Source organism: Mustela nigripes, chromosome 2 (assembly GCF_022355385.1).
Source record: "Mustela nigripes isolate SB6536 chromosome 2, MUSNIG.SB6536, whole genome shotgun sequence".
Taxonomy (NCBI): domain Eukaryota; kingdom Metazoa; phylum Chordata; class Mammalia; order Carnivora; family Mustelidae; genus Mustela; species Mustela nigripes.
Window position 1 is genome coordinate 3,161,242 of NC_081558.1, and position 60,948 is coordinate 3,222,189.

A 60,948-nucleotide genomic window follows, 5' to 3' on the forward strand; every position below is an offset into this window, starting at 1 on the left:
GTTCTGGAAAGAGACAGACGGAGGGGGGTGGCTGCCTGACAATACGGATGCGCTTAGAGCTTAATGTCATGGAATGGAACACTTACAAATGGTTAAAGCAATAAATATTACATCATGTACAGTTTACCACAATAAAAATAAAAGGAAAATCAAAACTGTTATGGAGAAAAAAACCAGACGGCGACAGTGGAGGGTGTGTGTGTGAATGACTTCAACTGGTGGCAATTCGGTCATTGTCACCAGGGCTCTCGACTCAGGTGACACTGACGTCAGCGTGTGGGGGTGCCAGTGGGTGGGCGCTGAGCTCACGCTCCTCTCCTATTCTTCTCCAACTTCTCATGGCCTTGTGCCCCCCCACCGGGGGGGCTCCTCTGCTCTGGCCACAGGGCCTCCACAGTCTTCAGGAAACAGAGCTGAGCCCACAGGCCTTGCCCCGCGCGGATCTATTTCTTGAGGTAACGCTCCCGAGCTCCTACTCTGCACCGGGCTCTCCTGGGCGGTGCTGGGGGGTACAGTAGGGACCAAGACAGAGCCAAGTCCTGTCCTGGCAGAGCGTGGGGCTCAGGGCAGGATGAAAATCAGTTGTTTAACAAGTATTTACTGAGCACCTACTGGACGCCCAGCTTCATGCAGTCACTGGGGGGGGGGCGCAGCAACGAACCAATCAGGGGAGTCTCTGGCCTTATGCAGCTGACGTTCCAATGGGCTTGACAGATGTGAAGCTGTATTAACACGTGAAACCTACTCTGGGCCAGAGGATGCTAAAGGAAAGAAGATGGGGAGTGCTGGGGTGGGAGGGACTTGAGACAGGTGGTCAGGGAAAGCCTCATGGAGGAGGTGACATCTGAGCGGAGTCTCGAAGGAGGTGAGGGGAAAACCCGTGTAGGTGTGTGGAGGAAGAGAGTTCCATGTGGGAGGAATAGCCAGTGCAAAGTCCCTGGGGCAGGACCGTGCCTGACCTGCTGGGGGAGGCATGTGGCTGGAGCAGCCTGACCTTGAGCCAGAGAGGGGGGAAAGCAGGAGCAGGGAAGGGCGGGAGAGGGGGTGGGGCCAGGTGGTGCAAGGCACTGTGTCCCTAAGGGACCACTTTTCCCCTGCCTCAGGGTCTTTGCCCGTGCAGTTTCCTCCTCCTGCTTGCTGCCTCCCTTCTTCCCAGACGCACCCCACTAACCTCTCCTTTCCCAGCATAATTGTCTCAGCTTCAACCCTACCCACGCCAGACTGCAAGCCCCAGGGTCTTAGTCAAAGCTCTTGGGCTTGGTCACAGCACCGACACCGCCCAGCACAGAACCCCGCACAAAGTAGGCACTCAGTAAAGACAACGAGGTCCAGACAAGCTTCAGGGAAGCCTCTTTTTTTCTTTAAGATTTTATTTATTTATGTGACAGACAGAGATCACAAGTAGGCAGAGAGGCAGGCAGAGAGAGAGAAGGGGGAAGCAGGCTCCCCTGCTGAGCAGAGAGCCTGATGCGGGGCTTGATCCCAGGACCCTGAGACCATGACCTGAGCCAAAGGCAGAGGTTTTAACCCACTGAGCCCCCCAGGCGCCCCAGGACGCCTCTTTGCCTTCAGGGTTCCACAAAGCAAGGGGCCAGTTCTCATCTCATCCCTGCCCTGGAACTGCCCTGAGGCCAGTGGCTCCCCTTGTCCGGCCTCGGTTTCCCCTTCCAGAAGATTCCAATAGGCCGCAGTGGAGGTGGAGGTAAGAAAGTGACTCCCATGATGCCAGCGTGCGGTAGGGGGCAGGAGGCCCCCCACCACGACCTCCGGCTTCCCTGGTGCTGCCCACTCCCCAACTTCCAGTTCCCCCGCTACTGGGAATAGTGGTGGAGAGGGGTGCGAATAAATACTCCTGTCACTTACATAAAACCTGCACAATTAGCATAATGACTGCGGGAGTCTGGAGAACCTGGCAAGGGAAATACTAACTTTAATGACGAACAAGGCAGGCAACCTCCCCATGGGAACAGCTTGTCCTAAGTCCACCCCCTTCTACAAATGGAGAAATTGAGGCCCATGAGGGTGAGGTCTAGCAGATCTCTGCCTTCTCAGGGCACCCGTGGACACAAAATAAGAAAACACATGAATGACTAAAATATCTCAGATTATTGTAAAAACTGGGCTCGGGGGAAGAATGCCTAGGACCCTGGGATCAGGACCTGAGCCAAAGACAGACGCTTAGCCACCGGGACACCAGGCGCCCAAGTGAGATGATCTGATTTAACTTTATAAATGGTCCCTCTGGCTGTGTTTTGGAGACGTACACAGGGCAGGCATGGCCCCCCGGGGTCCAGGGAGGAGATGCCGGCACTAGTCTAAGGGAGCAACCCAGGGGCCTGGACCAGGCAGGGGCCATGGAAATGGAGAGAAATAGGAGAGGTATTTTGGATGCGAACACAAGGGACTTGGGGAGTGAAAGAAGAAAGAAGCCAGGAGGACCCCCAACGCTCTTCCTTCCCCAGCCTGGCTCCTCACCACCCCCCATCTCTCCCATTCTCTTTTGCGGTCAGCTCATATCACCTCCACCAGAAAGCCCTCCTGACTGCCCCGGCCCAGTTGAACTGCCTGCTTTGGCCCTGCCATGTGTTCCCTAAGAGAAGGAAGGAAGATGTCAGGCTTCTCGGATCTGAAGATTCTGATCTGACAACCCCATCATCCCCACTTCTGGGCTGAGAATCCCACCTGCACCTCCCAGCGACCAGGGGCCCAATGATGCTCCTCTTTTCTCAGTGGCGGTGGGGGCGGCGGGGGTGGTGGTGGGGAGTTTGAGCCCATTAGGGAAACCAAGGCACCATTAGCTGCTTCCCTGCGCTGCTTTTCCAGTAGGGGTCCCGGGGCTTGGGGGCTTTGGCCCAGCTGCTGGAGCGGGAGCTGGACCAGGAGAGATCCGGAGTGGGAGACAGGCAAGCCCGGGAGGGGCTAGGAAAGTGTCTATTTTTCCTCCTGCGGCTGTATTTATAGATTCCCTTTGATGTCCCAGCGGTTGGCTGACCTGGTTCTCCGCTGCTGCTGCAGGAGGAAGACAGGTTCTTGGGGCTGCTTCTTGGAGCTGGGTGGTGGGGTGAGGGTGTGTGGTGGGGTGCCTGGGTGCGGAGAGCCTCGGTGTGCAGGGACTGGGCTCCTAGGCTTGAGAGGAGGAAGGCCGGGAGCCAGACTCCGTTTCCCTGTTTGCAAAACCGGGCTGTCAGTGTAGCATCCTCAGAAAGTTGAAAACCTGACTGATTATGTAAGAACGTGTTAAGGGTTGATTAACTCATCGTTCAGGGCACCAGTTAAATGGTCAAGCCGGTTCTAAGAGCGTTTGAGGAACGGCATATTTATCAGGGTTTTTCCTTTTAGAGATCATTAGAATAAGATTAGCTCAGATCCCAGCTGGCAAATGTCCTCCATGCCCCCAAATCCTGAGCGGGGCTCTCTTTTCTGCAATCTGCAAGTTCACGGTCACTTCCCAGGACCTGGGTTCTCACCAGAGGCAAAGGAGCAGAGGTTTATTCCTGCGGAGCAAAGCTGCCCTGTAGAACTTTCCGTGATGAGGGACGTGCTCGAAATTCAAGCTTGCCCCCACTCGGCCCCATCCACGGCAGCCAGCAGCCGTGGGGGCTCTCCAGCACTTACCCATTGGCTAGTGTGAGCGAGGACTTGGACTTGCAATTTCACTGTAGTTGACTTCCGTTGACATTGCACAGTCATCCGTGGCCAGTGACAGCACAGTGGGCAGTGCAGCGGGAAGAAAGTGATCTGTGGGGACCATTTTAGACAATACTCCCGTGGGACATCGAGAACACCTCCTGTTCTCCCCAAGCTTTCTGTATGTTTTCTTAACAGGTATAGATTGCGATGGTGGCAAGATGGCAGTGATCATCATAGCCCTGCTCTTGGAGCTGCCCCCAGGGGAGAGGCGTCACTCCCCAGGCCCCCAAGAAGTGTCTTGTTGACCCCAGTGGGTCCCAGCTTTACAGCCTGGTGACTTTGAGCCAATGGCTTAGCGTCTCTGGACCTCAGTCTCTGCTTCGGCTCCAAGGGACTACTATCAAGGGTTCCCATGGCCTCACTGGATTTGGGGGAGAATTTGATGCGCGAATCCATCTCAGGAAGGCTCGAGGCTTGGAAATACGTGCTACTGGTAATCCTGGGTTGGCTTATTTCACCTCCGCCTCTGTTTTCACATCTGTGAAATGGGGGTCAACGGGACTGGAGAGCTCAGAATCCTGCCATAAGACAGAGCTCATTCATAGAAAGGCTGTAAATGGGGCTTTGGGCCCCCGGTTAGCACTGAGGAGGTGGTTATTACAGTTAATGGGGACAGCGACAGGAGAGGGGGGCCAGCTTCCCAAGGGCACACAGCCAGGCAGGGAGCTGAAGCGGGGTCTTTCCCGCTGCGGTTGGGAGCAGCGCCAGGCCTCTCCACAGGGTCAAGAGGGACAGCGTCGGGCCTCTGAGGACCCGGCGCCCAGGCTCCAGGGTTAAGCCCATACGGCAGCTGAACTTCCGTGCTTCTACTCCTCTGAAATCCCTGGGAAGCGAGGCATCGGATGTCCCGGAACAGGCTCCTGCTCTTGACAGGCCGTACACATGGAGGGACAGCTGGCGAGGCCAGGCGGGCCAGGCAGGAGGGGCCCCTGGGAAGGGGGCACCTTGGCCAGGAATAGAGGTCAAAAGCTGCCCCAGCGAAGCCACCTCCAGACAAGGGCCACGAGCCTCCTCTCCACAATCCTCCAGACCCCCTGTTCTCTCATCAACACTTGGCGAGTATTTATGGAGCGCACGTGCCCCTGCTGAGCCCGCTCCTGAGCCACCGTGCAACTGAAGCTCAGACAGCCATGGGCCCTCGTCCAGGTCCCACAGCAGAAAGCAGGGCAAAGCTGGGGCTGTAAGCCAAGGGGCTCTTGCTCCTGCCTCAGGGCCTTTGCACCTGCTGTCCTCATGGCCTCCCTTGAGCCCTCCCAATTAGCCTTTAGCCCCGTTTAGATGACAGCTCCCGTGAGCAACCTTCCCCAATCCACTGGCTTCTGAAGCCCTCCATCGCAGTCGTTTGACCCTCCAACCCACCAACCATCTCCCCCACTAGACTATGACCCCTTCCGGCTGGGGCTCTGTTCCCCGCCGCCAGCACAGGCTTGAACACAATAGGTACTTGTTGAATACTAAGATGTGCGGATGACAGAACGGAGTCAGAACTTCTACCCGCCCCTATTTCAAAATCAGTCCCTTGATGGGTAGGGAGGAGTCAGAGGTCTGCCCTGGGATTTGAAGGGGATATGCACGGATAGAGTCCTCCTGACACTGCCTGATGTAGCCCGGGACTGGGTGCTCCAGATGGGAGGGGGTGTCTCTGTAGGGGTTTGCTGGGTAATGGGGCGGCACAGGGTGCCCCGAGAGGAGGGAAACCTCAGACTCACTGGATGTTCCAGTCACAAAATATGTAGGGAGGGGAAGGGGCTCCGAGTGAGAGGGGCCTCGGGGAGGGGCGGGTGCTCGGAGGGGAGGGGGCTCAGAGTGGGCAGGGGCTCCGGGAGGGGAGGGGCTCCGGGAGGCTGACGGTGGAGCGCCTGCCTCGGTTCTGTTTTACCCTGGGGCCCCTGGACTCCGGGGTTAGGAGCGTATCCTGTCACCGGGTTTCGCGTCCATCCAGAAACCTGACCTCGTCCCCAGGGCTCAGGGTCCCCTCCCGGCCCGCACCCTACCCCGCTCCTCTCTTCTTGGGCCCTCCAGGCTCCCTCCGATCTCTTCCCCCACCTCCCCAGTCAGCTGTGTTCGTATTTATAGCGGTGAGGGCCCATGTCGCTTTACTTCCGAAAGGGATTGTGTCCCTTACCCCTGCCTTCAGAACCCCCACACCTGTTCCCGGCACGAGCCTCGAGGCCAGGGGGAGGGAGCGGCCTGTGGGACTGGGAGCCGCGGTGGGACAGGGGCACAGGCCGCCTCCCCGCTCTCTCCGAGGCCCCCCCCCCCCCCCGCGCCCCCCTCCCCGAGTCCCCGCCGCCCCGAGGCCGCGTCTGATCTCAAGACCCCCTCCCCGCACACCAACCCCGAGCCGCGTTCCCAGGCCCCCAAGGCCCCCGGCCCCGCCCGCCCCGGCTCTCCTCTGCCCTGCCCATTGTCCCGGCTCCCGGTGCTGGGGGCTGGGCGGGCAGGGGGCTTGCGCGCAGGGGCCTGGAGCCCGCCCGCTGCCCACCGGTCTCTGGGCAACGCTGGCAAAGCCCGAGCGATGCTGGCCCTTCCAGCCGGGACACAGAGGCGGCGCGGTTCCCCGGGAGGGGCCACAGCTGGGGAAGGGGGTCCCAGGCAGCAGGCGGGTCTCGCTGCTCCGGGTTGGAGAGAGGTTAGTGGGCGCAGCCATGGGAAACCTTCTCCCTGCGCTGTCCCCCCAAGCCTTTTCCCAGACCCCACAAAGGGTGCTGGGCACGCCGGGTTCCCCGCGTCCCCCACAACCTCACCGCTGGGTTCGTCAGCGAAGCCCACAGCGCCCCTGGGGAAACCGGCCCGGGAGCATTTTGGGGACAGGGCCTAGGATTGGAGCCCCAGCTCTGCATTTAGGTAAGGCTGGGACTGGTCCGACTGTGTGCGGAGGCCTCCCGGCTCACCCCCTTCTCCTCCACCTGAACCACCTGAACCGTAGGGATCACCCCGAGCCCCTGAGGTGGGAAGACCCCCCAACTCTGAACCTGTCCGGCTAATCCCTTGAGAGTGGGAAACAAAGCCTCTATCCCCGCCCCCCACCAATCCTGGGCCACAACTCCTCTGGGTACTGGGGGGCTGTGGGCTCCAGGCCAGTGTGGCGAGGGCAGCTTCTCCGTGGGGAGAAGGGACCCAGCTGTCCCCTCCACCTGTCCAGGCAGCCACCAATGTATGTGCTACTGCCAGGACCCACCTTCCCATTGGGCCCCAACAGCCCCACTGGGGCGGATTTGGAGGGAGGCTGGGGGACAGAGGAGGGACAGTGGGCTGGTTTAGACAGACAACTCAGAATTTCTCAATAAAGAGCAGAAAAGTGGAGTGGTCACTGGAGAGGAATGTGGGATCAACAAAAAGGTTTTAGAAAGACACCAAGTGTCTTGAACAGTGTAAACGCTCACCAAACGGACACTGCTAAATGTACTTTTATTAGATAATAATTAAAATCATTATCCTAATGACGGTTATTACCAGTTCCTGATGCTTTGGGCAAATCCCAAACAGCTCCAAAGTCTGTCATTCCCCTCAGCCCACAAAGGAAGGGCTAAAAGTAACAGCAGGCGCCAGGGGCTCGGAGCCCAGGGTCTAGACCCAAGGGTGTCCACGCGGAGGCGTCGTTTCTATTTTCATGCCTTGGTGGCAAAGCCCAGGAGGCTGCAGATTCTTGCCTCTCAGGCCGAGTGGAGCCTCTCCAGGGAGGATGAAAGCTGGAACCAGCTTCTAGAAGCTGCTCAAGCAGGGATGGCCCCCGATCAAACCAAGGTGGGGAGTTGGGAGTCCCCCCAGCCTGGGTTCCCCCAGTGACCAGTTTACAGGCTATTCTGGGAGGGGCTACATCCCAGACGTGGGTCTGAATGCTGGTGCTTTTCTGCCATTGCACATTTATTGAGTGCCTGCTGTATGCCAGGCCTGTATGTGGGGCTCTGGGAACTCACTGAGGCTGTGCCAGATATTAATGAAAGAATCTCCCAAATACACTTGCAACAGTGCAAACGTCCTGGGGCCACAGGCCCTGAACAAGCCCATTGTTTTCTTGTCTCAGAGCCTCATTTACCCCATCTGTGAGATGAAAATAATCAGACCCTCAGAGAAGCTACCTCTCCAGGTCACGGGCGCGCATGCGTGCTTTCAGCCACCTGTGTCGTCATTCTAGCACGCTCCAACGTCGACTTCTTTATTAGGCTCTACTCCCCTCCCCTGCCCCCATCCAGGGGTCAGCTCAGCTAGGACAGGCATGTGCTGTAACTGCTGGGCCTGGCATGCAGTCGATGCTCAATCAGGACTTGCCAACTGCATAAATAATAAACATTATAGAACACTGAGTATACGCCAGGCTCTGTGTTAAGCATTTTGTAAATATATATATATATATATATATATATATTTTTTTTTTTTTTTAAAGATTCTATATTTTTAAAATATTTTTTTATTTATTTGACAGACAGAGATCACAAGTAGGCAGAGAGGCAGGCAGAGAGAGACGGAGAAGCAGGCTCCCCACCAAGCAGAGAGCCCTATGCAGGGCTCGATTCCAGGACCCTGAGATCATGACCTGAGCTGAAGGCAGAGGCTTCAACCCCCTGAGCCACCCAGGTGCCCCTAAGATTTTATTTTTAAGTCATCTCTACACCCAACGTGGGGCTCGAACTCACCACCCTGAGATCGGAAGTCGCGTGCTCTTCTGATGGAGCCGCACAATCCCACGCTGTGCTGCCCCTCTGCTTGGATCTTGTGGGCTGGGGGGCTGTCTGCGTGTGCACATGTCTGTGTGCATCTCTGTGTGCTCTTGGTGTAACCGAGTGTATGAAGATCAGACACACCCGGGCTCACATAGGCCGTGGATGAAGCCCTGTGTGTGCAGGTCAGTGGGTGCCCCAGTCCTCGGGGCCTGGAGAGGGGAGAGCAGGTAGGAACAAGGTCCAGCCCTCAGACCTTTTTTTTCCCTCTCCTAGAGCAGGGGGCCCCCCTCCCACCTGCCGTGGGCTGGCCCCCCGCCCAGTTGCCGACCTCGAGAACCCGAGTCCCCCCGGGGATGCAGGCAATCAATTAGAATTGGCATCAAGGCCTAAGTAAAAGGCTTCCTTTAATGAGGAGGCTTGAAGAGCTGCTGCGGGCTGCAGCCGCTGGGCTGGGCCAGGCTGGGCCCAGGCCCCGGGGTCTGGGCTGGGGACAAGGGCACCACAGAAACAAGACACACCGCTCTGCCCTCCCAGGGGCCTCACAGTCCAGTGGGAGTGACAGGACACCAGGGGACCCGCACAGGGTGTTAACAGCTGCGATGGGAATGAACTAATGCAAGGGCAGCAGCGGGAACCAGAGGGGGTCATCAGATATCAGGGCAGGCTTCCTGGAGGAGGTGATCCACAGACTGAGACCTGAAGGATGCATAGAAGTGAGTCCTGAAGGGGGAAGAGAGAGAGAATACTGTGGCACGGTTAGGAGTTATTCCACGCGTTCTGGTTGTCTTAAGCAGTGTAACCAGCCTCGGACAACAAGCTAATGCTCCTCGGGAGATGTCCGCGTCCCAATCCCGGGGGACCTGTGGATACAGCTTACCCTCCATGGCCAAAGGAGCCTAAGCTGCAGGTAGAATTAAGGCTGCAAATCAGTCTGGGTTAAAATGAAGAGATTATCTTGGATTATCCGTAAGAGCCCAGTGTAATCGCAGGGTTTCTTATAAAAGGGAAGCAAAGGAATGCGAGAAAGGCCCCATGGGTCGTCGCCGGCTGGGAAGGCAGCGGAAGGGGGAGGAAGGGCACCAGCCCAGGACCGCTGGCCTTCAGAACCCGGGAGTCGCCTTGACAGGGTGGCCTTCCTGAAGCCTCGAGGGGACCAGCCCCGCCTGCACCTGGGCTTTCACCTGGGGACACCAATGCCAGACTTCTGGCCACAGACCTTGAAAACACTCCCTGTGCCTTGTTTGAAGCCAGAACTTTGAGGCAAACCTTGGGGGTCCTTGGCTTGTTGCTGTGCAGCCCCAGTGTCTGCCCCTGTCCTCCTGTGGCCGAACCTCCGCGTGTCTGAATCTTCCTTCCCTTTCTCCGACAAATACCCCACTCCTGGGATGTGGGGTCCACCCTAAGTCCCGGATGACTCCATCTCAGGGTCCTCCCCTAGGGATTACACAGATTATGGCTGCAAGGAGCCTATTCCCAGATAAGACCTCATTCGGAGGTTCCAGGTACAGAGGTAACGAACGTGTATTGGATTTTTGTCTGTGTCCCCCTGTGAGATCTCAACTCCAGGAGAGGACCTCTGCCCGTCTTGGATCTTGCAGCGTCTCCTGTGGCCAGAGTACTGCTTGGCACACAGTAGGTACTCAGTAAGTGTCCATTCATTTGGCAAGCGATTATGGAGCGCCTACTGTGTACAGGGCCTGCTGGGCACTGGGACTGGTCCTAGGGAGTAGGTTACTGGACCTTGATCTTTCCAAACCTTCTCTGGAAAAGGAGAAAATGTCCAATTCTTCATTGTTGCAAGGACCCAAGGCAAAGAGATCTAGGCATGGGGAGAGTTTGATCTCTGGTTCTTCTCTACGTAAACCTGGGTACCAGAAGCCCTAATGGGGACCTGGAGGCAGAGGGAGAGGGGATGCTGGTGGACACGGTCCTCCTGTAGGAGGAACGAGCCCCTCTGGGGGGATGAGATGGGGGATATCTGTCCCACCCAGGCCTGAACTGAGAGGGGGAGGCCACATTTATGATACTCTTACTGTTTGCAAACTCCTGGACATTTTCCCTGCTTCTCTCCAATACCTCACTCAGAGCCTGTGTGGGAGGGTGATGGCGGTGGGGGGTGGGATCCAAGGTCTACAGATAGGGAGGGATGTTGAGGGGTACAGGTCCATTGTCCCAGAAAACAGGAACTGAGTACCTACTATGTGCCAGGCCCTGTGATGGGAGTTCTGGGTTCACTGCAGTGGCTGAGACTGTCTGTGGCCCTGTCTCCATGGGGTGGGTTTCCAGTCCTAGAGGAGTGATGGACTTAACACCAGGGATTTATAAGTTAGGATGATGAAGGTCATGATGGGGGACCTCCAGGTACTTTGGGGATGCAGGCAAAGCACCTGACCCAGTATGGAGATCAGGGAAAGCTGCCCAGAGCAGAGAGAACATGGTGCAGGGAGGGGGCACAGCATGTACAAAGGGCCTGGGGTGAGAACCAGAGAAAAGAGTCTTTGTAAGAACTGAAGAAAGGACTATAGCAGACATGTTGGTAAGGGTCCACTCATGCAGGGTGTCTGATTTATGATTCTAAAGTCTTTTGGGGAGGTTCATATTTGCCTTGAAAATCTTCTTCTATCCTTTGACTTTTAAGCTTATTTGCATCATTTCTTTTTAACACTTTATTATGTAAAATTTCAAACATATGTAAAAGTAGAGAAAATACTACAAGAATCCCCAGCCACCCATAATCGATGTCAAATTTATCAATTCATGACTGATCCTCTTTTACCTCTTTTGATATTATTTTGATGAAAATTCTAAACACTGCGTAATTTTTTCATATGCAGATCAGTTTGTATCTCTAAAAGATAAGGACACTTGGTTAACAATTTAACAATACTTCCATAGAAGACTCAAATAGCCCATCAGTCTTTGAATTTCCAATTATGTAAGAAATGTTACAGTTCTTCCCCTACAGGTTAAAGCAGAATCTGCATAAGGTCCACACACACAATTGGTTGGTTTGCCTTTAAGTCCCCTTTATTCTATAGATTCCCATCCATCTCTTTCTTTTTTCTCTGCAGTTTACTTGTCGATAACGTAGCATCTTGTTTTAGGTGCGTGTCTTCAAAAACACATGAGATGGATTTTGTTTATTGCTGTTCCTATGTGTCCAATCTGAGAGTCTGTGCCTTTCAAGTGTTAAGTTTAGTCCACTTACATTTATTGCATTTACAGACATATGTGGATGTATTTTCATCACCTCCTTCAGCTGTCTTTTCTGTTCAATGTGACTTTTTCCTGTTGCTTCCTTTTTATCTCCTCTCCAACCTTCTGTTGAATTTGCTGGATTTTCTTTGCTTCCTTTTATATTCCTTCAAGCATTTTGGAAACTATTCATTCTCGTCCTGTCCTTCGGACAGTCTCCCTTGTACCTTTCAAGCTTCATACTTAGCTTAGCATAGCAGAAGGTTGATCAATGTCTTTTTGTATCTGCCAACAAGACAAGATCTTGGGTTTGTGCACCAGCCCCCGCACGCACCTGCCTCCATTCTCCATGCCACTCTTGAGTCCCATCAGGACTCCTCCAGGGATAGAGAGGAAAGTGGGGGACCCACGTGGGACATCACTGCCTGCAGGGATGGTGGAAGAAGTGGAGATGGATTCCAGAGGCCCTAACTCTCTGTGTGACTTCAGACATGTCCTGATTTGGGCCTCAGTTTCTCCATCCGTGGGAAAGCATTATGTGTCCCTCCAGTGATGACATCTGGGTTTTGAGCACCGCCCCCCCCCCACTGTCTTCTTTGTTCCCGCCAGCCAGGCAAGAGACTGTGCAGGCAACTAGAGTGTAGGACTGTGATGAGGGGCTTCAGGAGCTGAAGGAGAATGCTAATGTCATTATTTACTTCGCTGAGCTAAATAATCTTGGGAATTGCTCATCGGGGCCTGATAATTCGATTGGATTTCATGCACAATTAGGCCTTCAGAGCTGAGGCATTCGTACTCAAGTTCAGGGAAGAAGCCAGTCTCCCTGCCAGAGAGGCTCAAGGTGAGGGCGCAGCAGCGGGGTCCCCCAGACCCAGGAAAGGGTCAGATGTGCAGGCCGGCGGGGGGCCTGGCTGTCCCAAAGTCAGCGGGTCCAGCCCCAGTGTTGGAGTTGGCGACTGATCAGGTTCAACTTGTCACCGCTCATTTATTACTTGATTTGTATTTTGAGATTTATATTTTTTTAAACCAAGTCCAGACAATAATATCCCATTAAGGCCACCTCAGTCAAGGAATAGAGTTAATGTTTTGTTGTTTTTATCTGAGGTGTGCGTCTTTCTTCTCAGCATGAAAAAATTCAGAATAATCAACGTATTTATTGTTTTAAAGATTATTTATTTATTTATTTATTTATTTATTTATTTGACACAGAGAGAGGGAGACAGCGAGAGAGGGAACACAAACAGGGGGAGTGGGAGAGGGAGAAGCAGGCTTTCTGCTGGGAAGGAAGCCCAACACGGGGCTTCATCCCAGAACCCTGGGATCATGACCTGAGCCAAAGGCAGTCGCTCAACAACAGAGCCACCCAAGAGCCCCTGGAATGATCAATTTAAAATCTAAGTCAGATCCATTCCCGCTCTGCCCATAGCCCTCCAGTGCTCCCACCTGCCTGGGGATAAAAGCTCAAGTCCCCCTTCCCCCGCGGCCCCTAGGGCCCTGTAGGACCTACCTTTGTCCCCTCCCTGTCCACCCCTCCGCCTTCTCGCCCCCCTCACTCACTCTCCTCCAGCCACATGGGCCTCCTTGCTGTTCCTCCAACATCGCAGGCCTGATGCTGCCCCAGGACCTTTGCAGAGGGTGTTCCCTCTGCCTGGAATGCCCTTCTCCTATCTTTGCTTCTTCCTAGTGATTGGTCACCTACCCACACGTTAGCGCCTCTGCTCCGAGTGCCTCTCCTGTGCAGCCTTAACCCTCCCACCCAAATCAGAGCCTCCTCTCCCTTTCCCCTCTAGACAACCCTCCCCAAGCAACTCCAGCGTCCTTCCGCTCCCAGCCCGGCCTCCAGGGCTGGAGAGTGGTCTATGCGGGAACCTCCTGGGCTCGAGGACCTGCCTGGGCAACCAAAGTAACTTCTGAGAGGACACAGAACAGCAAACCAAACGCATGTGATGTGCACGTCACTGAGTCTCTAAGGTGGACCACAGTCTCCTGGATCTGCGCACGTCTCTCTCCAGCTCCCCTTATCTGTGCGGGTCTCTGAACCTCGGTGTCTCTCTGTGTCTGCCTCTCTCTCCCGTCAGTCTCTGTCCTTCCCACGGAGCAGCACCTGCTTCATTCACTGCCTCCTCTCCCACCTCCCTCCCCTTCTTCTTCTTCTCCCCCTCCCCGCCCCCCCCTCCCCCCCCGGCCCTCCCCCACTCCACTGTGGGCCCCCTGACCCTTCTCTCACTGGTTGTGGGTTGGTGATTGTCTGACCTTCCTCCAGAAGCACCCCCTTCCTCTCTCGTGAACTCTCCTCTCTCCGCTGACATTCTATTTTAGTCTTTGTTAGCAGGGATCCCAGAGGTGCTGGGCACCCTTCCCCAGCACTGCCCATCTCTGAGCTCCACATTCCCCTTCTCTACTGAGGTGGGGCCCCCCTCTATTTCCGGGGCCCTCCATCTGCTCCCCGCCTCCCCAGGTACTCAACTTAGAGCTGGGAGGCGGAATTGAAATGTATCCTGTGGCCTCACCTTCTCCTTTTCTGGGGGAGTGGGGGTGGAGAGATCAGAGAGGGAAGGGAGCCTCCCTAAGGTCACACAGCAACTGGCCTGAAATGCCCTGCAGCCTCAGGTGCTAGTCCCAGGGGCCCGGCTTGCTGTATGTCCCCCGCTGATTCAGCTTTCTCATCTGCTTGGGGACAGCAAGAGTGCCACCTCACCGGGTGACAAACAAGCCAGTGCAGGGAAGGTGACTAGGGTGTATGAAAGATGGGGTCGTGGGGACCACTATGGATGGGGACATTCCCAGGAAGGGTGATTGGGGGTGCATAGGGTGGGTGCAGGCAGATGGGACGAGCTGATCTGTTCCACCCCAGAAGGGAGTGTGGACTGTGGGGGCTGGGGAAGTCAAGAGCACTGGGTTGCCTAGCAACAAGGCTGAAGCCGGCAGCCAGGATCAAGACCACTGATGTCCCAGGATCTGGGGTAGGGTGGGCACCCAGGATTCTGCTGGGAGGGGCTGACATTAATCAAAGTGTGTGTGTGTGTGTGTGTGTGTGTGTGTGTGTGTAAACTCATTTGTCCCATTACCATTATTGAGCACCTACTGTGTGCCAGGTGATGAACATCAGAGGGAGGATTAGCAAGGTCAAGTGGTGAGCTGTGCTGTGGACAAGACAAAGAAAGCATGGTGGGGGTCAGGGAGGGGAATTTTTATTTTAGACAGAGAGTGGTAAGGGAGGGCCTCTCTGAGGAGGTGATGTTTGAACACGGACCTGGAGGAGATGAAGGAGGGAACCATGCAGAGATACAAAGCAAGAGTGTTCTAGGCAGAGAGTAGACTTTATGCAAAGGCTGAGACAGGACTCTTTCTGGGTGATGAGGGATGCCTACACACACACACACACACACACACACACACACACATTTTTACAAGCCACAGGATAATATTCTAAATCAAAACTCCTCTATCACTTTTAACAGTTGTGTAGAACTCCATGGCACGGGCACGAAGTGATATCCTTAATAAGCTCCGGTTCTAGAATGACCCTCCAAGGACCCCCGTCTCCTGCTTTATCACACCCTTGTGGAATCTCCTCCGACTGGTGCAAGTGGGCCAATGATTCATTTCGAAACAATGAAGTACAGCAAAAGTGATGGAAAGTTGCTTCTGAAATGAAATGGGCTATGTACGAGTGTAACTTCTGCTTCGCTGGTTCCCTCCTTCCCTCTCCCTGATTCTCTCTCTCTCCTTGGCTCTTCTTACCTGCTTGCCCGGATGGAGAAGGCCACCTGGCAAGAAACCGCATGCTGCCAGCATGCATGGGGCCGACAAGAAGCTGAGCCTGCCCCAGTTGTGCCTTCCGATGAGACCGCAACCTGGTTTCTCCTGAAATGTGGTCTTGTGAGACTCCGAAGCAGGACAGTCAGCTAAGCCACGCCTGGTTGTGGACCTGCAGAAACCATGAGTAGGAGGAACGTGTGGTGCTTAAAGCCTCTCACTGTGGGGTCATTTCTTACGCAGCCAGAGATGATTAAGACAAACAGGAAGGATTTCCTCCTTGGCATCTGTTTCGAGAAGGGGTGGGAAAGAGGCGGAGGGAAAGGCGGAGGCAGAGGCTTATGGGTGGGGACAGGCGGGAGGTGGCTGTCTGGGACTCAGAGATGGGGTAGTTTAGGCTTGGCTCGCAGGGCGGTGGGAGCCGCAGGCAGTTGTGGGATGGGAGGAGCCTGGGATTTGGATTGGCCACTCTGAGCGGGGCCGTGTGGGGGCTGAGCTGTTGGGGTGAGAGCAGGACTGGAGAGGTGAGAGCCCGGGTCGGGGACCCCAGAAAGCCCTGTCTCCGCAGCCCTGACTCTGTGATTCCACTCCACATTTAACATCTGCTTCACCCTCCAACTACCCCCAGATCGTCCTGCCCCACTCCCTCTGCCTCCCGTGAAAGAGAGTGGGATTGTATTTTTATAACTTCTTGTTTTCCCCCAAACTGAGTCCCATGTGCACTGGGCTAAATTTAAAATCGGATGGATGCAGGGTGATCCCGTTCACCGCCGCTCCCCTCGGAACAGAATAAACGCCTCCATTCAGGTGTGGCATCTCCCAGGGTGCTGGGTGAGAGGTGCTTTCTGGCTGAGGAGCGCCAGGACTGAGTCTGGAAAATTCACACTTGGACCCCGGGGGCCTCCTCCTTGAAGCCTGACCCTGGTCAGCCTGCTCTGGAACTGCCTGTTTGTGTATTCGTCACCTCTGTGGGGGTTTGCTTTTGCTGTCCCCTCTGCCTGGCACAACTTCCCCACGAGTCGCTAGGGCTGCCTCTCACCCTTCAGTCCCAGCTCCAGCATCACCGTCTCTGGGAATCCCTCTCTGACCACCTCAGCTCAGAAAGCTTCCCACTCACTTTCTATGCCCTCATTGTACATTTTCTTTATACACTTGTCATCTCCTGGAATCCTCCTAGGCTCATGACGTCGAGTCATTAAGTACAATTATAGGAACTGGACGTTGCCTGCCCATCCCTTTCGACATCTCGGTCACCCTCCCCAGATAATTCATTTACCACTCAGCAAACACGTTTTAAGTGGCTACTGCACTAGACCGTGTATCCGATGATTCCCAACCCCGCGTGTATATTAGAATCAGCTGGGGAGCTTTTCATTCCAACCACCACCTTCCACCCTGCCCACCCCCTACAATGTGGGAGATTCTGAATTACTCCATCTGGAGCTGGAGGCTGGTCCCAATGTTCCACCCCAGGGTAGAAGTTTCCAGGCTGCCTCATACCCCCACAGCGCTCTGCTCACTGCTGCCACCAAGGTCTTTGCGCAACCTGGGCCTCTGCCCAAAACATCCTCCCACTTCTGCCCCACCTGTGTAAATCCTCCATTTATTTTTAATGTTTGAAAAAAGAAAAAAGGTGCAAAGATGAATTTAGCAAACACCTGTGTATCTTCCAGGCAGGACTGACAGTGAAAGGTTAACACTTGTCTTAATTTGCGGCGGGTCCTTTTCATCTTGTAAGAAGGAAACGAGCCATCCGAACTAAGGAGGAGTCTCCTTTGAGTCCCGCTTCCTGTCACACAGTCCTATACGCTCACGTGTGTGCGCTCTCACACACGCGGCCGTGAACAGTGAATAGGCTTGTTTTGTGTATTAAAAATATGCATTAACGTACTCATACGGCGAATAGAATTCTGCAACTTGATTTTTTTTTCCTCCTCAAAAAAATTTTTTAGAAGATTTTATTTATTTATTTAGAGAGAGCGCGTGAACAGGGGGAGACATGGAGGAAGGGGGGCAGAGAGAATCTGAAAGCTTAGCGTGGAGCCCGTTGTAGGGCTCAATCACTGGACCCTGAGATCCTGACCTGAGTTAAAAAAAATCAAGAGTCACACACTTAAGTGATGGTTCCACCCAGGCTTGGCATTTTATTTCTGACTGGCTGGGATCCCGCGGAAGCTCTCCCAGATACAGCTCTGTGACCTTGAGAACGTGACTTAACCTCTCTGTGCCTCAGTTCCCTCGTCTAATATAGGGTTACCTACTGCTGAATTACAAACCACTCCTGAACTTAACAGTTCAAAAAGACAAAGCTGGGTTGTTTGGCCGGCTCTGCTGGTAGAGCCAGTGACTCTTGATCTCTGGGTCGTGGGTTCGAGCCCCACGCTGGGCACAGAGATGACTTAAAGATTTTATTTATTTATTTGACAGGCAGAGATGACAGGTAGGCAGAGAGGCAGGCAGGGAGAGAGGAGGAAGCAGGCTCCCCGCTGAGCAAAGAGCCCCCAGGACCCTGAGATCATGACCTAAACCTAAGGCAGATCTTAACCCACTGAGCCACCCAGGTGCCCAGAGATGACTTAAAAATAAAATCTTTTAAAAAACAAAATAAATGGGGCTCCTGGGTGGCTCAGTGGGTTAAAGCCTCTGCTTTCGGCTCAGGTCATGATCTCAGGGTTCTCCGATCAAGCCCCACATGGGCTCTCTGCTCAGCAAGGAGCCTGCTTCTCTTCCTCTCTCTGCCTGCCTCTCTGCCTACCTGTGATCTCTGTCTGTCAAATAAGTTAAAAAATAATAATAAATTTTAAAAAAATAAAAACCAAAAACAAAATAAATGAAACAGCAAATCCTTTGCAGCCTGGGGGGCGGAGGGGTTGCTTCCAGAGTGGTCCGCCCAAATGTCTTTTGGGGGGCGGGGCCTCTTCATCACCTGGTGGCTGGCTCTGCCCCCCCCCCCCCATCTAGGGGTCTAGGAACAAGAGAGCGACTGCGGTGCCATCATGGCCTAGCCTTCGGAGACACTCACTGTCACTTCTGCCTTGCTGTGTCCATTAAAGCAAGCCGCCAAGCCCAGCGTGCCCTCAAGGAGAGGGGAATTAGGTTCTGTCTCTTGAAGAAACTGTGAGGAATTCACAGACCTATTTTCAAGTTGCTGCAGGCAGAAAACACAGACATTAATCCTCCCTGCAGTTTCGAGTGGCTTTCTAAGAGATGTTCTATGCCATCATGTCTAAAATGCTTAGCATGGCGCCTGGCCCATAGTAGGTGCTCAGGGAAGGTCAGATGTTATCACTGTATAGATCTAATTAGTTCATCATCGATTACCTTGTTCCTGCATGTGAACGTGCCTTCTTATTTTCCCGTTCTCCTCTTGATGGGCTTTTAGGTTAATTCCTGGTGTTAGTAGTCCAAACAGTGCTGCCGAGAACAGCCTTTACACATCCGTCTAGGTGCTTGGCAAAGTATTTCCCTAAGGACGATGACTAAAGATGGATTCTCTGGGGCATTGGTTGTGTGCACTCAGTAAGGATGAAATGCCCCCCTCCCACCATCTCCATCCGTCCCCCAAATAGCAGCTCACCAGAGTTCATGCCTCAGGGCCTTTGCACGTACTGTTGTTCAGTCCACTCTTCCTACAGATATCCACGTGACTCTCTACTCAGCTCCTTCACCTCCCTGCTGGAACGTCGCCTCCTCAGGGATGCCTTCCATAAACACTCTGTCCCTCTGCTAACCTGTTCCCTGTTTGGTCAGGGAACTTACCACCTGTCATTGTATTATGTTCTTTTTTAGATCGTTTATTATGTGCCTTCCCCCACCGGAACGGCGATTCCATGAGGACAGGGACTTTGGTCGGTTTTCTGCTCTGCTGCATCCCCGGCACCCAGAACAGCGCTGGTTCACAGGAGGCATCAAGCAGACACTGCTGAGTGGACATCAGGCTTGGATGTGGCTCTCTGGGGTCCTGAGACTTCTTCTGGACTTCTTCCTGGAGACTTCTTCTTCCCACGGACTCCATCCCGCACACCCCTAAGCTAACATCAAGTCTCCAGGTGAGAACCCACTTCCTTGCTCTTTCCAGCTTCTAGAAGTTTCCTGCATTCCTTGGCCGCTGGTCTTCTCCATCTTCAAAGCCAGCGAGGGCTGGGCAAGTCTTTCTCAAACTGCGTTGGTGCAGTCCTGTGTTTCCTCTGTTCCAACCCTTGTGATGGCAGCGAGCTCCCCCGACTAACCCAGGACCACCTGTCCATCCAGGACTCTTAATTCCATCCCGTCTGCTGAGTCCTTTTTTGCCATAGCAAGGTGACATAGGCACAGGCTCTGGGGATTAGATAGAGGCATCATTTGGGTGGGGGGGATCATTATTCTGCCAACTATAAGAAGACGCAGACATGGATGCCTTCACTCACGCTGCGAACACTTATGGAGCGCCTCCTGTATGCCAAGCCGTTCAAGGTGCCGGGGACCCAGCAGGGAACAAGGTAGACCATCACTCTGGCCTTCACGGAGCCCAAACTCTAGTGGGAGACATGGGCAGGAAACACGATCAGGGAGGCAGAGTGTCTGGTGTTGGCTGGCAGGGAGGGTCTGCCTGAGAGGGTGACGTCTCAGCTCCCGGCCTTAGAATCTCGTGGCCAGCCTTGCGCAGAGTCCCGCATGGCCCTTGTCACACGCAGCGTGACTTCCGGGGGTGCTCGGCAGGATATGAAATAACCTCGAAGTCCATCTGCAAAGACGCCACTTAAATGTCATCTGCGTCTTTCTCCAGTCTCAGCTGGGTCTGGGCGGGGGTGGGGGCACCCAGCACCTGCCAGCCCAGCCACGTGCCGCGTGTTGCCGCGGGACCCGTGTTGCTGCCGCCTGCCGCAACCAGCGAGACTCGGAGTCAACTGTATTTTCAGTCACCTCCTGTCTATGATCAGGAGGCTGATTTTTCTTTCACCTCTATGACTAAAAAAAAAAAGAAAGAAAGAAAGAAAAAAAAGGGGAGGGTTTTAGAAAGCAGTGCATGTACTGATGTTCTAAATGGGTGAATGGGTTCCAGGGAAAATACGAATTAAGCCATCATGGATATAGGGAAATGTGAGATGGAAGAAACCATTGGCACAGGTCTGGGAAATGGGGCTTGTCCATTTTACAGATGGGGAAACTGATGCCCTGGAAAGGGAAGGACTTCCTGTGACCCCACCCCCGCATCCCCTCACCCCCGCACAGGCGGGCTGAAGCTCATTCTCCAGGAGGGGAGGAGAGATGGAGACCAGAAAGTATTCTGTCTTCTCTACTCTCTTCCTAATCTGTGGACAGGAGTCTCCCGCAACCTCCTCACCCTCAGTTAATGAGAAGATGATGCTCTATTGATGCTTTCTGGGAAACTGCCTCCCAGGCAGATGGCACAGCTCATGCAAAGGCCCTGGGGCAGAACCTGCCTGTCGTGATGGAGGAACAGTGAGGAGACCTGTGTGGCTGGAGCAGAGTGAGAGGGAGGAGGGGAGGGGAGGGAGGGGCGCAGCACATGGTGCAGGGCCTTGGGGACTACGGGGAAGGACTTAGGCTTTTACCCCAAGGAAGGAAGGAGCTCTGGAGTGCCTTGGGCAGAAGAGGGCAGGACCTGACTTGGGCGCTCACAGTGTCCTCTGGTGGCCACCACGAGGGTGGCCATTGACGGGGAGGACAATGGCTGAAGGGAGACCAGTCCAGCTCTGTCTCACTTGCTGTGTGTCCCCAGGCAAGGGAGTTCCCTCTCTGTGGGCTCAGTTTTCTTATCTGGTAAAGAAGAACCTTAACAAGGCCTTCCTCCAGGGGCCCTGAGCAGGACTCCGAGATAATATGCAGAAGTGCTTATTGCCCCAGATTCTGGCTGGGCGCGGGGCTGCTGAGTTATTATTTTATGGTGTCAGTGTTGTGCTCACACACACCCTCCTCAAGGTGGCAGGATGAGGTCAGCCGCACCCCCAGCTCAGGCCCCAGTGAAGTCACTCAGAGGGGTGGGTGTGAGGATGGTGATAGAAATAGATTTCCCACCTGTGCCCTGTGCCTCCAGGAGAGGGGAGGATGCGTGAACCCAGTCTGACAGCTGCCATCCCCAGCACACCTCGCTGCCTAGGAGCTCCCTCCTACAGGAAGCCCTCCCAGATTGCCTTGATCCTTTGGGGTTTTGCAGGCAGCTGTTGTGAGGACGATCTCAGGCAAATAGTGAGGACCCCAGAGAGGCTGCCCAGACCAAGCTATGAGAGGGAAAGATGGTCAGAGAGGACAACAGGAGTGGCCCCCAAGGGGAAGGAACCCGCTGAGCTGGACAGGAAGTCTGGCATGCATGGGTCTGAATTCTGGCTCAGACTCTCTCTTGCTTTGTGACTCTGGAGAAGTCTTTCCTGGGCTCCATTTTCTCAGCCACAAAGTGGGGAAACAAGTCTCCTTCAGGTGCTTAACAAGTATTTAGTGAGAGGAAGATAGATCCAATCCCGGGGCCTCCCAGGCCAGAGGAGGAGATGGACATGTCATGGGGTTTCTAGAATACAGGCTGATCATGGATGACGGGCACCAGGGGCTCTGAGAACCCCAGAGGAGGCCCTGATTCTGCCTGTGGGGGGGCAGTGGATGAGGGAGAAGCTACCTTCTCAGATGACCCCTGGGGAGTAAATGGTTCCCCAGGAAGGGGGGAGGGGGGAGGGGGAGGGGGAGGGGCCAGGAGGTAAGGAAGAGGGGCTGTGGGCAGGCTCAGCCAGGACAAAGATCTGAAGGGGAGCGGGGAAGCGCTCCTCTGGGTGACAGGGTTCTGGAACGCACCACTCCCTGGAGGAGAGCGCCCAATGCCATTGTCCAGGGTCACTGGGCAGATCACACCAGAAACCCGTCCAGAGCGGCCTGGCTCACAGCAGCAGTCCCAGTTTCTAGGCTGTGAGCTTGCGGAGGGCGGAGACCGTCCTCAGCTGCACCCCCAGCCGGCACAGCCCCCAGCACACAGTGGGTGCTAATTTTCCAGATGACAAAGTTGTGGCTCAGAGACTGCAAGTCATTTGTCTAGAGGAACACAGCAGGCAACGGGCAGAGCAGGGATTTGAACCCATCTAGTCAAGTCTTATTGACGGAATAAGTGATTAGGGACTTGTAGGAGGGCTCGACAGCCACTAGAACTCCTTGGTGCCTGCTTTTTGTGTTGGGATTGGGACTCGGGTCCTGATTTTCATAGTCCCTGTGGATCCTCCAACCCAAATTCCATCTCTCGTCTGCCCACCACCTCCAACCAACTCAGTCATTATGAGCTAATCGCTGTTTTCATACCTCTAAGCCTTTGCCTGTGCGATTCCCTCTTTCTCAAACACTCTTGTTGCCAAACTACTGTCTCCCGGAAAACTCCTATTCAGCCATCAAAGCCCAATGTCCCTCTTCCAGTACTACTGGGACCCTCACAGGTTAACTCCTTCTCCCTTCAGCTTCCTGAGCTCTGGGACCTCCCTTTGCTGGAAGCATCTGTGTAGAGCTCTGTTTCCCCAAGACCTGAGGCCCAGCTCTGGGGATGAGGCTGCACTGGGTCCTCGATCTCCCAGCACAAAACTGGGCACTTAAAGGGATGGGGACCGCCTTTTAGGTTTTTATTCTGGAGGTCTGTGAGGCTGTGGAACTTTTCCTGATGCATAGCCCCTGCGTTCCACACACACAACCCCTGCATACCTGTTGTGAAGGGCTATGGAGGAGACGTCTTTGCTGGATTCACAAGTACCAGAAGCTAGAAAGTCTGGGGGCTTCAGGCACAGCTTGATCAAAGAGTCTCAGAACTCACTCTCAGTCTATGACTTAGCTCTGTTGCTGCCCCGTGTCGGCTTCTGTTCGAGGGGACCCACCTGCCTGACTGGCCCTTGGCAGATGTCCCCCTGGTGTTGCCCATATCTGGAGACCTTTCCTATAATTCCAAAATCAAGCTGCAGGGCTGGCTCCCCTTGGTTCGCACTGAGTCACAGGGAAGCAGGTGCTCCCAGGGGCCCCTATCTTCATGGCTCTTGCCAACACTTCCAATGCTCTGCATCGGGGCTCTCTCTGTGCTCAGAGCCTATGTGCCTGGGAGCAGCCCTCCGCCAATCTGCTAGAGAGTTGGAGGAACACCCCAGCTTCCTTGCTCTTGGACTTGGACTGGAGCAGTGCTGGAGCGCACTCTACAGTGTCTCCTCGAGGACCTCAGCAAGACTGAACCACAGGTGCCCTCGGCGACAGGTGCCCTGCCTGTGACACCCCACCTACTGGCCGCCTTCCCTTCCTGGCTAGCTTGTCGATCTCCTCCTGGAGCTAAGCAGATCTTGAGGCAAGCTTTCGGTTGCAAATAGTTCATCTGGGAGGTTGCAGTGGTTTTAAAATATGCCCACAAATCTTGCGACATTCCTCCTTTCAAAAAGTGAAGTCTAATTCCCGTCTTCTGGCATGTGGGCTGGACGGAGTGACTCACTTCTAACAAACAGAATGTGGCGGAAGTGACTGTGTGACTTCTGAGATGGAGACATCCGGGCATATGCCTTCTCCTTGCGCTCTGGCGCTCTCTCCCACTCCTGGCCCATTCTGGGGCAGGCCAGCCACCATGTTTGAAGGACACTCAAGCGGCCCATGGGGAGGCCCATGTGGCAAAGGGCTGAGCCCCCAGCCCCCATCAGCAGCCAGGTGTGGGAGCCAGCGGGGAAGCACAGCACAGACACGGATGGGTCCATGCTCGCCAGCCGTCCCATACATCCCAAGGGGACACACAGGCCACATCCAGCCTCGTGTACTCCCCACAGTAGAGACATTTAGGAGCGCCTGGCATTAAAAAGGTTTAGATAAAGGGACACTGCCAAGAACAGCAGTGGGGATAGAATAGCACCATTTTCCTGAGCATCGAGAGCGACTTTTCTATCCCACCCTGGTGCCTCCCACTCCCACCTTCAAGCAGGCCACTGTCCCTCAGCCCCAGGGGGGATGCCAGGCACGAGGAGGCTGGAGACACCTTCCACCTGCCATGCCAAGGTCTCTGGCCACATCATCTTTCCTTCCATTGCATCCTTGCACACACCGTTCTACGTCACCGCAGGACCTTTGCACATCCCCCCGCCCCACCCAGATCTCTCCTGCTTCACTCCCCCTTGTTGAACCCACACATCAGATGAATCTCAGCTTTAGCGCTGCCTTCCCTCCACACCTGTCTCCTCATCCCCGCCCACATCGGCTCTCCCTGTCAAAAGCCCTTGCCGTTCCTCGTTCTTCATCTTTTTCCTCTCTTTGGGCATAATTTTAGATTTATGGAGAAGTCACACAGGCAGCACAAAGAGCTCTCTGCTCTTCACCCAGCTTCCCCTAATGTTAGAACCTTACACAACCACAGTACATTTGTCCAGATTAAGAAACCAACCCCGGGCACGATCTTGAACTGAAATTCCAGAGCTCATGGGGATTTCTCCCATTTCCCACTAAAACCCCAGCACGGGACCTTGCGTGGCCCGAGCCCTCACTGCCTTTGGGATCATTATAATCGTAATGATTATGAGATCATTACATACAATCGTATTGATTACATGCTACAGCATTATAATTTGTAAATGATTGCAGCGGTCCTGTTTCGTGGCCCCACCATGAAGGTGGTGAATTTTGTCCATTTTGCTCCCTGGTGAGGCAAAGCGTGTGCTCAGTAAACCTGTGTAGAATGCATGAAGGCCCCCCAAAGATGCCTTGGGGCATCTTTTGAGGGTGGGAGAGCCAGGAGCCCCAGCTTCTCTTTCGGGGTTCCCATTGACACCTGGTGACTTTTTTTTTTTAAGATTTTATTTATTTATTTGACAGGATAGAGATCACAAGTAGGCAGAGAGGCAGGCAGAGAGAGAGAGGAAGGGAAGCAGGCTCCTTATCGACCAGCAAGCCTGATGTGGGGCTCGATCCCAGGACCCTGGGATCATGATCTGAGCCCAAGGCAGAGGCTTTAACCCACTGAGCCACCCAGGCGCCCCCCCTGGTGACTTTCTATAGGGTACAGAAACAGTCCTCATGGGTGGACCCAGCCAGTCCTCTGATTCTGCACAATTCAGCGTGGAAGGGACCTCAATAGACCCGGCTGATGGAGAGAAGGAACAGACGGACAGACAGAGTCCCTCAGCCCAAGCCGGAAATGGTTCTGGGTGTGTGTGCTGGGGAGCGGAACCCGGTCCTTCACGGAGCCGTCTTGCCACCAAGTTGAGGAGGGCGAGGTGGGTTCTGCTGGCAGAGGATATGGAGGAGCCGAAAGTGTGCCAGTGCCTCCTTGAGAACCTACGAGAACACTTTGTCGGTGTGGGGGGGAGGGGAGGTCAGGCACAGGGCACCCCGCTCAGGTCTGGGGGAGCCTGTTGGAACCGCTGCAGATTTTGGAGCAGACGCTTATCTGAGCAAGGGGCTGGGACCTTGGGGGTTTCCCAGCCTCTTCCTGAGTGGGGTCAGTCTGGGCTCCGGGGGAGGGCAGCTCCTTTGGTGGGGGAGAGGGTGGTGACACAGCCCTGTAGGGAAGCAGGTGGCCTGAGGGGACCTGCCTGCAGAGACAAGGCTGCGGGTTCCCAGGGGGCCCGGTGTGAGGAGGGAGGTGGGAGAGTCACAGCTGAATCTGGCTCAACACCAGCCTTGTCCCCAACTCTGACCTTGACCCTTCTTTGCCCGTAACTTGTCCTCAACTCCGGCCATCTCCCCAGACTGCCGGCTCCCCTATCTTCCCAATGAACCCCCACGACTGTCTCCACCCCCACTACCTCTCCCAGGGAAAGGCTCCTCAGCCAGGTCATCCACACGCGGGCTCCGCCTGCTGTCCACTCTTCTCAGAACGCCAACACTTCCTGCCCCATCCTATGGGGTACAGTTGGGGCAGGGAGTCACAGGGTACCCCCTCTTTCCCTACAGCCCCTCCTCCCTGGCCTAGCGGCTCCAGTCTGGCCCACTGCTGTCCACTCCACGCTGGCTACTAGATTAATTTCCCAATACCTGAATCTCTCTCGGACTCCAACACCCTCCAAGGCTCCCCACTGCCCTCAGGATGAAGTCCTGGATTTTATCCCAGACGTTGATGTCCCGAGGGTCCCTGTGGTCTGATCAGGACACACATACTTTGCCTCCAAAACTTCCCAACCCCAGTCCCCTTGCTCAGGAGACTTCCCTTTCTGGGGAGCCTTCCGTCCATCAACACGTCTCCATCCATTCCACAATGTCTTTACGCCTCCTCCCGGCAGCCTGGCCGCTCTGGGCCAGAGCTAAACCCCTCCCCCAAACAATAATTGCTGTCCTGACGCTGGGCGCGCCCTACAGGTTAAACACTTTCCTGCAACCTCTCTGCCAACCTCTGCAACTGCCCCCAGAAGACGGATATCGTGGGTCTGACTTACAGACGAGGAAACAGAGGCTCAGAGAGGACCTGCGATTCGCCCGCAGTCTGCAAGGCAAGACTAAAACGGGCCTTCCTTCCCACCTCTCCCCCGTGGCGAACTCCCGCTCTTAAAAGTCTCAGCCTCCCCCGATCCCCAGTGGCGTCAGGTGACCAGTATGGGCTCCCCCAGCTGCCTGTGTGCTCCCCGTCACAGCCGTGTCGCTGCTGCCTGGCCTGTGGCGGAGGCACCCGGGGTGTGCACGCGTGGTGGGGGGCTCCGCGGAGCGGCCACGCGGTGTCCCCTGAGTTTTACCAACGTCTGAACCTGACGCTGCGACCGCACCCATCTTCCAGATGAAGCCCCCGAGGCCCCGAGGGCTGAAGGTTCCCCCCGCCGGGAATGACGGAGGGGCTCTCGACCCGCAGAGGCAGCGGCGGCTCAGGCCGCCCGCTTCGGGACCGCACGCACCTGCCGGCACCCGCCGTGGGTCTCCGCACCCGCGCGCCTCCCACGCGCCGGCGGCTGCCACTTGCAGATCTGGCGGCCCAGGCGCTCGCTCCTCCGCTCGGCTGCCGGCGAGGGGGCGACGCAGGCAGAGGGCTGGGATTCCTGAGGCAGCCTCCAGCCCCGCCTTCCTTCTGCCTCGGGGGAGCGGGCGCCGTGACCCCGCACCTAGGCTGAGCCCGAGACCCGGGAGGAAGGCAGCCCCCGCCCCCGCCGCTAAGTGCCCTCGGGAAGGGTCCCAGAGACCCCCAGGCTTGGGCCGCGGTGGGGGAACGGGCAAGGGTCGCCCCCTCCTGCCCTGCCCTCCTAGGCCTGCCCACTCTGTGGGAGGGGGTCTTGCCAGGCTGGGGGCACCGATGGATCGCGGCAGGTGGGGGTAGCCTGGGCTTGGGGCGTGGGGGGCGGGGCTCCTGGTCCCCGGGTCCGGTCTCCCAAGGCACCTGGAGTTGGTGCAGAAGCCGCCAGGGGGGCGAGGAAGGCCTCCAGGAGGTTCCAGGAGCGCGGGCTCCCCCCACTCATCTCCCACGCCCCGCCACCGCGGTCCCATTGCGCAGACGCGAGACCGAGGCCCGGAGAAGCGCTTCGCTTGTTCTGGGTCACACAGCCCAGCGGGGCGTGAGTCCTGGTCTCGGGGTGCATGTGATTCTGGTTGCGTCTAGGGAGACTTGGACCTGAGGACCCTGCCCCTGCACGCGGATGTCGCGCGCTCCGGCCACCCGTTCCCGGGAAAGGGACGGTTCGGCGGCCCGAACTGCGCGCAGAACACGCCCCCTGGCGGGCAAGGCCGGAATCTGCGCAGCCGAGACCCCGCTCCGGGACCGGCGACCGAGCGCCTCATCCCCGCTGAGCCCCCCTCCCTCCGGAGCCCGCAGCTCCGGGCGGAGCTCCGACACCCGCTGAGCGCCCGCGATCCCGGCTGAGGCCCCAGCCCCGGATGTAGCCCTTTATCCCCGGTCGAGCCTCAATTCCGAGTGGAGTCCCTGACTCCAGATAGAGCCCTTGGTTTAGTCTCTACTGGCACAGCCGCTGCTGGGGAGACCTCAGGGCTGTTGGGGCCACCCAGAGGAGCTGTACATATTACAGAAAGTTCAGACTGCCCCCGGTTCTGATCCCACTTCTGCCACGACCTGGGACAGGTCACTTGCTTCCTCTGAGCCTCAGTTTCATCATCTGTGAAATGGGATTCTTGTATCACCGGCTGGATTTGAGGTTTTGGTGACGTGATCTATGAAGAGTGCTCAACAGGGGCGCCTGGGTGGCTCAGTCGTTAAGCATCTGCCTTGGGCTCAGGTCTTGATCCCAGGGTCCTGGGATCCAGCCCCACATTGGTCTTCTGGCTCAGCGGGGAGCCTGTTTCTCCCCCTCCTACTCCCCCTGCTTGTGTTTCCTCTCTTGCTGTCTCTCTCTCTCTGTGTCAAATAAATAAATAAATAAATAAATTTTTTTAAGTGATCAGGGCTCCTGGGTGGCTCAGTGGGTTAAGCCTCTGCCTTCGGCTCAGGTCATGATCCCAGGGTCCTGGGACCGAGCCTTGCATCAGGCTCTCTGCTCAGCAGGGAGCCTGCTTCCCCCCCTCTCTCTGCCTGCCTCTCTGCCTTCTAGTGATCTTTCTCTCTGTCAAATAAATAAATAAAATCTTTTTTAAAAAAGTGATCAATAAAACCCAGCTCTAATAATGTTATTACCAGGTGTGCTGTGAGGCACTTGGGAAAAAAAAATAGTTTTAGGGGCCCCTGGCTGGCTCAGCAGGTAGAGTGTGCAACTCTTGATCTCAGGGTTGTGAGTTTGAGTCCCACTTGGGATATAGAGATTACTTAAAAATAAAATCTTTTAAAAAAATTTAAAGGGGCACATGGGTGGCTCAGTTGGTTAAGCATTGGACTCGGTCTCAGCTCAGGTCTTGATCTCAGGGTCCTGAGTTTACCCACATTGGGCTCTGCACTGGGCATGGAGCCTACTTTTTAAAAAATGAAAAATAAAATAAAATAAACCCAGATTTATGAAAAACACGTGTAATTCATATACCACACAATTCACCCATTTAAAAGATACAATTCAGGGCACCTGGGGGGCTCAGTGGGTTAAGCTTCTGCCTTCGGCTCAGGAGATGCTCTCAGGATCCTGGGATCGAGTCCCGCATCAGGCTCTCTGCTCAGCAGGGAGCCTGCTTCCCCCCACCTCTCTGTCTGCCTCTTTGCCTACTTGTGATCTCTCTGTCAAATAAATAAAATCTTTAAAAAAAAAATAAAACATACAATTTGGCGACTTGGGTATATTACATTATTCATTTTCTCAAACTGTGATAAACATATACCATAATGTTTACCATTATAATCATTTTTTAAAAGATTTTATTTATTTATTTGAGAGAGAAAGTGAGAGAGAGCATGAGAGGGTAGAAGGTCAGAGGGAGAAGCCGACTCCCTGAGGAGCTGGAAGCCGCATGCAGGACTTGATCCTGGGACTCTGGGATCATGACCCCAGCCGAAGGCAGTGGCTTAATCAACTGAGCCACTCAGGTGTACCATTATAAACACTTCTATGTTTACAACTCAGGGGGCGTTAAGCACGCTAACATTGTTGCAAACATCCTCACCACCAACCTCAACACAACTCTGTCTGCGTGAAACACTAGCGATTCTCCTTTCCCCAGGCCCCTGGTCACCTCTTTTCCACATTCTGTCTACAGAGTCCCCTTTTCTAGGTCCCTCAAGAAAGTGGAATCAGACAATACATGTCCTCTTATGACTGGTGACTTAAGCTCATGTTTGCAAGGTTCATCCAGGTGGTTTGAATCAGAACTTCCCTCCTTTGGCGCCTGAATTATATTCAGTGTGTGGATGGACCACATTTTGTTCATCTGTTTCTCTGTTGATGGACATTCACATTGTCCCCCCCTTTTGGCTGCTGTGGGCAATGCTGTTATAGACATTGTGCAAATATCCGTCCAAGTCCCTGCTTTCAACCTCTCCGGGTCGGTACCTAGGAGGGGAATTGCAGGGTCACAAGGTAATTTTCCTTTCGGAGGACCCACCAAACTTCTCCACAGTGGCTGCACCTTCTTATGATCCCACGGACAATGTACAACTGGTCCAATGTCTTTGCATCCCTGTGGCCACTTTTTGTCCTCTCTGCGGACCCGTAGGCCTTCCTGTTCCCATGTCAAAGATTCGGGCGACTGAGGCTCAGAGAGGCGAACACTGGCGGGGAGATCAGGAAAAAGCTGGTTTTGAACCCAGCTTGGGTCACAGTCCACCCACCCACGCCCACCCTGCACTCACGGAAACAGTCTGCTGTGGTTTGATGAGATGCTAAAAACAGTTCCCCTGCCTCTTTGGCCTCATTAGCTACCCTGACCCAAAGAAGGGTTCCTCACAGTTTGGGGCGGAGGCATGAAGAGATGGATCTCTAACAGTGGGTCTCAAAGGGCTAATTCTGCCCCCTAGGGGACACTTGGCAATGATTAGAGACTTTTTTTTTTTTTTTAAGATTTTATTCATCTAGGGGCGCCTGGGTGGCTCAGTGGGTTAAGCCGCTGCCTTCGGCTCAGGTCATGATCTCAGGGTCCTGGGATCGAGTCCCGCATCGGGCTCTCTGCTCAGCAGGGAGCCTGCTTCCTCCTCTCTCTCTCTGCCTGCTTGTGATTTCTCTCTGTCAAATAAATAAATAAAATCTTAAAAAAAAAAAAAAAAAGATTTTATTCATCTATCAGCAGAGGGAGAGGGAGACATTGTTCAGACCAGGAGGGGGGTGGGGGGCTGCTGGCATCCAGTAGGTGGGGGGCCAGATATACTGCTCAACACCCCGCAGGGCCCAGGATGTGCCCCACAGCCAGAATGCAGGATCTGGATGGCAATCGCACAGAGGATAGCAGCCCTGGACTAAGAAGAGGGCAGGACTTGGCTGAAGGCGAGTACTGGGACCAGTACTCCGGGGTTTGAATCCTGGTCCTGCCACCCATGTTTGTGTGTCCTCAGCCAAGTCACTGCCCCTCTCTGGGCCTCAGTTTCCCTCTCCGAAATGAGATAAAGGGACATTTCATTTCTCTTTGCCTCAGGAGCAGAACTCTGTGCTGGGGCTGTGGGTGTCCCAAGTGCACACAGGAGGAATGCCACAAACACTTGTCTGGTCTGCTCTGGCCTCCCTGGGCCCCAGCTAAAACTGGGACCTAGAGCTGGGTTGCAGGGAGGAAACCGAGCAGCAGGGGAGCTGGGAGCCGCTCCTGGGCCCAGTTCCCAGGACTCACAGCTGCATCCTCCTGGGGGGGCCCCAGCTGGCCCAGCCACCTCACCCGCTGGCGGCCAGGAGGCTCCTGCGTGTTCTGCCGGCTCATTCCCACGGAAATCGAGGCTGGATCTGCGCGTCGCCCGGGGTGGGGGGGAGTTGTCCAGGGTCTGTCCACCCAGTGACCGCCCCAAACCTCACCTGAGGATTTACCTGAGCTCAGGGAGATTTATCTTCAACCTGGCGTCAGCTCAGCCCATCGAGGGCTGCAGGACTCTGCATTTTTTAAGGGGCTCTCAGGTGATTCTGATATAAAGGGTTCCTAGGGGCTGTGCTTTAGGAAACGTGCTTCGGCCCCAGTTTCTAACACGCAGGTGGGTAAAGTGAGTCCCCGAGGGAGGAAGGGGCTTGCCGGGGCGAGTTGGTCTGTTTTCCTTTCGGGCTCTCCGTCTTTCTCCCTGCCCCCCTCCCCACCGGGTCTCTCTCTGTTTTTGATTCTGGATCTCCTTCCTCCCCTTTCTTTGGTAAATCACCCCCCTCGCCAGCCGCTCAACTCCGCATCCGGCGCGTTTCACGATTCCGGAGGAATCCCCCGGAGCCGTTCGGCCCCGCCCCAGACACCGCCCCCTTCCTGATAACTTGCTTTCATTGGGCTCTTCGTACACCGCCCGCACTGCCACTGGCTGATTCCACACCCTCGGCCCGCCCCTCCGTCGCGGGCCTTTCCGCGAGGGCGGGGGAGGGGCGGGGCCGCCGTGGTGGGCGGGGCTATGGGAGGGCGTGACCGAGCTTCCCCGCCCGCCCCGTCCAGTCCCTTCTCAGTCCTCCCGCGCGAGTCCCGCGGCAGCCCCAACGGCCCCTCAGAGGCGGCTGTACGGAGCCCCAACGGTCGGACCGACGGACAGGCCCCGGAGAGCAGGTGAGGGAGCGATGCCGGGGCGCCTCCCCATCTCGGCGCACCTCGGGGGCCACCTGGACGCCCCGTCTCTCTCGCCCCCACGCCCTTGCACTCCCTGCCTACCCCCTGCCTATCGGTATCCCTGCCTGAGTTTCCCCCTGTTTCTCCCTTTCGCTCTGGGTCCCGTCACTCTCCTGCTGTATGGGAGAAGGGGAAGACAGATCGGGTCTGAACTGCCCTCCCAAGCGTGGGGCTGTGCTCTGGGACCAGCGTCCCCGCACCCCCATGGGGACTCTGATGGACTCTGCCCCTTTCGCTGTGCAGGGTGCCAGGTGCTAGGGCCGGATTCCCAGATTCCAAAGTCGGGAGGGCATTTCAGGTAGTGGGCAGCCTGGCCAAACAAAGGTGCGGTGATGGGAATGTGTGTGGCTTCTGGCTAGTCCAGGCAGCCGGAAGAGCCATGGCCAGGCCCACCCAGACTGGCCACCTGGGAGCTTCCCAGTGGCCTGAAGCCTTGGCCTCAGTTTTGTCAGCTGTGAACTGGGACTGTAGCTGCCGAGGTAATTGGCAGGTGGCCTGACCTAGATCTGCGAGCATCACCGCCTCCTCTATCCTGGGGGGGCTCTCCTGGAGGAGGGACAGCCCCAGCTGTAAATGGGCCTCCAAGGTTGCTTCCGGAGCATATCTGCGGCCAGCTGCCGGAGCTGGATGCCCTGGGGAGGCCCACGGAGAAGTGCGGGCAGTTCAGCCTAGTGGTCGTGGAGTTCAGACCCTGGAATCAGACCGATAGGCTCCTGTTCTGCCACTCACCATGCTACCCAGCACAAGCGATTGGATTCTCTGAGCCTCAGTTTCCCATCTGTAGAATGGGAAGGGACCAAAATCCCTGGGGAAGAGGGCTGCTTCCAGGGTCAGTGCAGGAATGTGGGCCCTGCATGTCTCCTTCTGGTCCTCTCTCTCTCCCCTTCACTTACTCTGCTCCAACCAGACCAACCTCCACGTTCCTCCAAACTCCAGACGCGGTCCTGCCCCGGGGCCTCTGCGTGGGCTGTTCCTTCAACTGCCCTGCCAGGTCCATGGGCACCGACTTTAAAACATAACAAGTTGCCTAGATGGGCTGGGCCAAGAGACTGCCAGGCGAGGGCTGGGCAGCTGGGAGGAGCAGAGCGGGGCGGCCCTGGGACGCGGTACCTATGGAAACCAGAACAAAGACTTGTCGCCCCAGCCACACAAACACCTGGGCTGTGCTTCTCCCACTTGGCAGGCCTGGTGGCCTGGGATGCTGGTAGTAGGTGAGTGCCCAGACCACTTGGGGGCTGCTAGTGGGGGGCTTGAACCCCTCTCTGATGAGGGTGGGAGGTCCCTAACTGAATAGACGAGTCAGACAGGTGCAGATTGGGAGCCCTATGGGGTCCCCTGCTGCTGCATGGCCTTGGGCAGCTCAGATACTCTCTGAACCTGTTTCCTCATCTGAGGCCTGGGTAGGACAGGGGCCTTTTGGTTGCTTGGTGATCTGATATGGTGGGTTTAAGAGGCTTCAGTGTCCCTGTCTGTCGAATGGGGCCAGGAGACAGTGCCTGAGGACAAAGCTCCAGCTGTTGTGGCCGAAATGTCCCCGCCCAGAGTCAGAGGTTGAATAATGGCTGAGGCTCATCCAGGTACAGCCCCAGGTGTTAGAGACTTAGGGGAAGGGGTCCACAATCCCAGGTGTTAGAGACGGAGGTGGTTGTCCACGGCCCCCTGTGTTAGAGACAGGGGGTTGTCCATAGCGCCAGGTGTTAGAGATTGGGGGCTGTCCACTACCCCTGGTATTAGAGATGTAGAGGCGGGGGTCCACAGCTCCAGGTGTTAGAGACATAGAGGGGGCCGGGTCCATGGCCCCAGGTGTTAGAGACTGGGGGAGTGGGCTGTCGACGGCCCCCGGTGTAAGAGACTTAGATGTGGGGGTCCACAGCCCCAGGTGTTAGAGATGTAGGGGGGGCAGGATTGGGCCACTTACACAGCATGTGCACCTCCCCTGGGCAGCCCTTACCCCCACCCCTCCCCCACCAGATAACTCTCTGGGATCCCCCACCTGAGCTTTCCCGGAAGTTCCTCTGTCCCAGTCCTTGGGATCATCTAACACTGTTCTCCAGACCTCGACTTCCACTTCTGTCCAATGGGGTAGTGGAAGTTGGGGAGCATTTACCTGGGAGAGCCCCCACTCCACAGGAGGTTACGCAGCACTCCTATGTGACCTTGGGTTATCTCTGTCTCTCTCTGGGCCTCAGTTTCCCTGGCTGGACTGTGGGGCCTTTGGAGGAGCTCTCAGATCCTAGACCCCTCTAGAGCTGGGAGGTCATTTATTCACTCAACAGATTCTGAGCCCCTCTGTGAGCCGAAGCCTGGTACAGGGCGCCCACGGACATGGCACTGACCAAGGCCGAGTCGGTGTCGTCCCTCACTTGGCTCACAGATGGGACTTGGGAAACACAGGTGATCATCCAGAAATCTCATTCCACTTCCCCGTAACTGCATGAACTCAATGGAGAGACAGAGGGATGTGGAAGTTAGTTTAAATGGGGCATCTGAGAGGGACCCCTGAGAAGGGGACATCTGAGCTGAGGCCTGAATCCTAAGAAAAAAACAGCCACGTGGAGACCTGAGAGCCTTCCAGTTAGAGGACGCGGCCCGTGCAAAGGCCCTAGGGCAGGCCTGGACCGGGAGTGTTGGAGGGACAGTGAGGAGACCCATGGGACTGGAACAGAGCGAGTGAGGGGAAGAGAGGGGGGGAAGAGGGTGAGGTCATGGTCCTGTGGACTATGGGAAGAACTGGGGCTTTTACCTCCAAAAGGGGAGCTGTGGAGGGCTGTGGGCAGAGGAAGTGGGTCCCGATTCTGGCGATCACCGGCGCCCTCTGGTGGCCTCTTTGGGGAGGACGGATGAGGAGGCGAGAGAGTTTGAGCCGGAAGGAGGGCCCAGGGTTCAGGGAACTAGGATTCAGGCAGCAGAGAGGGGAGATGTGGGTGGAGCTGGGACTCCCCTAGGGGCTGCAGACACACTGGTGCCCCATGCGGGCCTCCTCCACTTGCTGTGAAACATCTTTTGCTGGGCCTGAGCCGCGGCCTGGCCTGGTCTTTTCTGTAGGGGGTGGGCTGTGCTCTCCTGTCATTCCTGCTCGGTGCCCAAGCTCTGCTTCCGTGGAAGTCTGACCATCACTGGCAGTGTCCTGGCTCCCCCGGCCACCCGGCAGGTGGCCAGACCCGGCTCATCCTTGGGGGGGCCCTGCCAGGGCTCTAGAGAACCCGTTTGAGAACCACTGAGGCCCCCAAGCCCCTCAGATGAGCAGATTTCTCTCTTCCTTTTGCCATATCCAAATTGGGCATCAACTGTGAGTTCTGAGCGGTGATTGGTAACAGGCCGACACCGCGGGGCCCTGGTGTCTCATGCGGCACAAGGACAGTGGCGGCATTTGCTGCTGTGGACGGAGGCCCTCCCGGGCCACCGCAGCCAGGGCTCGGAGAGGTGAGATGGAGAGGCCGGCCCGGCCCTGCTGAGCTGGTCCATCAATTATTGATGCCCTTTGTGTGGGACATGAAGAATTCATGCGGCAGGGATGGGCTCCCCGTGGCCCCGGGGCCTGCTGTCCTGGCCCAGCCCGGCTCACAAGAGCCCCTGCTGTCTCATCTTGCGGATTTTTTATGGCTGGGTTGTTAAACACAACCATTATTAAAAATGACAGACTATGAGCTTACATTGTATTTAAAATGAGGGTATAGAATAGTATTTGGCAATAAAAAGGAGGGAAGCGTTGACATGCGCAGCCCCGCGGACGGACCCCGAGCCCACAACACGCAGGGAGGGAACCAGACAGGAGGCCACACAGGGAGTGAGTCCACGCGTGTGACACGTCCAGACCAGGCTCCTCCACGGACGGGAAGGGGGTTCGTGGGGGCCAGGGGCTGGGGAGTGACCGCTGATGGGGGCAGGGTTGATTTTTGGGGTGGCGGAATGTTCTGGAGCTAGATAATGGCAATAGTTGCACAACTCTGTGTATATATGTAAAAACCACTGAGTTGTACACTTGAAAGGACGTGTTTTATGGTGTGTGAATCATAGGTTGATAAAAGTCATAAAAAAGCAAATGTTATAGTCAAAAATCATAACTTCCTACTTATTCTACCGTATTTTACTACGATCTGTACTCTTGAGGTCGTTTTTGTCTCTCGGATGTGGCTGGTGGAAATGATGAGCAGCTCTTCCCAGTTCCACCTTTGCTGACATCAAGTTGGAAGCTTGAAATTGGCCCCTGCGGGGGGAGCACGTACACCGTGGAAATTGGCAACTACTACACATCGGGGTTTGCTTTATTGTCCTGTTGATGGTCTAGACCAGGGGCTGGCATACTTTTTCTATGAAGGCCCGAGAATAAATGTTTTCAGCTCTGTTAAGCCACACAGTCTCTGTTCCATCTACCCAAGGCTGCCCTTATGGTACGGAAACGGCCCTAGATGGTATAGAAGGATTGGCTGCGGCCATGTGCCAATAAAACTTTATTTACAAAAACGAGCAGTGGGCCATGGTTTGCCAGCTCCTGGCAGAACTCAAGAAAGTGATGAAGAGAATGCCAGGGATGAGAATTAAACTCAACAGTGTGTCGGGTCCACAGTGGTTTCCTTGTGAAAAGCACAAGAGACTTGAGGAGACGCTCTCCGGCCCCGGGGTCGCCTGCCATCTGGCTCGGCACGGACTGTTGCTCTCGTTGCTGATGAATGCAGTTTTCATTCCCCTTGTTTCACGTTTGTCTGGATTGTTCCCATAAAGGAGAATGTCAGGTGACACCCCATGCCCAGAACTGCACATCTTTGTCAACCGCATCTGAAAGCCCAACGATGGATCCCAGTTTGGCGAAACTTACGGAGAGCGTTTTGCGAGAATCGATTTGGCTGTGGGACTCAACCCGGGGTTGCAGTGTGCTCAGTCCCAGTAGGATGGGGGAGGGCCAGGAGGAGTCTCCCCACTCCCAACCTCCAGGGCCTCCCAGCAAGCAGGGCCCGGGCAGCTTTCCAACCTCATTTCCCGCCCGTATTACCTGGGCTTCGGTTTGCATTCATTCATCAGTTAGTCATTCAACAATCCTCTGATGACGATCCACTGCCTGCCCAGGGCTCGGTACTGGGGACCCTGCCAGGACTAAGACAGACCCATTACCCACCCTCATGGCCTCGAGCCTAGCATAGGAACCCTGAGTCATGAATCCAGTACAATGAACTGTCACAAATAAGCAGGGTGAGGTAGAGACCGGGGGTGAATGATTCAGGAAAGCCTCTCTGAGCAGCGGGACCCTTATGCTGAGAACGCCCCCCGCTCCCCAGCCCTGGGAGAGGCACAGCGTGTGCACGGAGGGGATGGATGAGGCTGGAGCCCACTGAGCAATGGAGAGACAGAGGGGGTTGTGGCTGTAACGGGATAGACACTGGCCTGGGTTTGGAAACTGAAGGGACTGGAGGGAACAGGGTCCACTGGGAGGACACCATTCCCCGGTGTGTGCCCCTCACCTCTTGGGAGGCTCAGAGACAGTCCTGCCTCCTGTCTTTGCCTCTGCAGGTAAGCGATGTTAGAGCAGCCCAGAGGTTCAAGATCAGGGTCCATGGCCAGTTTGCAGGGTGTTTGGGAGCTGGAGTGCCCAAACTGGGGAACAGGACAAAGTTCCGAGTCCAGAAGGCCTTTGCCTGGGGTTGGCAGGAGAGGTATGGGCTGGACTCCACAGCTCTGGGGAAGAATGTGGACCAAGGACTCTAAACATGGACACCCATTTCATAGATGGGAAAGCTGCCCCCAAGGCCATGGGGCCTGTCTGGGGTCCCTGTGGGGAGATATCAGGGCTGTGGGAGGACCCAGACAGCGGCCTTCACTATCGTCACCACTCCTCTAATCCACCAGGCACAGTCCTGCCCCAGGGCCTTTGCAACAGCTGTTTCCTCTGCCGGGCTCACCTTTCCGCCAGACCTTGTCTTTCCATTCCCAGCTTTGGCAGCTCCACCGCAGAGAGGCCTTCCTGACCGTCCTGGCCAAGGTCACCTGCGGTCCCCGGCCACCGCTTCCCTGTCATCCTCGCCTCTTATCTCTCCCTGAGATGTCCCTGTTTGTATTTGTGTTCACTGGTTACTGGTGTCTCCTTTCAGCAAGGTCCCCCTCTTAGGGGACTATTTGGGAAATTTGGAGGGCTTTCTTGTTGCTTGTGGGGCTAACAGGACATTCTGGCTTTGGGGGGCAGGGAGCCGTGTGCCTTGAGTAGCCCCCTGACGCTCACAGCTTCCTCATGTTCTGCTGGAACCAGACCGGTAAGTGGGCTTTTGCAAGGTTTTAGTCCTCAGTGACTGTCCCCGAATTGCAGCTCCTGGGTAAATTTAGGGTAGGGTGGAGCTCGTTTCGAGAGGAATCTGTAGCTACAAGTTCACTGCCGTGCCCCGTAGGCAGATCTCCGAGAGATGTGCTCTATCCTCAAGCGTGGAGGGCCTGAGTTTCAAAGGTGGGGAATTCTTGTTGGGCAGCCCTGCGGTGCTAGCTGCCTACTGTGTGCCCGGCAAGGCAGAAGCGACTTACAAACCTTAACTCGTGTGACCCTTTTATTTCTCTTTGTACTACACTATGGGCCAAATACTGATTTTTCTTTTCTTTTTAATTATGGCTTTTTATTTTTTAAATTTTTTTTATTTTTTTAAGATTTGATTTATTGATTTGACAGAGAGAGAGAGACAGCGAGAGAGAGAACACAAGCAGATGGATGGGAGAGGGAGAGGCAGGCTTTCCGCAGAGCAGAGAGCCCGATGTGGGATTCGATCCCAGGACCCCAGGATCGTGACCTGAACCGGAGGCAGGTGCCCAATGACTGAACCACCCAGGCACCCCAAACCCTGATTTGTCAAATGTTCAATTTATTTAACATTTTAAATATGAGGCATAAAACATACATAGTAAGGGGCAGAGAGCTATAAAATATATATACTTGGTTTTTGTGGGTTTTTTTTTTTTTAAGATTTTATTTATTTATTTGTCAGAGAGACCATAGGCAGAGTGGCAGGCAGAGGCAGAGGGAGATGCAGGCTTCCCACCAAGGAAGGAGCCCAATGTGAGACTCGATCTCAGGATGTTGGGATCATGACCTGAGCCAAAGGCAGCTGCTTAACTGACTGAGCCACCCAGGTGTCCCTAAAATATACACACTTAATATATATAGTAAGTGTTCAGTTTGATGAGGTATAACCCACATACCATAAAATTCACCACTTTAAAGTGCTCAACTTCCAGAACATTCCCTCTCCCCAAAAAGAAACCCCATCCCCATCAATAGTCACACATACCCCTGCCCCACTGACCATTGTCTGCCTTCAGCTCCTGTCCCCACAAGCCCCCTTCCGGTCCATGGAGGAGCCTGTTCTGGGCGTGTCACATGCGTGGACTCACACCCCATGTGGCCCTCTATGTCTGGTTGCCTCCCTACGGGTTGTGAGTTTGCGATCCATCCCTGGGGCTGCACATGGGGGCGTCTTGCTCTTTCTCGTGGCTGTGGGACATGCACGTAGGGGGTGCACATGCTGTGTGTGTCCTTTCACCCATTGAGGGCCACGTGATTGGCCCCACTGTTTGGCTGTATGAATCATGCTGCTGTGCACGGGCGCGTGCAAGCTTGCGTGTTTCATATGTTCTCATTGCTTTTGGGGAGCTACCTAGGAGCGGAATTGCTGGGTCGCTTGGTAAGGCTGTGTTTGAGGAGCAGCCAAAACGTGGGTTTTCACAGCAGCCGCCCCATTTCTCACTGCCCCCAGCCTTAGTTTCTCATGATGGCCTGTTGCTGTAGTCACAGCCCCCCCACCGGCAGGGGGGTGGGAGGCGGTGACAATTTTGACAGGCATCTCCCTAGCAGCCAGTGAGGTTGAGCAACTTTCCAGCTGCTGGTTGGCCATTGATGTTTCTTCTTTAGAGTAAGACTAGATTTTTTTTTTTTATTGAGATATAAATTCACATGCCATAACCCATCCCTGGAAAGTGTACACTTAGATGCGTGTTAACAAAATCACAGAGTTTTATGACCATCAAGCTTGATGGCTTTTTAAAGACCATCTGTAAAGACCCAGATGGAGGTCCTAGACCCTTCCCCAATCAGTCTGACTCAGAATACCACCTTTAGGGGCACCCGGGTGGCTCAGTAGGCTAAGCCTCTGCCTTCAGCTCGGGTCATGATCTCAGGGTCCTGGGATGGAGCCCCACATTGGGCTCTCTGCTCAGCAGGGAGCCTGCTGACCCCTGCCCCCTCCTGCCTCTCTGCCTACTTGTGATCTCTGTCTGTCAAATAAATAAATAAATCTTAAAAAAAAAAAAAGAATACCACCTTTATACCATCAGTTTATGTTTTTAAAGATTTAATTTTTTAAAGATTTTATTTATTTTTGAGAGAGAGAGAGAGAAAGGGTATGCATGAGTTTCGGGGAGGGGCAGAGGGAGAAGGAGAAGCAGGCTCCCGCTGAGAAAGGAGCCCAATGCAGGGCTTGATCCCAGGACCCTGAACTGAAGGTAGATGCTTAACTGACTGAGCCAGCCAGGCGTCCCCTATTTTGTTTTTAAGCTGGCAGGTACAGGTAGGCAGTGGTGTCTGCAGACTCCATTCCAGGGAAATGGGGGACCTGAATTATTTTGTAATAAGGTGGCCAGCATCTTAAAAGCTGGAGTCCCCCAGAAGGCAGGGACGAGATCTCATTTGGTCGTCCCGATATCCCCAGTGCCTGGCACACAGTTGGTGCTCCCTAAATGCTCGCTGGCGACTGAATGAGTGTTCAGCCGAGCCCTCCATCCTCTAGCAGGCTTATTTAGCTTTAACAAAAATGGAATGCTCGGGCCCTTGGTGGCCAGACCAGGCACACTGACCATCTGGCCCTGGAGCCCCTCGGTAGTTCCTGGGAAGGCATTGCCCCAGAAGGGCCGAAATGGCTCAGCCTGGCCGCCTCCTGGCTTGCCCGCCCGCGGACCTGGGGGAGTGTGCAGGAAGGAAGGAAGGCCGGGGTTTATTTTCGTCCGTGGCCTGCTCCCCTGGGATTGTAGTCATCTCCTTGTCTGCCTGCTTGGATCGGGGGTTTCTAGCAGAACAATGGGTCAGGGAGAAGGGGTCACGCAGCTGGGCTGGCCCAGGTGTGAGCAGGTCTGGGGGCTGGCTGGAGGGGTTAGGAGTGTGGAGGCCCGGATGGAGACTGCAGCTGCCTCGGCCCACCCCCTTTTCCTTCTGAGCTTAGGAGGAAGGTCCTGCTCGGGGGCCCAACTCCCCTCCAGAACCAACACGCTCAACCAGCACGTGCAGATTGGACCAGAGAGGGACAGAGCCCCTCCACCCTGCCCCCGAGGGTCACACAGCAACCAATAGGCAGCAAGGCCTGGGCTCCAGGTGCCTGGGCCTCCTCCCTGGACTCAGGGAAAGTCCTTTCCCTCTCTGAGCCTGTTTGTCCATCAGTAAGCTGGGGAGACTGAACCCAAGGCCTTAGGGCTTAGGGGTCCCTTCTCATTTCTGATGTTCGTGGATGTCCTTTCCTTCATGCATTCAGTAAACACTTATGGGGTGCCTGCTGTGTACCAGGCCCTGGGCTGAGCATGGGAGGCACTGTGTGAACAAGGGAGCGCTGGCCCCTGGCTGCACTGTCAGGCCAGGGAGACGAACTGTGAAATCAAGGTGTGCAAGGCCAAAATGGGAGCATGCCTGGGGTGCTATGGGAGGCTTCCAGGAGGAGGTGACTCTGACACTGAGACTTAGCTGAGCAGTTTACAGGATGAGTAACAGGGAGAGGAGTGGTCCCGGTGCAGGGAACGGAATAGAACATTCTAGAGAAACCAGTGGGAGGGCATCTGGGAGGCACAGGTACTTCTTTGGCAGCCTGAAGCTGCTGGGGTCCTTTTCCCAGAGAATGTCACAGATAAGTGGGGCTACGCCTTCAGGGAGCTGAATGTCAGAATTCTAGCCAGTGGCATCCAGCCCCTGGCCCAGGGGAAGCTCACAGCCTGGGGTGGGCATTGGGGTTGGCCACAATCTTCTGCCCTAGGACAGAGTTAGTTCAGTCTTTCCCATTTTACAGATGGGAAACTGAGGCACAAGGCAGTTATGTTGCTTGACTACACAGTCAGATCTGGGAGCAGGTCCTAAATAGTGGGGCTAGATTTGTCAGTAGAACAGCTCCTGGCCCTTGAAAACTCGAGGTGATCTGCAGGCACCAAGTGGGGAAGGTGAAAAAGAGTAGGCCTGCAGAGGTGGTCATTTGCTGTATTGCTGTGTGGCCTCGAGGAAGTGGCTAAGCCTCTCTGAGCCTGTGTAATTTCTTCAGCAAACTGGCAACCAGCCTACTGCCTGGTGGAAATGATGAAACGGGCACATGCTGTGGGCTCAGGGCCCACCACGTGGTGCTGAGTCTGCAGCGCCCCCCCCCCCCCCCGCTCTGGCCCAGGCCTGCGTAACCCCACATGCTGGGGACGCTGTGGGGGGCAGGGAAGGCAGTCCTGCCATTCCCTGTGCCCACCTTGACCTCTGAGGGCAGGCGAGGGGGCAGCCCAGGGGGTGGGACTTCTCTCGGGGTGTGAGCTCACACAAAGACAGGCTTTGTGGGGGCTCTGGGGGCTGAGCAAGCACCCCCGCAGCCTCCCTGGTCTGGCCGCCTGGGGCCAGGGTGGAAGTGCATTTCTATCAGGGTCTGGGACACTGGGTGAGGGCTGGGGGTGGGTCTCCGGCTCGCCTCATTCATTTTTCTGGAGTCTCCAAAGACACAGCGGGTAAGGAAGCAAGCCCCTCGCCTCCCCTGTTGGTTGGGGTGAGGCTGGCCAGCTGGGGAGTGAAGGCAGGCGGGGTGGGGCAGGGCAGTGTTGGAGGAGTCCCTGGGGCACTGCGTGGCCCAGAGGAGGTGCCTCACCGTCAGTGTGGTTGTTCGGGGATGGCTTCCAAGCTGAGCTGAGGGATGAAACTTCAAGAAGGCGGGGGCCTGGGAGCCAGGGCTCCAGGGGCATGAATAGGAGTTCACTGGGGAGGGTACGGCACCTGAGGCGTGGGGCCAGGTCTCGGGAGCCATGGGAGCTGCTGGCTGGTCCTCGGAAGGGAAGGGTCATGCCCAGATATGCAGGTTGGGAAGAACCCTGGCCCCCCCTCGGCTTCAGAGCTCAGGGCATCTGGAAGTCAGCCATGGGGACAGGTGTGAGGAACAGACAGAGATTGTAGTCAGAGGCCTGGTCACTGTGCCCTAAGAGCTGGCCTGCCATTCTTCTTGGCCATTGTCCCGGCCCTTTCCTGAGTGGAAGTGATCTCAAGTCAGTGTGTCTAGATCAGAGGTGTCACTAGAACAATGTGTTTCTAGAAACCTCACACATGGCCCTCACCCCTGGTCCCAGAGCCCAGGCTGCTGTCCACCTGACTCATTCCTCGCTGGAGGAGGGCCTCAGGGCTGTCTGCTGTAAACATGCCAGGCTGGGGAATTGGTAGTAACTGGGCTCCTCCACCCTAAACAGCCCAGGGCTTGGGGCCTGGGGCCCCCATCCTACTGAACTTCAGGATAGGGTGGGGAATGACAAGCTGGACTGGGGGAGAGGGGATGGAATCGGCCTGTGATAACTCACCTTGAGCCTCTCCTCAGCCCACAGGGAGGATATGTTGGGTCTGTGGACTGGAGAACATCCTGTCCAGATTTCACCATTATGCATTCACTCTTTTGACTTTACCCTTCCTTCCTCCTCCTCCCTCCCTCTTGTCCTTCCTTCCTTTATTTTTAATTATTTTTAGATTTTATTTATTTGAGAGAGAGAGCACAAGCAGGGGGAGTGGCAGAGGAAGAAGCAGACTCTCCAAAGAGTAGGGAGCCCTATGCGGGGGCTCGATCCCAGGACTCTGTGATCATGACCCAAGCCAAAGGCAGACACCTAACCAACAGAGCCACCCAGGTGCCCCTCTTTCTCTTTTTAGAAACGAATTCCCTTAGATCCCTTAGTGTCCTCTGGGTCCGCATCTTTTCAGTGTGACTGCTTGTTTTCAAGGGCTTTTCTGTGTAGGTATCCTGCCTGTTCTTGTGCTCTATGCTCTAGCTCCTCTGGGCTGCAGAGTGTGAGGTCTGCCGTCCCTCTGCCCACCTTCTCACCTGTCCCTCCCTCCTCCAGGAGGCCTGCCTGCATCCCTGCCTCTCAGGGGAGCCCCCACAATGGCATCTTGTAGCTCCTGAGGGTGGGAAGGGCCACGTGTCCCTGACTTGCCTCCACCCCACACCCAGCCCTGGCGCCCAGCAGGTGCTTCTGGCTGGTGTGCCAAACCGCAGGCTCCCGTGGGTGGGGCTCCCTGGGGCTGGGCCGCCCGCATGCGCCCATTTCACAGACCAGCACACCGTGGCAGCAAACACAAGGGGCCTGCCGGGAAGGTCCTGGAAGGGCTGGGGGCCATGGGGACTGACATCCGTGTGCCTCTCCTCCCAGCAGGGCTGATGGACGCCTTCAGCACCAAGAGCCTGGCCCTGCAGGCCCAGAAGAAGCTCCTGAGCAAGATGGCGTCCAAGGCCACGGTGGCCGTGTTCATCGACGACACGAGCAGCGAGGTGCTGGACGAGCTGTACCGCGCCACCAAGGAGTTCACCCGCAGCCGCAAGGAGGCCCAGAAGGTGCTCAAGAACCTGGTCAAGGTGGCGGTGAAGCTGGGCGTGTTGCTGCGCGGCGGCCGGCTGGGCGGCGAGGAGCTGGCGCTGCTGCAGCGCTTCCGCCAGAGGGCGCGCTGCGCGGCCATGACCGCCGTCAGCTTCCGCCAGGTGGAGTTCACCTTTGACCGGCGCGTGCTGGCCGCCGCCCTGCACGAGTGCCGGGACCTGCTGCACCAGGCCGTGGGCGCGCACCTGACCGCCAAGTCCCACGGCCGCATCAACCACGTCTTCGGCCACTTGGCCGACTGCGACTTCCTGGCGGCGCTCTACGGCCCCGCCGAGCCCTACCGCTCGCACCTGCGCCGCATCTGCGAGGGCCTCACCAGGATGCTGGACGAGGGCAGCATATGACCTATGACCTCAGCGCTGGGTTTCCTGCGGGGCGACGCCAGAACCTCCTTTCTCCCATCCAGTTCTGGCCAAACCGCCCCTTTGGAGAGGATGCTAATCTGTGGGAGGCAGTGGCTTTAAGGACTCTTGTCGCCTCCCCATCCACCCCGTCTCCGTCTCCGGGGGAGAAAAGCTCAGCCGGCCAGCCTGCGGCCTCCCCGGGCACCCCAAGACTGCTGCCTGCCGTAACCCACCTGACCTGACCTGACCGGCACCACCCCTCCAGCCACCAAAGGCCCCAGAAGTTGGCACTTGTCACTTAATGACATGAAGGGTCGTGGGGAACCAGAAGGGAGTGTTACAGGGTGAGTGGCATCTCCCCACATTCTTTGAAGTTGTAGCCCCCAGGACCTTTGAATGGGACCTTCCTGAGGAATAGGGTCATTGCAGATATCATTAGTCAAGATGAGGTCACACTGGTATATGGCTGGGCCCCCGGTCCTTGTAGGAAGGGGAACTTTTGAAACTCGGGGGGTGGGGGGCCGCCTGGAACGGCCCAGCTGACACCCAGATCACAGGCTTCTGGCCTCCAGAACAAGAGGGAACACCTTGCCGTTGCTGCCACAGCTGGGCCGGGGGGCCCTCAGTTCCAGCAGCCCCAGGAGCACCAGGAGCCCAGGAGACTGTTGAGGGGGGTCTGCTGTCAGCAAGGATGCCTTGATGGGGCTGGAATCGCAGCCCAGACTCCCACGTGGGAGGGGACAGTGCATGTCCCTGACTTGGGGCTCCAGGGTAAAGCCATCTGTGACGCATGCCCATTTGAAGACGATTATCTCACATGTTTGGCAGACCAGCGGCAGCTGTGACCAGACCTCATAGGCAACGCTCAACGGATTTGGGCTTTGGCGACACCGAGAGGATGCAGGGATGCTCCGCTCAGGGTGCAGATGGACGGGGGGTGGGGGGGTGAGGGGGCGTGGGAGTGTAGCGGTGTCCTAGCGGGCAGCAGGTGCGCCCTGGCAGGCCTGGGGAGGGGGCACGAGGCCTGCACACCTGAGAAGACCGGTGTGGTGGGCCCCATCCGTTGTTCGAGACACCAGACATTAAGGAAAGTGCACGTAACCATCTAGACGTGCGATTTTCCCCGACACTTGCCTGAGCCCGCACTGGCCGTGGGTGCGCTGCGTCAACCTCGCCCCTCCGCCCGCCAGTCCCCACCACGCCCTTCCACCTCCCCCTGGCCCCCTGCCCGGGCTAACAGAGCACCATTGCTCCAGGTGCGCCACAGCCTTTCTCTGGTTGGGTGTCTGCTTCCCTGAGAAAGCCAAGGTTCTCCCGCCGGGACCCAGCTGTTCCCACCCCTACCCCACCCCCTAAGGCAAACTGGTACTCCCATCTTCCATTCGAGACCAAACGTGTGTCCTGAGCACCCGAGAAGCCCCAGCAGAAGGCAAGCCTTTGTCCTGGGCTTTGCACCCTGAATGCATCCACATGCACACCGCTTTGTGACTGGTGCCCCGCGGGGCTGTCCGGCCTGTCCTGACTCTTTGTAAAATTTTGAGGTTTAATTTAGAAAAACCAAAGAGCACTACAGAACTGTTTCAATAAAAGCACGCAACTGTTTGCATTATGTGGGACTAGCGAGTAAATTGCTGTTGCTAACAGCTTGCTTTTGCCCTCCAAGGGCTCCTCCTTTTCAAACCGCGCTCGCGTGTAACGTCACACGCGTCACAGGCCTGAGGTCCTTGCTGAGAGGTTCAAGGTCCACTCCCCCAGGGCCTGGGAGGGAGGAAGTGTGGGCCTGCAGAGCTTGGCACGCAAACGAGGGAGGGTTTGGCTTAGCTCAGTGAACAAAGACCCCAAGGCCAGGGTGGGTTCCCTTTTGAGTCCAGCGGGGAAGATCTAGAAAGATGCCTGCAAATGGCTGGTGGGGGCGAGGATGACTAGTTTGCATCCGGATGTCCTGCCGTGTCCCAGGACCCAGGAGCCACCGCTATGCAACCTCGATGAGTCCCCGGGATTCAGAAGCGGTCAGTGATTCCAGGCTGACCGTGGACACATCCGTCTCTCCTGCCGGGGTCAGGCCCACAGGACTTGCAGGGATCCCAGGGGCCATGTCACTCCTGCCAGTTTCCTGCTGCCTTGTGTCTGCAGGTGGCCCTGGGCAGCCCGCCATCTACGGTGTGCTGTGGTGACACACCCTTCGGTTTTCCGTCCACTGAACTCCAAAACCGGAGTGACAAAGGCTTCAGACCCTCCCTGAGGTCCCCATACCTGCCAGTCCTCAAAGTACATCCGTTCTTGAGTGGGGCGAACCCCCTGTGGACACATGTGCCCTTGAGCTGGACAGTGAGTGATGGGGGGGTCTTCCTCCCGAGTATCTCCGGGGCTGCGGGGGCCCCTGCCGCTGCCACACGCTGTGATCACCGCTGTCCTTCACGCTCCCGTGCACGTCTACGGGACACAGTCCCACTCTGCTCCCCACAGGTGTGCGAACTGGGGCAGGAACCCTCACACCTGCTTCTCTGGCAAGTGGGGTCATGCCGCGCCCAGGTCCTCATGCTGGCATGAAGGAGGTGGCCAGGCGAGTAAAAGGGGAGGGGCCCCTCCGTGGATCCCAAGTTGTGATTCCGATGAGCCAGGATTCCGATTCGCAGCCCACGGATTCTTTTCCGTCCGTTTGCTTGCGAGAAGGCTTGGTCGGAGGGCAGGCGGAGGGGCAAGCTGGGGTCAGGCTCCCAGGCCCCGCTGCTGGGGGGGCAGGATCTTCTGAGCGGCTGGGGCATCTCGGGGTTTTATCTGTTTGCCTGTGGGTGTTTGTGGTTGCTGCTGTTTTAAGTTGCGACCCGCAATCCGACTTCAGAAAGAGAAAGCCAAGCAGCCGGGTGCAGGAGAGGTCTGTCCCCCGCACTCCCCGCCCCCCATGGGGGGTGACCTGCGGGGTGGGGCTGGGGCTGCCCCATGAGCACGGGGAGATCCAGGTTCACAGCCAACCGCCTTGGGACCCCGTGCATTTGTGCCTTCAGAGGCATCGTGCCTGGAGATTCCAGGGGCCTGTGGCGACATCCATCACCATCCCCAGCAGGGCACGCGGCTGTGGATGGCCAGACCCTGCTGCTGCCTCCGGGCCCCGGCCCCAAGCACGCAGACAGGCTGGCACCAGTGCCAGTTGCCACGGTGGCTGCTTTTCAACCATCTGATTTATTTAAATATGAAGAACATTTCATTTCTCCCCAGTTAGCCTGGAAGAAGGTCCCCTGGGAAAACTGTAAGAAAACAGCTGGTTCGGGCTCAGGGCAGCAGGATCGCTGTCCCTGGGAGTGATCCAGAGCCCGGCCTGACCCATGGAGAGACCCGCACCGGCTTCAGGAAAGCCGCGATTCCCCGGGGGACCCCTTCACGTTCCCCAGTGCCTTTTTTGATAAGAAAGACGGGCAGAGGGTCCCAGACCCCCGCTCCATGTTCAGAGGACATCACCCAACAGCCCCCCTAGAGAACCAGTAATGCGCCAGCTCTCCCAGAGCCCAGCTCCTTCAGCAGAAACGAGGAAAAGCCGCCCCCCCTGATGGGGCTCCTGGTCACAGCTCACTGCGGGATGCCTTGGCCACAATCACCAGCTTGGACAGCTCAGCCTTGAACGCCCCGGGCCTGTGGGACACTGCAAGAGAAGCACGTGGTTGGGCCCCACCACTCCAGACACTTTGCATCCTGGGCGGGGTAGGAGCACAGCCCCCATAAGTGAACTCGACATGGAAAGGCCCCCAGCCCTGAAAGTCTTATGGGTGAGGAACCAAAGAAAGGAGAGAGAGGCTGGTGGGCTAGTCCTGAGGGCAGCAGGAGGCCTCAGGAACATTCAGGGTGGGAAGAGCCATGGTCATTTCTGCCACAGCCAGGATGGATGGGGGTCGGGGGTGGGCTGCGTCACCTCCCGCTGGCACTGGTGAACTTGTCTAAGGCCCAATGGTGCTTTTCAAGCAGGACCTGGGACTGTGGCCTCCACCGGCTCGTCCCCAGTGGCTCAGCCCTGCCCTTCTGCTGTGCACCCAGAGGTCAACGTTCTGCTGGCCGCCCCGTCTCCTGTCCTGGACCTCTACCCGGAACTGGCCCACACCCTCCAGGACCTGCAGGTGGGGCAGGGCTCCTTCCAGACCCAAGGCCCCTCCTCTGAAAGCCCCACTCTCCGCGCCCCCCGCCACTCCCATGCCTGGTAATCCCCACAACTGTAAGGATCCTTCTCCTCACCTCTGGTGTCCCTCGGGACACTCAGGGCTCCCTACGACACGGTTCTACTCCCGCGTCCTTTGTCATCATCGCTCACCCCCGTGTTCTCACACACGGAGCCCCAACTCCGGAGCTTCCCTCCCCTCTTTCTGCTCAGCATCTGCCCCTGAGGGCTGAACACAGCTCAGGACACCCAGGGGCCCCCCCGCCAGACCTTAGGGGTTCCTAACCCCACTGCCCAGGCATCGAAGCTGTTCCTAGTCACAGAACCCAGGACAGGTTGTGGGGATGTCGCAGGGGTCCCCTTCTGCGCAGCAATCTCACTGAACGTCCTCAAAGGCCCCAGTAGATTTTCAGGCCCCAAGTAGGGCTCGGCCTGTCCCATGAGCTAAGGCTGGTTTTTACGTTTACGTAGCGTCAGCCGAAATCAAAGGAAAATGGTGTTTTGTGATCTGTAATTCACATTTCCGTGTTCTTAAGTCGAGTTTTATTAGGACGCAGCCGTGCCCGTTCGGTGCCCTGTGGCTCATGGCTCCGCTCACCCGGGTTGAGTGGTCTCCGCAGAGCCCTTTACAGAAACGGGGTGCAGACACTGGGCCGTCACCTGTTCCTCTGATGGGGGTGCTGCCCCCCCTTCTGTGCCTGAACCCGGGCTCCATCTCCACAAACCACCTTACGTACCTGCCGTCTTGGTCACTTCAAATTCCTCGCTTTTCAGGGGGACGTCGCTTTCTCGCTCAAATGCAGCCTTCGACTGAAAGAGCAAACAGAAGCGTCCCCACCGGGAAGGCAGGCCGCTCCTCCGGCTCCTCCCGCTCCCGAGGGCAGTGCGGGCTAAAGTGCTAGCGCGGCTCTGACGCTCTGACTGCAGGGCCGCGGGCACCGCTCTCTGAAGCACGTGAGAGAAGCCCCAGGGGCGGCAGTTAATTCGCTTAAGAGATGGTCAAGCGGCTTCAAACTTGTGCCTTTGCTGCCGATCGGAGGAAGGTACTTTCCCCTTTGGGGAACAGAGGCAAACCCGGAAGTGGCACAGCCTCCCGACTGCAACTGCACAAATCAGACTCTTTCTCTCTTTCTCTGGGCTCAGTGAGTTTCCCCGCCCGGCGGGAGCTCGGGGGCGCAGCGAGCAGCGCTCCGTGGTGGGACAGCTGAGAGCGGCCCGCTCCGTGCGCCCCGTGTGCCACCAACCACAAGGCACTGGAGCCGCGGCGCACCAGGCCCTCCCCACACGGGCAAGCAGGCTGCCCCTGCCTCGGGTGCTCCTGACCTTGCTGTCCCCTCAAGGGTCTGGGCCCCTCCCTGCTGGCTTCCCCGGGCCGCGCCAGCAGGGGCACTGGCGGGAGATGGCGGGGGAGGGGTGCTAGGAGAGGGAGGCCAGGCGGCCGGTTCCCGCGGAGGGTCTCTAGGGGTCAGCAGGGTCCCACTCTGGGCCCCGCGCCCCGTCCCTAGCACGTCCGGGCCCGGGGGTCTGCGTGGTGTCCCACACCTCACGGCCCGTGCCTGTCCCCGCACTGCCCCGCAGCCCCGGCGGGACGCCCCGGGACGCGGCCCCGCGCGGTACTCACGTAGGCCATGCCGTACTCGATCTCGGCGCCCCGCACCTCTGCCCTGAACTGTGTGAAGTATAAGTAGGACTTGCCCTGGGGCCTGCAAAGGAAGGGCAGGCAAGGGGGTCAGCCCCGGCCTCCTCAACGTCATCTCTTCGTTCCTGTTTACTAGAACATTCTTTTGGCTCATTTACTGACAAGTCTGGTTCTCCTTCTGGGTCCGAGCTGTTTTACGACAGAACGAGCGCTTTTTCATCGAGTGCCAGGAACCAGGGCGTGGCGACATCCCGGGCAACAAGCAGCACAGGAGTTAACTGGGCAGAGGAGGGAGCGAGCAGAGGGCAGGGGTCCCGGTGGGTGCCAACGGGGGCATTTCTAGAACGACCAGGTCAGCATGGCCAGAGCAGAGAGGAGCTGCAAGGGGGGATGCGGGCAGCGAGGGGGCCACAGGGTAGAGCCCCGCGTCGCCGCGGACAGGGATGGGGTGAGGGGCAGCGGTGGGGGGGCCAGGAGAGTCCTGCTGGGGGCGCGTCAGCAGGGAGCCGGGGGAGGTCCAGGGAGCCTCCCGCACCCTCCACGCCCCAGCAGCTGCGCCAGGCCTGCTCCGCTGCCGTGTGAAGCTGGAACAACAGCCCGTTCAGCAGGTCCTCTCGCCAAGCGGGCGGCCCCCCAGTCAGGGGGGCCCAGTTAACTCCCAGTTAACTTCTGGGGCCGAGCGTATCCACAGGCCTCTGTGGCTCGGCGCCGGTACCCACACGCCATCATCAGGATGGCCCCGGGGGGCTCCTCTGCCTGCTGCCAACAGGGGCCGGTCCACAGAGTGGGTGAGACCGTCTCCAGCACTGCCTAGAAGCTCCTGCTTCAGACAGCAGCAGGCAGGGGACTGTGGGGTGCTACCCACAAGCAGAACTCGAACACAGGTGTTCTGCCACGGCCTTCCATGTGATCGGCGCCCCTCTGCCGACCCCCAGGGGGCAGGACTAGGGCTTGGACGTCTGTGAGTCTCCCGGAATTCATGCACTACACCAGCCCTACAAGCATCGCTGGCAGAACCGGATCCAGGCCACAGAGACCCGGGGAGCAGGGCCAGGATGTTATGCCTCTCCAGCACCCGCCCCCACAGGGCTGAGCACCCCGTTCCCTCTGTCCCTTCTCAGGGCCACCGCTCACTCATGTTGTAGTACAGGGCAGGGAGACAGAGGGGGACGGTGTGGGGAAGCCTGGCCCCAGCCTCCCCACCCCCTCTGGGCCCCGTGTCCACGAGCTTCCCTGGGGGGCCGTCCCCAGCAGTGTCACCACGCCTCTCCTGCCTGCACGTGGGTGACCACTGCCCCCAGTCCACGCCCCGCAGGGGTGACAGCTCCTGCACCTAGAGTCACCGCAGGCACCCACCCTCTGCAGCCCCAGAGAGGCGCCTCCTGCAGGGGAGACACACATACACCCCCCACAGGGACCCCGGGCTCACCTCCAGATGGTGCAGGTGAAGTGCTGGTGGTCCTCGCTGATCCCCAGGCTCATCTGCCACTTCTGGGGAGAGAGGGAAGACAAAGGTCAGTCCAGGACGCCCTCCAGTTCTGCAAAGGCAGCCAACCTTCCCTGGGCCTCCTGGCTGCCGCCTGGCTCGGGGGCAGGCGGACGCCTCCGGGCGAGACCACAGGGGTGGGCACGTGTCCTCAGGCGCCTGTCCACACCCACAGGAGATGCAGCACTGAGCCTGAGCCGGACTGTCAGCTACGGGCCAGGGTGGGCTCAGCAACGGTCACAAGCGTCCCATTCTCAGTGGCAGCCATCAATGACCGGGGAGGCCATCGGTGGGGGGGAGCCGGAGGCACAAATCTGTGCCTTGGGCTCACTTTTGCTATGAACCTAAAAGGCTCTAAAAAATAAAGCCTATCAAAAAAAAAAACCAAACCCTAAAGTAAAAGGAGACCCTATATCCATGCTTGCTGGATCGGGACCAAGTCCTCGGAGCAGACACGAGACTGCAGTGCTCACGGGGTGGGACCCGGTGACTTGAGGCACCAGGAAGCTTTCTACGCGATCTTCTTTTGGAAGGGTGTGAAAGTGTTAGCTTTTTTAAAAAAAAATCAAGAAAGATTGAGTCAGACACTCAGCTGACTGAGCAACCCCAGCGTCCCTGAAAATTCGAATTTTTAAATGACTCTCAAACACACCACTACCAGCTTTTTCTGATTTTCATGGCGCCTGCAAACCTGGCGGGTGGACACGGGCAGTCCCTGTGGGCTCTGGGGTGCCAAAGGCGCCTGTATGTTTTGCTAGTAAAATGGGACTTTGCGGTCCCCTGCCTGGAGTACTAAGATACTGGTACTCCTGGTTCAACATCAGAGTTTCTTCACAAACAAAAAAGACCATTTTTAGGTTCATTATGACTGGAATAAACAGTCCCCCAGATGCCGTCTGCCCACAGCAGGGAAACGGGAACCAGGGACTCTGGCTCGGCAAAGGGACGGCTGCCGGCCACACCTACGGACGTGGCGATTTTTCTCCCTCCTATCTAAAAACACCTGTCTATGGCTCGAAGGCCTGTGAGCACCTGCAAACGGTTTTTAAAGATTTTATTTATTTATTTATTTATTTATTTATTTGAGAGACAGAGATCACAACTAGGCAGAGAGGCAGGCAGAGAGAGAGAGAGAGGAGAAAGCAGGCTCCCCAGGAGCGGAGAGCCCGATGTGGGGCTCGATCCCAGGACCCTGGGATCCTGACCTGAGTCAAAGGCAGAGGCTTTAACCCACTGAGCCACCCAGGTGCCCCTGGAAACGGTTTTATGCAATGAAATAGATCCGAGAGGTTTTCCACGGCTCTGAAAAAGCTCTTGAAGAAAAGACAAATGTTGAAACACTGGTTAAAAAATTACAAATGCAAACAAATTTAAAACCCAGAGTTTCTTAGCAAGAGGGTCGACATCCCTCTGAGCGGCCTCCCAGTTCCATGAGCCTCGCTGCCGTCTCGGGGCTGCAGGGTGCGGTGCACAGATGGTGAGGCTCGGGTTTGGGCGTGGAGTCATTCCTGCGAGTGTGTGTTCCGGGGACAGCCTGAGCCCCTGGGGAAGTCGGCCCAGGAGTGGCCGGGTATGACAGATGACACTTAATTGGCGGTTGTGATTAGTTTTTATTAAGATATAAACGACATATGGAGAAATGCACCCCTTTTGGTGACAGTTCTAGAAGCTCTGACAAATGCTTCCAGCTCTGTATCCACCATTAATGAAGATACAGACCAGATCTGTGTCCCTGGGTCCCCGCCCCTTCCCTCTGCAGTTAACTCACTCCCACAAATTCTTGGTAACTGCTGGCCCCATCTCAGAGTTGTGCCTCTGCAAGACCGTCCCCAGCCAAACTGGGCAGTGCGCAGTCTGACGTGGTTTCACTTAGCGTGGGACAGTGGAGAGCCTTCCACACCACCGGCCGTGTCCACGGGTCCTTTATTCAATAGCTCGACTGAGAAATATGGACACGCTACACAATTCACCCTCGGATGGTGAACGATTCTGCATTTTCTAGCACGTGCAGAGATCTGCAACCATCCCCATGATCTAGAACATTCCATCACCCCAGAAAGAAGCTCTATCCCTTCCCCGCCCACCTGAGTCCCCTTCCCATTCGTGGATGGGCCTGTTCTGGACATGTCACACACGTGGGCTCAGGGTCTGTCCCCAGGGCAGTGTGTGGGTGCCGCGCCCCTTTATACAGCAGTGACACTCCCGTGCGTGGTAGACAGACGGTGTGCCTCCGTTCATCCACGGACGGACACCACGGTTGTTTCCGCCTGTGGGCCACCGTGAACCCTGCTGCTGTGAAGGGTCGTGTACAGGGTTTTGCGTGGGTGAGTTTTCATTCCTGGAGGGCAGAGAGCTCACAGTGGGAGTGTGGGGTTCTATAGTGAGTGCACGTCGAACTCTGTAAGAGATGGCCTGTTTGTGTCCCCACCAAACACAGCCAAGCTCCCCGGCTAGACATCCTGTGCCTGCTGTCACCTGCCAGCACAGCCCTGGCCTCCCAGGTGACCCCCTGCCGAAGCCAACCATCACCGAAGGAGCAGGCGCGGGCTGTGCTCCCTCAGAGGCCCTAGCTCCACGCTCCGTGCACCCGGCGCCCCCACACACCCCCAGCCCGGCCACGGGTCCTCCCGGGCACCAACCAGACGCTGGGGCTTCCTCTCTCTGATGAGGCCTCTGCAGGAACGCCCCCGGGGCCATCCGCGGTGTCCCGCGAAAGCTACAGAACATCTAACCATGCCTGCACCTTTGCTGAGAATCCGGCCGCCATTCACTTGGGAGGCGGCCGCAGGACAGCCACCAAAGAGCCACCCCTCCGGCTCATGCAGCACCACCTGCCCAGGCGCTCAGCTCCCTGTGGTCCTGCCACCGCTCTAGATGGCCTGCAGCTGGGACAAGTCTGAGCCACGACACGTCTGCTCTGCGTAGAGCTGATTTCCTGCGGGATGTACCCCGTCTTCCAAAACGAATTCCAGCCGACTGCTGAAGTATAGTTTGTGAGCCAACCGCTACTCCAGGACAGGGCTCCGGTCTGCGGCGGCCCCGGCCAGTGTGTGTGAACTTGGCTCACTCACCCAACGCGGCAGCGGGCTGTCCACATCTGAGAGTTTAAGTTCAGTCGGAGGAGGCAGGGCAGGGGTCCACGCACTTGATCTCTTCCAAGCTGCTGGTGACCCTGGGTCAGGAGCACAGAGCAGTGTATGGGGTCTGTGCCCCAGGGACCTCGGTCACTTCCCAGCTGGGGGAGCCTGGGTCTCTGTGTCCTCGAGTGTGAAACGGGGTAACGCCAGAGCACCGCGGCCTCCTGGAGCAGTGGAGAGGGAGAAACGGGATGTGCGTGTGGCTTAGCACCGCACAGACGCCACGGGAGAGCCACTGCTTTGGGTCTGATGGGTTTTGGCTCACGATGAGGAGGAACATTCTACCACTTGGCTTCATCCCACAGTGGAGAAGACCATCTGGAGAAGCAGTGAGGCCTGGAAGTGAGGTGGGAAGGGGCGGACGATTGCAGGAAGCCTGGTGGCCGGGGGGTCACCGCTTGTTTGCTGCATTTTGTTAAAATAATGTCACCGGGAATCATTTACTTACAAACAAGACCTATCCGGAGCACCAGAAGTCGCTCTTGCCCAATGGGTTCCAACGAGGGGGAATTCTGTCCTTCACGGAACACTGGGCAATGTCTGGACATGTTTCTGGAAGTCAGGGCTGGGGGCTGGGGTGCTCCTGGGGAGGCTGCTCGGGGCCCCCGGTGCCTGGGAAAGCTCCCTCAGAGAGCGACCTGGCCCTGAATCCCAGATGTTAGCGGTGCTGTGGGGGGACAGAGCCGCCCCTGCCCATTTCAACGTGCTGTCCCGAGGGGAAGGAGAGAGGGGCTGCGAACCGGCCTGCCGCGAGTGACGCGCACAAGAGTGGCTCCCAAGCAGCCCCCATCTCTCCAACTCTGCGCTGTCAGGTGACCCAGCGCCACACACTGTTCCAGAACGACAGTACTTCCTAAAATCTGGTTGCCGGGGAGGAAAGCACAATTAGGGACAGAACGATGGAGGGGCGCCTGGGTGGCTCAGTCAGTTAAGCATCTGCCTTCAGATCAGGTCCTGATCCCAGGGTCCTGGGACTGAGCCCCGCATTGGGCTCCCTGCTCAAGGGGGAACCTGCTTCTCCCTCTGCCTCTTAACCCCGCTCGTGCTGTCTATCTCTCTAAGAAATGGACAAAATCTCCAAAAAAAAGAGAAGATAGTTTTTACTGATTTTTATAGTGATGCTGAGTTCTTCCTTTTCATTTTTCTTTTATTCTTTCCAACGACATTGAGCAGAAAGTCTGTGTCTTCCCGAATACCTGCGGCTCTCCGGCCCGACAAGACCAAGCAGCGGCATGCAGACAGCACTCCAGGCCAACACTTTATTCTCGGGGTGCCTTCTGACAGCACGTCACTGCTAGTCTGTGGCTGCGGCCACTGCTGCACGCCAACCTCACCACCTTACAACCACTACCATTTCTTCTCTGCCGGTTCTGGAGGCCGGAAGTTCAAATCAAGGTGTCCCCAGGCTAGGCTCCCTCTGAGGGCCCTGGGGCAGGAACCTTCCTGTCTCTTCCGGTTTTTGGTGGCTCCAGGTGTCCCCTGGCTTGTGGCTGCACCTCCGTCTTCACACGGCCTTTTTCTGTGTGTCTTCTCTTCTATCAAATCTCCCCTGAGTGTCTCTTGTCAGAGGAGCTGCCGCTGGATCTAGGCCCCCCTGTATAAACCAGGATGATCTCTTCATTGCAAAATCCTGAATTTACTGTGCAAATATTTTTTTCTAATTAAAGTTACATCCATAGGTTCCAGGAATTAGGATGTGAATGTATATTTGGGGTGGGGGGTTATTCAAGTCACTACCCTGGGTGATAAATGACCACAAATTTAACAGCTTGACTGCACTCCCCACTGCTCAGCTCTCCGTCCCCGAGGCAAAGGGTGGCCACGGCGGGCCCTCTGCTCAGAGCCTCCCCAGACTGGACTCACGGTACCAGCAGACTGTACCCCTGACTGAGGCTCAGAGTCCTCTTCAAACTCATGTGCTTATGGTGGAATTGAGTTCCTGCAGAGGTAAAACTGCTGTCATGCCGCCTGCCAGGGGCTGCCCTCAGCTCCTAAGGGCCACCTGTCCTCCCGGTCCTGCGCTCCCCTCACAGCCAGCAATGGTGAGTCACTTTCTTCTTATGCTTCAGATCTCTTATTATTTCTCGGCTGCCAGCTGCTGGAGAAAACAGCCACCAAGAAATGGGGACCTCAGTCCTACATGGCAAGGAACTAAATTCTACCAACAGCTTGAACGAGCCTGTAGATAAGACCCCGCCAGCTGACAACTTGATTTGGGCTTTATGAAGCACCCAGCTGAGCTGACCGTGGCTTCTGACCTCCAGAATTATGAGATAATAAATGGGTGTTGTTTTAAGTTGCTAAGTCTGTCATGATTTGTCACGCAGCACAGAAGGCAAATAAAATACTCCTAAGAGAGGCTCATGGGCACGGCATGTCCATATCTCCCAGGCCTATTTCTACCCTGACACTTGTTCACTCTGGAATTACAGGGGCAATCTGCCATCACTTGTTACCTTGAGCATTATCTTTTATTGGTGAGACAAGCATAGTTCAATGAGTGTAAGTTAATTAAGGTATGACCCAATCCCACTGCTTCTTGGAGAGCATCTCTCCGTGACAGTGGATACTGCCGTACAAAAGCACGTGGAGTTTTGAACAACTCACCTCGTTGGTCCCTCCTTGAGAAGCGTAGGTGAACGCACAAGTGTATTTGTCCTGGAAAATGGAAGGTGTAGAAAAGCTTGTTAGGAGGTGATCCTTAGTGCTTATGATGCAGGATGCCCTTCTGAGATCCAAAGTCAAGACAATCCGTCTTTTAAGCATCTGCACCAAGCGAAAGGAGGCAGCGCAAGATTCCTGGCTGATGTCCCAGGAGGCCCGCCCCGCAAGTCCTCCCAGTGTCTACCGACATAGAACTCCCCTACCTGCCCCCCTGTTCGGGCGCTCCTGAGTCAGGACAAACAACTCAGGTGGCTTCTGGGGGATGAAGAACAGGAAAAGGGGTAGGGAGAGGTCCTACACCCTCCAAGCACCCACCCATCTAGACACATGGACTTTGGAAGCAGGTTGTGGACACCAGAAAACCCATCTCTGCCCTGTTGTGGGCCTCAGACAAGGGAAAGCTTTTCTGAGCCTGTTTCCCTCAACCGTGAAATGGTCCTAGCAAATCAAACACTTGGCACAGTATCTGGCTATAAGGAAGTACTCAATGAACAGCATCAGTGGGCATCCCTTACAGACAGGGAACGCGGAGGTGGGAGGGGAAGGACTTCTCCAACAAGCTAGGGGGAGGGCGGGGCTAGACCCAGGCCTGCAGACCTCCAGATGAGGTCTTGCCTCACCCCTCACTGAAAGAGAGGGAGGGCCTCGTGCAATGGAGAAAAAGAGCAACGTCCGTCCACTTCCTCCCTCGTCAGAGCTGCAGCGGGGCTGACCTTCGGCAGAGCCTGGAGGCGAACTACCCCTCGGCCTCCTCTCTCCCCACCTCGGGGAGCGGCTCAGCCCTCCAGTGGCCGGGGGATCGCCTGGTCTGGGAGCGAGGGCTGCCTGGGCACGCTGGGCATGGGAGAGGAAACAGGCACAGAGGCTGGGGACCCACCCCCTCCGAGTCCCCGCACTCCAGGACTCCCGGCTCCCCTAAGCTCAGACGCGCCACAGTGGTGACCGCGCTCTCCAGACCCCCTTCTCAAGTCAGTCTCCGCCCCCCGAACGTCCGGGTCCCCTTCTCAGGACCCGCCCCCACGGGCGCCACCGCTCAAGCCCCCGGGGCGGCAGCGCTACGTACCCCCGGGCCGACGTTCTGGGAAAAGGAGTGCACGACGCCGCCGGGCCGCACGTCAAACGCTACCGTCGTGGGCTCGGACACCGCCTCCGCCGGCCTCAACGCAGCGGCCGCCAGCAGCAACGCAGCCCACAAGCTCGCGCCTCCGCCGTTCCTCCTTTCGCTGGGCGCCGCCATCTTGGGATCGGGTCCGCAGGGCTGGGGCGGCGACGGGACGCCGCGAGGGACACGTGGGGCATCCGCTCGAGGCCACGTCGGCGGCGTCGCAGCCACGTGACCTGGCGCGCCCCGCCTCCCCCCCCCCCCGCCCCGGACCGGGCCTGCCATGTTGGGGCGAGGCTTGGACTTCTGGGAGGAGACCCTGGGGTGAGTGGGCCTGGAGACCAACCGTGCTGCAGACTGAGCCCACAGCTCTTCCACTTAGTAAATGTAGTAAGTTCCATCTGGAATGAGGGAAATGGACGATGACCTCAGTTGTTGCCCCCAAGATCCCTGGGTGGATCTGAAAATTAGAGGAACCCTCGTTTAGGATGGAGTGGAGAGGCCGGCAGGGAAAGCTCTGCACCCTGTGAGTCAGTTACAGATCCAACAGGAAGGCCAGCCCCTTGCAAGTCCATAGTATGTTAACCACTACCTTACGGCCCTTGCAGGAGGAAGGGAATTTTCCCCTGCCCTGGCAACAACCCAGCCAATGAGAGACAGCCACAGCCCAGCCAATTAGAGGCAGCCAATGAGAGAGAATCACAGCACTGCTAATGAAACACAACCAGAGCCCAGCCAATGAAAGACAGCCACAGCGTAGCCAATGAGAGATAGTGACAGTACAGCCAATAAGAGACGGCCACAGCACAGCCAATGATAGGCAGCCACAGCCCAGCCCCGCCCAGCCCAGCCAATGAGAAGTCACCACTCCTGGCACTGAGGGCAGGGGACTTTTTGATTATAATAGCCCCTCCCCACTTGCTCTTTCTTCCGTTTAAGAGTAGTCGTTTCTTTTGTTCTGCAGATTTGCCTCCTGTTTTCGCTGTAGCTCGCTGGTCGTGGGTTGCAATTCCTTACTATTCCTGAATAACCCTATTTTTACTGGTAAACTAACTGGCAGTTTTATTTTTTTAAGGTTAACAGATCTAAGAGCTGGTGGGGGAAAGGATGATGAAAAACGGGATTTTTCTATAGGCTCAAAGTATTTCTCCCCAAGATGCTTATTAGTTATAAATGGAAAAATAAGTCATTTTATAATGAAGACACCATCTTTAACCCAGTGTCACCAATGAGACTTCAACAACTGAAAAGACATTTTCAGCTGCAGCTCTAGACTTCCTGCCCCAAGTGCATGAATGACTTCAATCTAATTATAAGCAAATATCCTACAGGATCCCAAGCTGAGGGACATCCCGCAAGATAACAGGGCAGTACTCTTCGAAAACATCATGAAAGACGCTTGAGGCACCATCACAGAGTGAAGAGACCAAGACAAGAAAACACAGTATGGGATCCTGGATAGGGTCCTTGTCTGA

General features: G+C 56.4%; 2 protein-coding genes across 5 annotated transcripts; one reads left to right on the plus strand and one right to left on the minus strand.

Annotated features, from left to right (window-relative positions):
- The first annotated feature begins 32,181 nt into the window (after positions 1-32,181).
- On the plus strand, positions 32,182-46,910 carry TNFAIP8L1 (TNF alpha induced protein 8 like 1). 3 transcript variants are annotated; one of them, XM_059388701.1, is made up of 2 exons: positions 32,182-32,291; positions 44,733-46,910. In XM_059388701.1, the coding sequence occupies exon 2, from the start codon at positions 44,741-44,743 to the stop codon at positions 45,299-45,301; it is 561 nt and encodes a 186-aa protein (XP_059244684.1). In that variant the 5' UTR covers positions 32,182-32,291; positions 44,733-44,740; the 3' UTR covers positions 45,302-46,910. The 3 variants fall into 3 exon arrangements, with proteins under 3 accessions (XP_059244684.1, XP_059244685.1, XP_059244683.1); XM_059388702.1 differs by having other exon boundaries at positions 32,183-32,291; positions 44,736-46,910; XM_059388700.1 differs by lacking the exon at positions 32,182-32,291 and adding an exon at positions 33,512-33,562.
- Positions 46,911-48,462: 1,552 nt separating this feature from the next.
- MYDGF (myeloid derived growth factor) lies at positions 48,463-59,676 on the minus strand. Of its 2 annotated transcripts, XM_059388698.1 has the most exons (6): positions 59,435-59,653; positions 58,315-58,365; positions 52,514-52,575; positions 51,067-51,148; positions 50,183-50,255; positions 48,463-48,938 (listed from the first exon to the last, which is right to left on the minus strand). In XM_059388698.1, exons 1-6 carry the CDS (start codon positions 59,606-59,608, stop codon positions 48,859-48,861), a joined length of 522 nt encoding a protein of 173 aa, XP_059244681.1. In that variant the 5' UTR covers positions 59,609-59,653; the 3' UTR covers positions 48,463-48,858. The 2 variants fall into 2 exon arrangements, with proteins under 2 accessions (XP_059244681.1, XP_059244682.1); XM_059388699.1 differs by lacking the exons at positions 48,463-48,938; positions 50,183-50,255; positions 51,067-51,148; positions 52,514-52,575 and adding an exon at positions 54,010-55,871 and having other exon boundaries at positions 59,435-59,676.
- Positions 59,677-60,948: the final 1,272 nt, after the last annotated feature.

Coding starts and splice junctions, on each gene's coding strand:
- MYDGF (XM_059388698.1), bottom strand. CDS start 59,608: ATGGCGGCGCCCAGCGAAAGGAGGAACGGCGGAGGCGCGAGCTTGTGG. Junction 52,576..58,314: donor CTCAAGGAGGGACCAACGAG/GTGAGTTGTTCA, acceptor CTCTCTCCCCAG/AAGTGGCAGATGAGCCTGGG. Junction 48,939..50,182: donor TGAAGTGACCAAGACGGCAG/GTACGTAAGGTG, acceptor CTTCTCTTGCAG/TGTCCCACAGGCCCGGGGCG.